This window comes from Manis javanica, chromosome 13, assembly GCF_040802235.1.
Source record: "Manis javanica isolate MJ-LG chromosome 13, MJ_LKY, whole genome shotgun sequence".
NCBI classification, from domain to species: domain Eukaryota; kingdom Metazoa; phylum Chordata; class Mammalia; order Pholidota; family Manidae; genus Manis; species Manis javanica.
Window position 1 is genome coordinate 73,993,640 of NC_133168.1, and position 71,122 is coordinate 74,064,761.

General features: G+C 46.1%; 2 protein-coding genes across 5 annotated transcripts in view; one reads left to right on the forward strand and one right to left on the reverse strand.

Annotated features, from left to right (window-relative positions):
• The first annotated feature begins 267 nt into the window (after positions 1-267).
• SLC22A1 (solute carrier family 22 member 1) lies at positions 268-27,175 on the forward strand. 4 transcript variants are annotated; one of them, XM_017679889.3, is made up of 12 exons: positions 277-1,481; positions 5,654-5,757; positions 7,504-7,658; positions 9,894-10,062; positions 11,225-11,339; positions 11,542-11,648; positions 14,480-14,694; positions 16,945-17,029; positions 22,985-23,097; positions 24,311-24,343; positions 24,442-24,541; positions 26,782-27,172. In XM_017679889.3, the coding sequence occupies exons 1-12, from the start codon at positions 1,071-1,073 to the stop codon at positions 26,882-26,884; spliced, it is 1,710 nt and encodes a 569-aa protein (XP_017535378.2). In that variant the 5' UTR covers positions 277-1,070; the 3' UTR covers positions 26,885-27,172. The 4 variants fall into 4 exon arrangements, with proteins under 4 accessions (XP_017535381.2, XP_017535378.2, XP_017535377.2 ...); XM_017679888.3 differs by having other exon boundaries at positions 283-1,481; positions 16,921-17,029; positions 26,782-27,171; XM_017679891.3 differs by lacking the exon at positions 24,311-24,343 and having other exon boundaries at positions 297-1,481; positions 16,921-17,029; positions 26,782-27,170.
• Positions 27,176-47,534: 20,359 nt separating this feature from the next.
• Positions 47,535-71,122, reverse strand: part of LOC108409362 (solute carrier family 22 member 2) — a 28,096-nt gene continuing 4,508 nt past the window's right edge. Inside the window, exons 3-11 of the mRNA XM_037023840.2 lie at positions 68,213-68,367; positions 66,049-66,217; positions 61,936-62,050; positions 60,442-60,548; positions 58,981-59,195; positions 58,099-58,207; positions 57,415-57,527; positions 54,399-54,498; positions 47,535-48,662 (exon numbers count right to left, since the gene is read on the reverse strand). Of these exons, the coding sequence (XP_036879735.2) occupies positions 48,596-48,662; positions 54,399-54,498; positions 57,415-57,527; positions 58,099-58,207; positions 58,981-59,195; positions 60,442-60,548; positions 61,936-62,050; positions 66,049-66,217; positions 68,213-68,367 (1,150 nt within the window). The 3' untranslated portion in view covers positions 47,535-48,595. The remainder of the gene's footprint in view (positions 48,663-54,398; positions 54,499-57,414; positions 57,528-58,098; positions 58,208-58,980; positions 59,196-60,441; positions 60,549-61,935; positions 62,051-66,048; positions 66,218-68,212; positions 68,368-71,122) is intronic.

Here is a 71,122-nt window from a genome sequence, read left to right on the forward strand (position 1 = left end):
CATGCCTAGCCCACGGAGGAGCGCAGAAGGCAGCTCCTGCCCAGAGCCGGTGGGGGACCTGCTTTCTCCCTGGAAGAAAGTGAGCAGTGGCATCAGATCTGGCCTGGAATGGCTCTGTGGAGGTGGGAGAGGTGGGAGTGGGTGTGTTGAAAGCAGGACCTTTGCACACTGGCTGTGTCCCAAGCTGAGGACTCTTCGGGAGCTGGCAGGTCTGGGGCCAGGGTGTTAGCCCAGTGTTCACCCTGCTCTGTAGGGGACCCCGCACTCCCCTATGTGCATCTCCTATGCTGCTCACACAGAGCGCTTCCCTTCCGCTCACCAGGTACGTGGTGTGATCCTCACCCTGGTGATTTTCTGGGACATCAGATGGATCTCCTGCAATCGAACTCGGTTCTGACACCATGCAGTGGGGACAGTAATAGCACCTAGTTTGAAGGCTGTTGTGAGAAGGAATCAGATAACACACGTGAGCCCCGAGCAGGTGCTCCGAAGATAAGATGAACACTTCCATCATCCAGTCACTGGTTGACCGGCTGCTAGGTCTGGAGCTTCGGCCCTGCTTTTTTTCCAGGAGATTCTGGCCTTCCGATGCCTTAGACACACACAACACACAGCTCAGCAGGGGCGTGTGGGCCAGCCAGGTGGCGCCGTGCAACACGGCTGACTAGAGGACAGTAAGCTGCAGGAGTTCCTGGCCCCGGTAGCTGTGCCAGCAGCTAGTTTGCTGTCTTTGAGTTATCTGGATTGTAAAAAGGGGGCTCCAAACAGTCACCCTCTTTGGAAGAGCCCTAAAGAGACCACTGGGCAGTCTATGCAGCACTCTGGCGCTCTGCTCCTTGGACTCAGGACACTTGGAGCCTCGGCCTCACTAGCTTCCCAGCCAAGCAAACACTTTGGCCAGTCCTGAAAACAGGCTCCGCGGGGTAAAGATTATTTCTAGTTGGTTGGTTTCCCAGGGCATTGTGCTTGGACAGCAACTTCATTCCAAACCTGCCCATTCCACAGAAACGCATGTGAAACATTGCCCCTGGCTGCTGCAGACAGAGCCGGCGGCACATGCTGGTCCAGCCATGCCCACTGTGGATGACGTGCTGGAGCAGGTCGGAGAGTTTGGCTGGTTCCAGAAGCAAGCCTTTCTGACCCTGTGCCTCCTCTCAACCGCCTTTGCTCCTATCTACGTGGGCATCGTCTTCCTGGCCTTCACACCAGACCACCGCTGCCTGAACCCCGGCGTGGCTGAGCTGGGCCGGCGCTGTGGCTGGAGCCTGGCGGAGGAGCTGAACTACACAGTGCCGGGCGCGGGGCCGGTGGGCGAGGCCTTCCCCCGCCAGTGTCGCCGCTACGAGGTGGACTGGAACCAGAGTGCCCTCGGCTGTCAGGACCCACTGGCCGGCCTGGCCGCCAACAGGAGCCACCTGCCGCTGGGCCCCTGCACGCACGGCTGGGTGTACGATGTGCCCGGCTCCTCCATCGTGACTGAGGTGAGTGGGAGCGGGCCTGGGGTTCTGGGCAATGTGGGGGTTAGAGGGATGGGGAGGAGGTTGGTCCTCTGAGGTTCAGTTTCATGTTAGGGAAGAGAGAGCAGAGTCATGTTCACTGAACTGCGTGAGTCGGGCTCCGTCCTGGGCATACTGTGTGCTTCCCTTGCTAAATCTTCTGGGTGTTAGAGGAAGAAGCTGAGGGTCAGGGAGGCCACTGCGAGCCAGGCTGAGCTGGATTGGACATGGGTCTGTGGGGTCACCCGGACTACTCTTCTTTCGCTTCCCCAAGAGCCTGAGAATTCACTTGGCGTCCAGCTTCCCTGCCATTAAAATTGTGGGTCCTGCTCCCCTGCACTCAGAAGTCATGGACTCACTCCAAAGGGAGAGCTGCACACCGAGGTGGTGTGCCAACTGTCCTGGCTTTGGAATCAGATTAAATCCCAGCCATGCCCCAGATTGGCTGGGTGTCACTAAGAATCAGCCCGCGCCCAGGACCATATGTGGGCAGAGGTGGAGGGGGCAGTGGGCTCTGAGGAGGGGACCTTAGCCGCTGAGCCGATCACAGGAGTCCTCTGGGAGGTGGCGTTTGAATGGAGCCTCAGGGTATTTTGAGCAGCAAGGACAGGGAACAGGATGGTGGAGGAGAAGAATGAGCCAGGTTCCAGGGGAGAGGGAGCACGTGCTACATTCAGGGAGCAACGCGTTGTTAAGTCCGTTCAAATTCAGGGTCCTGTAGAGGAATCCTGGGGTGAAAGCTGGTACCCCACCTTCAGGCCCAAGCGCAGAGTCCTCGTGTAACGTCACCAGATAAAACAAAGGATGGCTGGTTAAATCTGAACTTCAAATAGAAGATGAACAATCTTTGTAGGATAATTATGTCCCAGACATCGCATGACATTTTATGCTGATAACAGAGACTGGGAATACAAATATTGCATGGGACATCCTTATCCTAAAAGACAAGTGTTGTTTATCTGAAATTCAAATTCAACTAAGTCTCCCTGTATTCTGGTTTTTTACATGTGTGTTGGCAGCCCTGCCTTCGTGCCAAACAAAGACTTTGGTCTTACTTAGGTGGAGGAGCAAGACCATCCTAGCTGCCCTTGGAACTGGCCCACCCGTGCAGGGTGGTGGGCGGGCTGGTGGCTTCCCCAGAGGTAGGGAGAATTTGGGGAGGTTGAGAAATGTCAGCTGACATGGCTGTCACGGAACAAAGGGAAGAGACAAGCCCCGTGGGTGGGGGAGGAGGGGCCCAATTTGCTTGTGTCCCCTGGGGGGAGGGGAGAGCAGAGCTGTTGAACACTGAGCCTGGAACACAGGAGGAGCTGGGGCTTGGCAAGTGGAGGCGCCTGGCCAGGAGGTGGCCTGGGGAGGGGACAGCAGATGGGGAGGAAGTGGCAGACGCGAGAGCACCCAAAGAGCTTTAGATCCAGTGGCTGTTGTACTAGGTGGGCTTCCGCAGTGACCCAAGATCTAAGCATTGGTGAGGATGGAGCAAATCCTGGAACTGCTGTTTCCAGAGATCCCGGAGGAGGAGGAGGAGGAGGAGGTCATAGGGCAGAGCTCATGAGTCTGAAGGGTGGTGGGATTCATCTGGAGATACTTAAAGCTGATTAGATGCGAGACCTTTCAGTTGGGAGGGCAGGAGAGGTTGGCTCCTTGAAGGAATGGCCTCCACTCCAGTTCTCCCTCTGATTGCTTCAGAACCACCTTTGCCTCCCCTCTGAGTCCTGAGCTTATTTCCAGGGGTTTAGCTTGGTTATTCATTTCTGCAGAAACAATCTTTAACTTGGCCTCACCTTGAACATTGGAACTTGCTTAACGGAGGACAGGCAGCCAATCTGTTTGAATACCCAGCTTCACCCCCTCTGAGCTAGGGACTGGAGCCAGGGGTCCGTTTGGGGAAGGATGTGCGTGACTTCTGAGTCCCCTGTCAGGAGGCCCTGTCCCTAACTGCAGCCCCAGCCCCAGCCCTGCCCCAGCGGGGGTCCCCTGACCTCCCCTGACCACAGCATGAGCAGGAGAAAGCTTCAGGCCGAGGTGAAGGGTGCTTACATCTTCGTTTCCAGACACGCCAGTCCAAGGGATCCTGGGTTCCAAGCCACAACTTGCTGAGGCAGGACCTGTGGGAATTTGTACTGTGACAAGGATCCTGGGGGCTCTGTGGTGGGGTGAGCTTGGCGGAGAGTGCCTATTGCTTTATAGACTGTGCTCGAGCCACAGACCCTGGCTGGTGAAACCCCAGCAGGAGCGTGGCCAGGCCCAGGAGACCCTACCTGGTACTGCCTGCTGTGGGCAGCCCCAGGCTTTTCTGAGGCTCTGCCTAGGGGAGGGAGCAGTGGTTGGGCTTGAGTCTTGTAGCACGGAACATGGCAACTTCATGAGCCTTGCAGGTGACTCCAGACCTAGATCCTCACGCAGGTTGGGGTAGCAGGCAAAGCAGATGCCCCCTGCAGCTCTGTGAGCCTTCTGGACTCTGCATGGTCCTAGGGCATTTCAGAAGGGTAGCAGGGACACTTTATGGAGAGGCTGGTTGCAAAGATGAGAACAAAAGACAAGAAACAGTGCCCTGTGGCTTTAGAAATCTAGTGTACACAGGGTGGCTTGGGCAATGTGGGTGGAGTCAAAGAGACAGTTGGGTGGGCACTGGAGATACAGACCCTGGGCAGTGAGCTAACGCCCAGGCGTGGCCTGTGCCCATGTTCTAATGCAAGGCCAGGGCAGGCAGGGACAACAGAACCTCTGGGGAAGCTCCAAGGGGCAGGAGAGCTTTGAGCTGACTTTTAAAGGAAATAAACATTTAGATTGGTGGAGCGCACAGTAGCGATTCTGCGTGGTATCCGGTCATGCCTTGCAGTGCTGAGCTGCTCAAGAGCTCAGACAGCAGGGTCTGGGCAGAAGGCAGACACTACCATAGGCATAGTTTGAAAGTCAGGTGGTAACACAAAGCATCATCTGTACGTTATTTTTAAAAGTGGTCATGTCAAGGAAGGAAGCAGCCAGTCAGATGGAACCTTCCCTGGCTGAGTGCAGAGGCCCTGGGGCTGGGACAAGGGTGTGGTTCACTGGTAGCCTCAGAGGCTGAGGGTGGTAGGTAATAAAACCTCCTTGTTAAAGTTGAATGATTTATTCTTTACTCAAACCATTTTCACATGATCTCTCCCATTCAGTGCTCACAGCAGCTCTGTGCGTATGATAGGACAGGCACAATACACGTGTTCGGACTGGGAAACTGAGGCCCAAAGGTGCTAGGTGACTCCCCTGCCTGGTGTGTGCAGCCATGCCTCCAAAGTAAATGGAGAGACGCTGGAGGGAAGGATCGATGTGTGCCTGGACACACCCAGGCAGGGCTGAGCCAGGCCTGGGCAGGGGTGAGGGCCCCTGCCTTGGTCCCCAGACCTGCTGTCTCTGAGGGCTTCCACATGCCCGGGCCTGCACTGGCCTCCCCACACTTGTGTCCAGTGCCCGGCCCCCCGCCCTGCACCCCTCCCTCCCCCCCGCCGAGTCCCAGGCAGTGCAAAGCTCTGGCCTCGCCTCTGCCTCTCCCCTCTGTCCCTTCGTCTCCTGGCTTGGGCTGCAAGGCCCCTCTCAGGTTCCCGGGGTGTGCGCCGCTCCCGAGAAGCCCACTGTCTCCCCCACCCCACTGTGTCTTTGCTCAGCTCTTCTCTTGCTGCCACTCACAGGTCCATAGTCACAGCAGAATTTGCATATTGGTGCTGGAATTTACATAATTAAATATACAATTGATACTACTTAATTAAGGGCTTTTGACCAATTCTAGAAATGTTGTATTTCGACCAGTTCTAGAAAGTGTCATATTTATGTTGCTACAGTTTCAGTTTTAGAAAATCACCTTGTATTTTTTTTCAGAAAACTTGTATGACCCTGTTGTCCTTTGATAACTATCAATGGTCACACACTTGACAACAGCCCCTTTAATTACAATATAGTGAGGAGAGAAGACAGAGAGATGAGGCCTAGAGTGGTGGTGACCGACATTCTCCAGAACCCTTGCATTTGTCTCATGAAAATGTGCTCACAGAAAATGACATGAAACGTAAGGGAAACCGTGTTTTGCTTACATTCACTGTCCCGGGAGAAGCTGGAAGGTGTAGTCTGACTTAAAAATGGTCTTGTGTTTCCTGTCCCTCCGCCTGTGGTGTGGCTGGAAGTTTGGCCTGGTGTGTGATGCCTCGTGGAAGGTGGACCTCTTCCAGTCCTGCGTGAATGTGGGCTTCTTCCTGGGCTCTCTGAGTGTCGGCTACATCGCAGACAGGTAGGTGGAGGCCCAGCCAACCAAACGTGGTGTCAACGCCGTGAGGAGAAGGGGTTCAGGGGACAGCCGTGGCTGGTTGGAATCCATTGTGAAAATTGATGGGGACAACACATAGTAGCTGGTGCTCTGGACAAAGATGGGATGGGTGTGGATTTGGATGATTTCAGTGGGGGAAGCTGCATGCAGGGATGTGGTTGGGGCTCAGAGAAGGTGGGGACAAGGCCGAGGTTTATGTTTCGGGCAGTGGGTGGGGCCATTTGTGAGATGGGGTCGGGTGGTTGGGAGCCAGATGGGCGCTGCATCCAGAGCAGCCTGTGACACCTTGAAGAGCAGTCAAGTGGGCAGGTGGCCGTGGGAGTTGCATTCAGGAGAAGGTTTGGCCTAGAGTGGAGTGTTAGGGATCTGTCCCAGTAACTGGTATTTAAAGCTATAAACTATTATTTGAGATGAGCCAGGGGAGGATATATAGAGAGAACTTCAGCACCTGGAGGTCAGCAGGGAAGGGTTGCTGACAAAAGAGATGATAAGAAATGGCAGCAAAGTGGAAGAACAGCTACTCTACTGGGGTGGTGTGACTTACAGGAAGTGGTATGGCCTACGGAAATGTGGTGTGACCTCAGAACATGGAGGGACCTAGGGGAACATGATGTGACCTGTGGGAATATAGTGTGACCCCTGGGAAGGAGAGGGGAGTTGCCCGGGGACAAGCGGCCATGAGAACCATGGTGAGGGCGACACAGGAAGGGGAGTGAGTGTGGCTGACTCTAAAGTGAGTTGACTATGAGGGGAGGGGGAGGGGGGCAGCTTTGAGGGTGGGGGTCCAGGCTGCAGGCGACCCTTTTGTGGGGGAGCTGGGGCCCAAGGGCACAGGCCGGTGCTGGCTGTGAGTGCAGTGGGTGGGCTTGGCCGCCCTGGGAGGATATGCTGGCAGAGGGCAGAGGTGGTGGGCGCGTGCCTTAGGTCTGCAACCTGACCTCAGAGCAGAGGGCGTGGGCTTCTGGCAAGGAGTGTCCCTGCTGAACCGATGGGGACTGGGGGGCGGGTGCTGGCTGGGGGGCGGCAGGAGGCTCGAGGCATAGCTGCTGGGATCTAGGAAGGAGGCAGGTAGAGAAAAGCCAAGGTCTCTGTGGCCTCGGGTGACACCAGCCCCACTTCCTTGCCCACCAGAGCATGTGGGGCAGGATTCCAAGGGTCCAGTCAATAAAGCACAGCGCTGAGATGAAGCTTCAGCAAATAATTTGCCTGATTCATTTATGAGAAAAGCAAAGAAAAAGTAGTCTTCGACACCTGCCCTGTGAGAACTGAGTATTTCCCCAGAAAAGCTTTTCTGATCATTGATAAGACAGTGTGTGGTGGGGGGGCCGGGTGGGTTCCCAGCGCACCCAGTTAAATCTTGTTCGTAGTACTTCAGGCTGGTAAACACAGGCGGTGAGAGGAGAAAGCCCGACAGTGGGGACAGTGGCGTGGGGGCTACCGCGTTGAGAAAGGTGCAGCGGGGAAGCCCCATTGCTGAGATGGGTGGGATGCTGGGTTCTCTTTGGAGTGATTTACTGGCCTTGGGCCGCTGCAGATCCCCGAGGACTGTGGAGGTTGGGCCTGGGGCTGGGGCGGTGGCATCTGACCCCCTCAGGCCACTCAGGAAAGCAGGGACGTGGGCCTCGGGGTCGGGACCCTGCCGCCTGTTGTGCCCAACTGGCCCCGAGTACTCACCACCGCCCCTTCCTCCCTGTCTCCTTGCCTCTGAAGGTTTGGTCGCAAATTATGTCTCTTGACCACCTCCCTGGTCAGCAGCGTCGCAGGCGTGCTCATGGCTGTGGTGCCAGACTACACGTCCCTGCTGCTCCTGCGCGTGCTGCAGGGCCTGGTCAGCAAGGGCAGCTGGACGGCTGGCTTCACCCTGAGTGAGTGTCCGCTGGGCGGGGGCCGTGGAGTTAGGAGCCATGGAGGCCAGGTAGGGGGGGTAGGTGGGATGAAGCCAAATGTGGAAGTGAATTTTGGGGGGAAGAGGGTGTTTGCCCTGTGAGGAGAAATGGTGGTAAGTCTGCATGTGGTTGCAGGGCGTGGGGCCTCAGTGGCCTCCTTTTCTTTCATTTTTGACTGAGAGACGATTAAATAACCTCTTCAATAGATCAGTGTTTCCATATCAGCTAATCTGTTTAGGAACAAAAATAGATCCCCAAATTGGCATCACACCATGGCCAAGGTTACAGCAGGGGTGGGTGCACAGAGGGGGTCAGGTGGGAGATTATTTTATCATTTTAAATATGAAGAACCAGCATCTTCTTAAAAGAAATACAATCAACTCAGCTAGTTTGAACCATACTCAAGAGTTAGGAGAGGAAGTAAGCAGAGTGATAAACATCATGATTTTTAAAAATTGAAGTGTAAACCAATGTGAGTAATTCTACATACTTTTTTTCTTTCACATTTTCTATGTGGGTAGAAATAGAAAGTGGAAATACCTTCTTAGAAGAAAAGTAGTATGACAGGCCAATTGTGCTTCCCCAGCCCGTGGTGGGGCAGCTCACAGCAGCGAGGGTAATCCAGTTTTGTTCATTTGCGGAGAACTGCCATGTCCTGCTCCATCTGAAACTGTGTCCTAGGGCCTGGCGTTCTGAGAAGTAGTTCACTAGGGCCCAGAGAAACCACCCTCCTCCCTGGAGAAACATACTGGTTAAGTTCAGTGAGTTCAGGTCTGTTTATGGAGAGGCCGGCCATCCGTATACCGAAGACGCAGGGTTTGGCCCATAGTTAAGATTCACTTGGGGTCGAAGCCTTGCACCAGTGCCAGCCAGCCATGTGATCCTGGCAAGGTCCACAATCTCTTGGGCCTTGATAGCTTCAGAGTGGGCGCGACAGTGCTGTGAGCAGCAGGTGGCCGGAGGTGAGGCTTGGAGCAATATCTGCCTCATGACCGACCTGCAGCGCAGGGTGGCTGATGCCCGACAGCAGGCCCTGGGCCAGGGCTGGGGGTACCAGGTAGATAAGGTACCCTTCCTCCCTTCAAGAGGCTCAGAGGCTGGAGAGAGGAGACAGGCGCCAACATGGGGAGTGATCTGTGAGGGCGGCTCACGGTCCTCTGACGACTTTGCCCACGTGCTTGCAGGTCACACGCTCCCTGGTCCCCTGCTGGCGGCTTCTCCGCTTCTCCCTGATGCCCCAACATGGCAGGACCCACGACCGTGTCCTCCCCCACCCCCAAGCCTGTTCCACCTGCAGCCTGCCCCACCCCCACCCCGGTCCACAAGGGACTCCCGGTCCGGTCCGGCAGCTCAGGCCAGACGTCCGAGTGTGGCCTCCGCTCTACCCCCGCTGGCTCCAGGTGGCCAGGGGTCTCTTCCCTGGGCTTCCCTCTCCAGGGGCAGAACTCCACCCCGCTCGCCCCTCTGCCGCCACCGCCCGTTCCGGCCCCCTGCACTGCTTACTTCATCATGGTCTCTGGACCCAGTGAATCCACAGAGTGAGCCTTAAAACGACACGGGGTCACTTCCCTCTGCCGCCATGATTCTGTTTCACACAGCGGAAGCCAGTGTCCTGCTCTGCCCTGTGAGGCCGGGGAGGGCGTGCCCATGGCCCCAGTCGCCCATCTCCTTAATGGCCCATTTCTTCCATGCAGTTCACCCCACTGCTCTCTGGACACTAGCAAGCCAGGCACTCCACACCCTTCTGGCCACCCTCTACATCCGAGCATGCATGGCGGTCTGGCCCGGCATCCGACTTGCCCCTTTGTCCTGGTGTTACTGCCGTTTCTCACAAGGCTGTGTGGTTACAACCCAGGACTGTCCAGCGATGCATCCCGGACACCCAGCATGGTGTCAGAGATGTCGGTTGGAGGAACGGATGCCCCTGGGGGCACAAGAGATGCTCTAGCTCCGTCTGGAGCTTGTAGGAGGGAGGCTGTAAGGCGGAGAGCCATGTGGACTAAGTCCACAAGTGCGAGAAGGGTGACGGCAGATGGGGGTCTTCAGAGGGCCAACCAGAGAAAAGCAGGGGCCACATGGGGTGTTCCTGGGGAGCCTCAAGCCGAGTGGGATCAGCAGGACATGAAAAGGGGGGACTCAAGCCTGCTTGTCGTGGGGGGAAGGGGACCTGCGGGACGTGGGAAGCAGCCTGAGCAGTGATGTGTACCCTTTCAGTCACAGAATTCGTGGGCCCGGCCTACAGAAGGACGGTGGCGATCCTCTACCAGGCGGCCTTTGCGGTGGGGCTCCTGCTGCTGCTGGGGCTGGCCTACGCCATCCCTCACTGGCGGTGGCTCCAGCTGGCCCTGTCTCTGCCCACCTGCCTCTTCCTGCTCTACTACTGGTACCGTGCCCTGCCACCCGGCCCCTTCTCCCCTCTTCTTGCTCAAGTGACTGAGGCCTGCCTGCCGACCTTGGCCGCCACATATCCCAGGCCCAGGGCTTCCTGCCGTTAGTGCCATTTGGGGCGCTCTACTGTTAACAGGGTGGCCTTCATGACCCAGGGAGCTGCCCTCCTACAGAGCCTGTTTGAATTCACATGCCCCTACTCAGAGGTGTGCAGCGTTGTAAGACAAACCCAGCCCGCCAGCTCGGAGGCACTGCCCTTAGCTGAATGAATGAATGGTCTTGGAGAGTGTGTACAGCAAGCCATTCTGAAAGAAGCTGGGTGCAAACAAAGTGTTCGCCCTGTTAGCTTTCGGCACCTGTCAGCATGTAAAGGGCTAAGGGACTGGACGGGTGAGTTTTGTTGCGAGAGAGGGAAGACACGAGGGGCTCTGGAGAGAAGGGACTCCTTCCCGCACACGGTCACCGTCCGCCGAGGGAAGCTCTCCCCTGTGGGCTGCGCCGGAGGAGACCCAGTCCCTGTAAGCGAAGCCTGGCACCTGCACTTGCGCATGTGTGGTCAGGAGGAGCCTGCTGCCTCCCTGCTCAGGTGGGCCAGGGGCTCCCCGTGGGAAAGGCCTCTCTGGCCAGGTGCAGTGGCCAGGCGAAATGGGACTGTACCTCAGCATTTTCAGAACACCTTATTGCAGACTGCCCAGTCTTCGGCTTGTAACGTCCTTTCTCCATTTGGGCGGACAGCGTGGTACCCCTCCGATGTTGGAGGGAAGTGAGTGGAGTTTATTCGGAAGATATTTTGAGGCTTGTACCATAGCCCTTGTAGTACAAGGAGAAATCCTGCAGGAGTGTGGGGGTGGGGGGCATGTTACCTGTGAGAAATTCCCTGGTGAGGATGGGACCCTGCTCCGTGGTTGACGGCTGCACAGGAAGCAGTGGTTTCCTGTTGGTCTGTAAATCTTAGCAGGTGGCACTGGAGTTCAAGTGGCCCTCCGAGCTCCTTCACAGCTGTCTGGGCCAGCACCCAGTGACCCTAGATCCTTGTCTGTTGGCTGACTGGGGAATCACAGGCCCAGTGAGAGGAGGGTGGGCTGCTCGGAGCAACAGCATCACTGATGAGATGAGCGTCGGGGAAAATGCCAGGTAACGGTGATCTGTGCCTGCAGGTGTGTGCCCGAGTCCCCCCGATGGCTGTTGCTGCAAAAGAGAAACGCCCAAGCAGTACGGGTAATGGGTCACATTGCCCGAAAGAATGGGACCCTGTCTCCTCCTGATCTAAAGGTGACAAGCTGGCAAGGGGTTATTCAAGTCCCTCAATTTTGGGCTGGATGTATGGTTTAGAAAATGCCTCTGGGGCCACCTTGAGAAGCAGGGGGGATGGGAGGAATTTGGGATGGTGGTTGTGGAGCACAGAAATGGCAATGCCATCCTGCGGGGCTGTTCACAGCAGCCTGGATGCACTGATATTCCTACTCCCTCCCAGATGCTCTCTCTCGAAGAGGACGTCACCGAAAAGCTGAGCCCTTCCTTTGCAGACCTGTTCCGCACACCGCACCTGAGGAAGCACACCTTCATCCTGATGTACCTGTGGTAGGGCTTTTCCCATACCCCACTCCCGAGACAGAATCAGCTGCACGTGCATGTACTGGCGCAGAGGTTAGACAATGGTACAATGCAGGTGGAAAAAGAACCTGAAAAAGAATTAGCAGTTTTTGAGTGGCCAAAGAGCTCTTCGAAAGACACCGTTATTTCTCCCTTGAGGACTGAGTACTGGGCGAAAGGCCTTACTTTAGGACAAAGAGTTTGTTACATATGACAAGTCAATAGTAAGACCATATTCTCTCCTCCGTGCTCAGGTGGTTTTTCGCCTAGCCTGCAGCACTATGGCTGAGTAGCCAGACTCAGGGTTCCCCCTTCAGCCGGAGCCGCTCTGCTGCTGGGCACTTGTTTTCACATCAATGTCCAGTTTCATTGGAATGAAGGGTTTGGTGCCTGACACGTAATAGCCCTTCATTAAGTATTTCGAAGGTTGAATGAATAACCACTGTTCCATAGAATCCACACCAAGTTCTTTAGACTCACCGGCCAGGCTTACCATGCACCCCCACCCTCTCCCTGTCTCACCCGTCACCCTGTCTCTGTGCGTACCCCCGGGGGTCCTGCGCCCGGCCACGTCATGGGCCCAGGGGCCTTTGCGAACACCCAGGTGCCTGGTGCATTTCCACCATCCTCGGCGTTCAGTTCAGCAGCGGCCCGTCCATGCAGGGACCGGGACTGCTGGAGACCAGAAGAACCGTGCCCCTCCGCACTGCTCGCTGTCCTCGCCTCATCCCCTCGCCGTGCCCCCCGGGGCTATGCTTCGGCTCTCCACTCCTGGACGCCTCTCCACCCAACCCCTCTGCAAACTCTGCTCTGTCTTGAAGGGATATGCAGAATCTGCCATTTCTCCTCACCGCTTTTAATGTCACCGTCACCGTGTTACTGCACTGCCCTGTCCACCCAACACCTGCCCCTCAGGTGCTGCTCCCTAAGCCGCAAAAGGATTCTGTTAAAGCTCAACAGTCCAGATGACTCTCCTGTACACGCTTCCACTGGCTCCCTGATGCACTCAGAGTAAAGCCAAATCCCTCTCCAGGAGCCACAAGACCTCACAGGGCCTGTCCGGAGACGCCTCTCCTACTGTCCTTACATTGCCATGACTCAGGAGGTGTGCCCACCACCTCCTGGCCGTGCCTCTCTCAGAAACCTTTGTCATCTCTGTGACTCAGTTTCCTCAACAGCCAGTTGAGGGGGGTAGTGACAGTGAACATCGCATAGGTGTGTTGGGAGAACTGAGATAATACGAGTACAGGGCTTAGAATGGTGTCCAGCTAGATGGAGCACACCCCGTTACATGTGCATGCAATTCATGGGTGCTGCCGAAAGATGGCAGCCCTGTACACATTAACTGTCTTGACAAGGAACTCCAGGTTATATACTCCTTTCTCTTAAATCAATCTCTTTATCAACAGGATGTGAGTGTTCCCATTTAACTGGCTACATGGCCCAGAGGGGCACCTGGGCTTAAAGACTCACTGAAATCCAGTCGAGCATCTTCCTTCACATTCTCTTGATGCTTTTGTCCAATCCAGAATAAGTTGGGACCAGAAACAAAAGCATCCCAGTGCTTCTCTGGGTGTGTTAATGAGAAATGTCAGCTGTGATTTTAGTTATTTAGAGCCAACAGGCAATTTTCATGCTGGGATAAGACAGTAATTTCTTATCATCTATAATCTCTTCTCACAGTGTAAATACCAATATCATATAAAATGTTTCTAACCTCCAAAGTTATATATTTTGCCAAAAATGAAACCTGGAACTCTAAATTCTCCCTTGAATAAGAACAACCTGCCCGGCCCACCTCGGTGTGGATGCCATGTTCTGTAAGTGTGGACGGCAGGTCGTGGGGCAGGAGATGGGGTGGAAGAGGGCCAGTGGACCGTGTTGCTTGTGGTGGTGTGACGTGGCGGAGGAAGCTCCGCAGTGGAGGTCGAGAGGCTCGGCTGGCGTTTCTGCTCTTGTGCTCTGGATGCTTGACCTGGAAAGGTGACATCAAGGAGCACAATAAAAGCTTATCTGTCCTGAGAGTCCCTGCATGCCTGGGACTGCACCACGCCCTCTCCTGGGTATAGTTACACATGTATGTGGGGCATACCGCAGAAGGCAGAGGGGCACAGGGGCTGTGGAGAGAAGTGTCTCTTCCCTGCGCCCCATCACCATCTCACTGAGGGCAGGTCCAGGTGGCGCTGGAGGAGACCCAGTCTCTGTAAGCAAAGCCTGGCCCCTAAGCATCGCTCATTCATGGTCAGGAGGAGCCTGGTCTGGGGAAACCGGGGGCTCTTCCTGGAGAAAGGCCTCCCCTGACCGGGTCTTGACAGCAGGATGGGGTGGGACTGTGCCTCCACACCTGAAGACTTTCTTCCATTTACTCATGAGGGAATTGAGGCACAGAGGGGTCAGTTAGGTCACTGAAGGTCACACAGCTCCTTCAGCAGTCTGATTGCTGAACCTGCTTACTCACCACAGCCTTCCCCAGCTGTCTGCTTGTTGGCCTGAAGGAGCATTAGGTGAGGTGACTCCTGTGCAGTGTTCAGCTTGGGGCCAGGCCCCCAGGTGGGTCACTACCGTGCTTCTCGGCAACATGGTATCCCTCTCCCAGTGACACTCACACATGCTGTGGAAGGAGCGTCTCCTAGAGGACCCCTCGATGACCTTTATCCTTCCTGATCCTTATCCCCTCTCCTCCTGTGGCTCTAGGATATTCTAAACCAAGTGACACATGCTCCTCCCCAGGTTGGAGGGGCCTCTGTCCTCCCTTCCCGAGCCCTAATTCCCCTCTTCCACAGAGCTAGCCTCTGACTCGGCGTCCCCCCTCGGCCCAGGTTCACCAGCGCCGTGCTCTACCAGGGCCTCATCATGCATGTGGGCGCCACCGGTGGAAACCTCTATCTAGATTTCTTTTACTCTGCTCTGGTTGAATTCCCAGCAACCTTCATCATCCTCGCCACCATCGACCGTGTGGGCCGCATCTACCCATTGGTCGCCGCAAATCTGGTGGCAGGGGCAGCCTGCTTCACCATGATTTTTATCTCGCATGGTGAGTTGTCATTTTCACAATCTTCTAGGGAATCCCATTGTGGGAATAATGCTTTAACTCTTTGATAAGCTCCTGGAACAAGAACAAAGACAAGATGGTCTACAACTAGGCATAACATGCATACAATGAACAAATTGTAAGTGTACAAGCCAAGGAGTTTTTATGTATGTGTATACCTGGGCACTGTGATCTAGACAGATACAACACTTCCAACCCCTCAAAAGGCTCCCCCAGGCTCTTTGACACCCCTACAGTCAACACCCCGTGCCAAGATCACTGCTAGCCTGATCTTGGAAACCTCATTAATTTTGACTGTCCTTGAACTTCATGCAAATGGAACATACAGAAAGTACTCTGTATTGTGTCACTTCACTCACTCATCCTTACCTATGTGAGATTCACCTGTGTTGTCACCACAGAGTATAGTGCATACTTCTCCGTTACCGGCAGCATTTCACTGCACAAATTCCCCACTAGGTATCCATTCCACTGTTGACTGACGAGGGTGTGTTTTCCAGGTCTGCCTGCTGGGATTAATGTTCTGGCACGTGTCTTTCTGTGGGCACATGTGCGCACTTCCCCTGGCTGTGAGCCTGCACATCCATGCGCTGGGTTAAGGGAAGGCATATGTTTGGGTTTAGAAGTTACAGCCAAACAGCTTTCCAAAGTGGTTGAACCAGTTTACACCCTTACCAGCGATGCATGAGCGTTCCAGTTGTTCACATCCTCACTAACTTTTGGTATTGCCAATCTTTTTAATACCAGTCATTTTGGTCGATGTGTAGTTTAGTCCAAATTCTTAAAACCCAAGATAAGCCAAAGCAGAATAACTAGTCAGTTTTGAATGCATAAATTACCTTTTACATTTACTTTGGGAAATGCTGTTAAATAAACACTAAGGTGGATTTGCTATTTTCTCAGTTTTTATTGCTTGTGCTCTGTACTTGTTGGTTTAATGAGTCATTTTGGCAAGGTTCTGTGCAGGGTATTTTGGGAAATGGCCCACAAAGTCTATATTTCCAAGAACCAGGCTCTATGCATCAGTCTGAAAATGAAAAGAGGTAGAAAAGACAGTTCAGTTTTCTTCTTCCTCCTTGCATGGGGAGAAAACAAGACAGGAAAAGGAGCAGAGTGTGTATGAAATAGATATTTTCCCATTTTTCTTCCCCATCTCCCTGTTTCTGGAATTCTGATAAGATATAATAGACATATATATATTTTTTTAAAGAAACAGCACTGAGTATTGAGAAGGAGCTCAATACTCTGGTCAGAGACTGTCCAGGTGTCCCCTGGGTAGAGCTCAGGCACCCTGCCCTTCAGTCTGTGGTCCCCAGGACCCTCCTCCCAGCTCCCAGCCTCTCTATTCCCTTCTACTTGGCCTTTATTACATTAGATGATAAACATGCATCCCCTCCTCCAAGAAAACATTCCAAGTGCCTCTGTGTGTTCAGCCTGCGCTTGGCCCCAGCTGCTCAGCAGAGAGCAAAGGGGAGAAAGCTCCGGCTTCATGGAGTGCTCATGGAGGGTACGAGAGCTGTGTGCATTTTAATATTTGGGGTAATCAAGGTGGGGCAGATGGTGTTGTTCAATTCTTTGATCAGATCCCGGTAGGGAGAGGGCTTCCTGGACCTTCACCTAATCAAAAACCCCACAGTGGTCTGCTAGGGTGATGCAGGGTCTGCTTCCTAATATGCACAGCTCAAGACTTATGAAAGACGTTTTGGTTAAAGAATGTGTTTGGGAACAAACAGAAATCTGGTCTACCAGTTCTGGAAGTAGGGCCTACGGGTACTGTGTTTACTGAGAACCTACTATGTTTCAGGCAGTGTGCTAGCAATAACATCACTGCATCCTAATGAGAAAGCCAACATCTGTGAAGTGGCCACAGTGGACATTTGACATGTATTATCTTGAAATCTCACAGCACCCTTTAAGTTGCATGTAAATATGCCCATTTGCAGCTGAGGAAACCAAGGCCCAAAGACGTAAACGTAAACAGCTCGCCTGAGTCAGGAAGCTGACAGGAGGCAGAGCCGAGATTCAAAAAGCACCCGCTTCCCTTTGCACAGTGGATCCTTGTTGTGATCAAGTCCCCAAACCTCTCGGGACTCAGACTGAAGGATCAGATAAGGCAGTCTTCCCAGCCGTTCCAACTCTGAAGTCCCAGCTTCCTCGGGACATAGCTCCTCGCACTTGTGTTCCACACCCCCTGTGCTTCCTCTCCAGACTTACACTGGTTAAACCTCACAGTTGCCTGTCTTGGCCGAATGGGAATCACCATCGTGTTCCAAATGGTGTGCCTGGTGAATGCTGAGCTGTATCCTACCTTCATCCGGTGAGTACACACAAGAGGGGCGCAGGCTCGGGGGGACCAGCAGTGCTGAGATATCGTCAGGGTCGCCCAGGCGTCGGTGAGTTTGGATATGGAGCTGCGGGGTCGCACACCAAAGAGAGGGGCAATGCCTACTTGGGATGGAATGTGAAATGGGAAGGTTTGGAGTATGCGGAGAGCCCGTGTGCTCCCTGCGGGGGCACGTGCAAGAAAAGAGGAGCCTGGCAGAGTACAGAGGGCACTAGACAGGGAGTGGGGCCGCATTCCCACCCCTCCTTAGCAGGGGATAGCTGCAGAGACTTCAGCATCTCCACTGGCACCTTCAGACAGAACCTGCTTGAACAGTAGTTCCTGTTTGTACACTGATACGCAAAAAATCTCCAGACATGCAATGCAGTTTAGCCCATAAACCTGTGGTTGTCCCCCTTTGACATCCAAGGAAGTCGAGGTTTACAAAGGGAAAGAGACCTTGCAAGAGTCATGTGGCAAGATGCAGCATCTTTCTGACCTCAGAGCTGGTGCTCTTGCCGTGACGACACCATCTCTCTCCATAAAGTTTGCAACAGGCCTAGAAGACTTGCTGTGCAAAGGCAGGTGTACTGAGGTAGAACTTTCTTAGAGCAATATTCACCCTAAAATGCACAGTTTGATGAGTTTGATTTTATATATTCATTTAACCTTGACTGCAATCAACATAGATTTCCATCACCTCCAGATGTGTCCTCATGTCCCTCTATAGTCAATGTCCTTCTCCCCCACCACCCCAGACCTGGCACCCACTGGTCATATTTCTCTTCCTATGGTTTAACATTTTCCAACATGTTCCGTAAATGGAATTACATGGCTTTCGGTCTGGCTGCTTTTCCTCAGCATAATGGGATCCATCCTCACCGTTGTGTGTATCAAAGCTTCCTTCCTTCTCATTGCTGAGTAGTATTCCTGGATGTCAATGATGTACCACAATTTATTTCTCCATATACCAGTTTATGGACATTTGGGCTGTTCTCAGTTTGGAGTGATAATACAGCTGCAAATAAACATTCATGTGCAGGTCTTTGAGTGGATATATGTTTTCATTGCTCTTGGGTAAAAACTTGAAGTGGGGTATATGGTGAAGTGTGTATTTAACTTTAGGAGAAACTGTTGAAATGGTTTCCAAAGTGGCCATGCCATGTGTGAGAGATCTGCTTTTTCTACATCCTCACCAGCACTTGATATTGTCAGTTTTTAATGTTTCTACATGATTCTGGGGGGTAGTGGTGTTTTTGTGACTTTAATTTGCATTCTCCTAATTACTCATAATGGTCGGCATCTTTGCATGTGCTTATTGCTGTCTGTATTTTAAGGTACAGTTTTAAATGAAGATTATTTTTATTGTAAAAGTAATTAACCACTTGATTTAAATTTTTAATTCTGACCTTTGTCAGAATTTGGTATGTTTCCTTAAACTCTTTATTTTCCTCTGGATAAATTCTTGTTCCCCATGTCATAATACCAATGGTTTCTAAGAAATATTCCAGCTCTAAAATTTCTTCTTACCTGCACAGCTCTGTGAGCCCCATGGTAAGCCAGAAGACACATGGATGACTGGTTCACATTTCTCTCCTCCACCTAACCTTCACTGGAAGTCCCTGTCTTACACTCTTATTCATAGGTTGCTTGAACTGAGTACAAAGAGGTGAAGGCAGGTTATAAAGAAAGTCTTCTACACTCGGCAGTCCTGATCCCAGAGTCTAAAATAGCCAGGCCAGACATGGCCACTGGACCCAGGGTCCCGGCTACGAATGTAAAGGGTCAAAGGTGCTGAGCGCCTTGTCCTGTGGAGGCAGGCCCACCTGCTCCCAGGGGGCCCCTAACCATTCGTGTGGAGAGCCTGCCTGACCAGGATGCTCAGCAGCTGGGAAAAGAAGCCAGATGGTCAGAAATAACTAAACTTGATCCACACAGACAAGAGAGAGACAACCATGAAAGTTCTGGTGTTTTTGATCATTGGAGTCAAATCTAAACTGTTTTTAAAAAAGGATTATTTCTGTTATTTATTACCTTATAAGTACTCCAAATTCAAACTATCAGTATTTTTAACTATTTTGACCCTGTTTCTTACACACTGGAGTCTTCAGAAGGGAGCAGCAGGCTCCTGTCTGCAGCACAATGTCGAGAACATTCTTTGGGCGTCAGTATGCGCTGCCTTGTGTTGACAGTTGTCTCTCCATTTTTATCTCCTCCCTGTCTTTTGAGCTCCTTGAAAGGAGGAATGACATATCATACTTCTCTGTGTCTCCTGAAACCATTTGATAGCCATACTAACCAGTCACTAAGTGCTCACAGAATGAATGAATGAAGTACCACAAAAATGTGAATTTTAAATAAGGGAGCTAATTCCCTACTTCTAGCTTCTGTGGGCGTATTAATTTTTTTCTTTCTCAAGATGTATTTATGTACTAAAATAATAAAAAATACTGGTGTCTTTTCTTTCTCCTGTTGGAAATCACACTAAAGCTATTAGATAGAAGAGTTAGAAGAAGAAGAAGAAAAAAAAAGAACCCTGCAAATGGCATCTTTGAAAGGAGGGTGACCCTGAAAGACAATATGTAAGAGGAAAGGCTCCCAAAGCAGTGAGTCTAGAAGATTCCAGGGATGCACAGCTGTGACAGCAGCTTAGACGATGAGGTCAGCAGTTTTCCAGAGTAGGAAGCATACCTTGAAGGGTATGACCCACGATCCCTGGTTTGGAGAATAGGCTGGATGTAGGAGCAAGAGGTGTGAGCTTCCTTCCCTGGGTGTTGTGCAGCTGAAGGTGAAGCAGGGAGAGTAAGGCCGTGAGAGAATATTCAGGAAGCTTTCAGATAGTAGGACTCCGGAAGGCACGATGGAGGAGACAGACCCTGTGTGGTGGCATTCTGTACTGTCAGCCCCTGTAGGTTGGGAATGATAGAGGTTAAGGCATCTAACCTCATACAATCCTAGTAAAAAAAGAGAATTTCTACTAGCCTGGCCCCTGCCTGCAAATTCTTCTGAAATAACTGATACAGGAAGAAATCATAGTATTAAAAGATGAATAACCAAAAATGAATTTTCCTAGTGTACTTTTTCTAGCTAAGAAGAAAAATATCACTGATACCTGATAAATTAAGTAACTTGTGAATATTTTTAAAGATATAATGGCAAATACTAAGATGATATAACCAACTAAGATGAGGTCAGAGGGGGGGACTGGGAAAGAAAGAAGTGTAATTTATAATTACTCACTGTAGGGAGTAAGACATTATGCAAATGGATGTAATAGAAGAAGCCTAAAAGTAAGACCCCAAAGGATAAAACTTCCTGATTTATTGTTCCTAATTTAACCATGTTTTCAAAACAAAACTCAAGATAATTTATAGGCATCAAAAATATCAAGCACTGAACAAGGTAAAATTTACAATGTCTGGCATCCAATAAAAAAATGACATGCAAAGAAACAGCAGAAGAGAACCTATATTGAGGAGAAAAATAAATCAATCTAAATGGGCCCAGAAATGACACAGATGATGTAAACAGTAGACAAAGACATTAAAGCAATTATTATATTTGTACCCTATGTGTTCAAGAACCTAGAGAAAGATTGAGTATATCAAGTAGAGACATGGAAGATATTTTTAAAAATCCCAAATGAAACTTTGAGAGCTGAAAATTACAGTGTCTGAGATGAAAAATACACCAGATGAGTTAATAACAGATTAAATATTATGGGGGAAGAGATGAACAGATTTGAAGATAGCAGTACAAACTATTCAATATGAAACTCAGAATCAGTGAGCTGTGGGACAATTACAGCACATGTAATTGAAGTCTGCAGAGGAGAATGGAAAGAATGAATAGGGAGACAGAAAAAAAATATTTGAAGAAATAATGGCCAAAACTTTCTTCAAAATTAATAAAAGCTACTAATTCACAGATCTAAGAACCTCAATAAACTCCAACCACAAAAAAAAACATCAAGAAAGATCATAAAAATCTTAAAAAGCAGCCAAAAAAAGACATCACAGACAGGACTAAAGACTTCTCAATGAAAGCAATGCAAATAACAAGATGGTAGAACAACATCTTTAAGATATAGAAAGAAAAAAACAAGTCAACCTAGAATTCTTGACCCAGCAAAATTACCTTTCAACAGTGGATGAAAGTAAAGATATCTTCAGACATATAAAGGCTGAAAGAACTTATCACCCACAGACCTGCACTACAAGAAATGTTAAAGTTTTTCCGAGAAGGAAAATGATATCAGAGATCTGGGTCTACAGAAAAGCATAAAGAGCACTGGAATGGTAATGACATGGGTAAATAGAAATAATTATTTATTCTGGTTATTTACTTTAAAAGATAGTTAAACTGTTAAAAGCAGAGATTGGCAATCTTTTCTTAATATGCCAGAGAATAACTTTTAGGCTTTGTGGGCCACATAAGATCTCTCTTTTTTTTTCCAGCTTTTTAAATATGTAAAAAACACACTTAACTCAAAGGCCATAAAAATGCTATATTTGGACTATGGGTTGTAGTTTGCTGACCCCTGATTGAGAGCAAAAAATAGCAATGTGTTGTGGGATTTAGAGCCTAGAAAAGTAAAACTGTGCAGACTGGGAGGAGAGAAATGCAAGTGAACTATAGCATTTCCACTGCAAGGTTCATATGCACTGGTAGAATACCACTTAAAGGCAGACCATGCTGAGTTACAGATAACTACTGCAAACCCTGAAGCAAAAACAGAAAAAGTAGAATTTTAGATAGTAAGCCAACAAAGAAGATAAAATAGATTATTTAAAATACTCAAGTCATAAGAAGGAAGAAAAAGAGGAAAAAGGTAACAAAGGACAGATGGAACAAAAAGAAAACAAATAGCAAGATGATAGATTTAAACTCTACCATATCAATACTCATAAAGAATATAAATGGTTTAAACACTCCAGTTAAAAGGTAGAGATGGTCAGATTGGACAGAAAATGAGACCCAGTGGTATGATGTCTAGAAGAAACTCACTTTAAATATAATGGTAGGGAAATTTTACAAGTAAAAAGATGGAAAAAGATTTATACATAGAGAGAGTGTAAGAGTAAAAGACTGGAGGAAACTATTCCCTGTGAACGCCAATCACAAGAAAGCTGGAATGGCTATATTCACGTAAGGCAGAGTAGATTTCAGAGCAAAGACAATTACCAGGGATCAAGAGGGTCATTTTAAGTAAATAGATTATCTGTTTCCCCTTGAGCTTTCTTTGTCCTCCTTTCCTTAATACCTTTACTCTACCTTCTTGATCTGTCTGTGTGAAAGACAGACTTCTACTTGCACTAACCAATTCTCCAACTCTCTAGATACCAACTGGGTGTCCTATAATCACCTGGAATTCTGACATTATCCACCTGGAATCAGCACACACCCCACAGGTTAAGGGCTCGGTCCCACAAGACTGCCTCCAGTTTAGATGCCAGCCACAAGCCCCAGGTTCTCGCCTGTACTTCTGATTAACTGGCAATAAATCAGGGGTTTCCATGACCCCCTCCTCAATTTCAATGATTTGCTGTTCACAGAATGCAGGCACTTACATTTATTATTTGTTATGAAGGATACATAAACGATATAAATGAATGGCCAGGTGAAGAGGTACATAGAGTAAAGGTCTGAGGGTCCCAAGCACAGGAACGTCTTTCTCTGTGGGGTTGGGATGTGCCAACCTTCCTGGCACATGGATGTGTTCGCCAACTCAGAAGCTTTCTGGGCCCCATAGTGTAGGGTTTTATGGAGGCCCCATTATGTAGCACGATTGATTAAATCATTGGCCATTGGTGATTAACTCCATCTCCAGCCCCTCTCCCTTCCCTGGAGCTTGAGGAGGTGGGCACCATGTTTGCCCAAGGATAAGGTTAACATTTGGAAAGTTGAATCACAGAAGTGCCATCTTTTTTGTTCTCTGTATTTTATCAGGAACCTCGGAGTGATGGTGTGCTCCTCCCTGTGTGATTTGGGTGGGATCCTCACGCCCTTCTTGGTCTTCAGGCTGGTGGAGGTTTGGCAAGGCTTGCCACTCATTCTGTTCGGTAAGACTTCTTCAGACGTTTATTATTCCTCCTTTCCAGCCCAGCTGGAATACTCAGTAACTATTTGATGGGTGAACGATATTCCCCAGCAAGTTTGCAGAAGACGGCAATGGTGCCTGCCCTCCCAGCAAGGCCTGGCTCCCTCTGTCTTGCCTCATGGGAAAGATGAGATGCCGTTCTAGAAGGCAGACCAGAGGCTTATGTCCCGTGGCTCCAGAAGCCAGTAATTCATCCTGCAGGATCAGAAGCTGAGAGACCTTTTGATACAGCCTCCTGCTTTCTTGGGAACTGACTACCAATTGTGCATCTAACATGTACTTGCTGGAGGTTTGAAGATGCCAAATTATCACCCCTCTTCTGCTTCTGCATCTTGACAACTGAGAACAGACACGGAGACAAATGGGGATCAAAGTTTAGTATCAGCTTTATTACTGATAAACTTGGAGTAGAGAAGGGGGAGGGGATCCCTCCCTCTCTCCCAAAACCTGGACCTTGGGATGCCCAGGACCCTGCCGATGCATTTGGTGGAAGGTAACATGGCTGTGCACCTGTAGGCAGTGCCATGCTGCGCCCAGGCCCATCCGTGAGGGAGAAGGAGGGAGAGAGAAGAGGGCAGGAAGAAGGAGGGAGAATAAGAGGAGGAGGGAGGGAGGGAGGGATGGAGGGAGAGAAAGAGAGAGAAGCAAGAGAGACCCACGGTGCTCACATATGTATCATATATGCTGCATGTCATATATACATACAATATTAATATATAGTGGCTATATATATATTATAGCTTATAGTAATTATAATATATACATACAATTTATATAATATAATATAATTCATATAGTTTATAGTTAACTATAATGCATTAGTCATTTTACATATTTAAAATCATATATAATTTATAATGATATATAATATATAGTAGTATATATGATTACATATAATTTTGATATATAGTAACTAATATATATTATATTAATATAGTATATATACATATTACATATATAAAATAATATAAACATATTATATGTATAGTAGCATACATAGTGACTGGTCAAAACTGAGTTTCATATTGCTCCTGAGGTTCCTGAATCAACCTTTCATCTTAAGCATGAGTTTCTGTAGAACTCTATACTTAACGCAGAAGTAAATGAAGGCACCATTCCGTTTTCTTACCCTGGCATTTCTGCAGTTATCCTATTGCTTTAATTTTCTTTTCTAGATGTTCTTGACTTAAACAGTAGTGTGCCTCACGGTGCGTTATCTAGGCATCTCCTTGGGTAGGCGCCCCCCTTCCTGGAAGGGGTGCAGCCTGTGCCCTAATGGCTCCACGGGGATCTGTTTTGTTGGAAGCGGTGGTGGGCCTCGTTGCCGGGGGAGTGACGCTGCTGCTTCCCGAGACCAAGGGGGTCGCCTTGCCCGAGACCATCGAGGACGCGGAGAACATCTGGAGGTGAGTCCCGGTCCCGTGGTGCCCGGGACTCCGGGGCCCCGCTAGCTGTGCCCTCGGAATCCATTAGCCCTCTCCATTGTCTCTATCTTAAAGGTTTTGGGGAGCTTTACAGATACTGTTTTATTTTTTTATTATACTCAGTGCTGCTATGGCAAGAAACACAGCACAATAGCCATTGGCTTTAGGTGAGAAAAGAAAGGGGCACATACGCATTTTTGGCTGATGGTCATCCACCCTAAACCGCAGCCCAGAGAGCATGGGCTTGCGAGGCGGGCTGTGTGGGCACCAGCACCCTGGCTCACCCTGGTTTAAAAAGTGGGCTCTCTCACCCCAGGACTTAGTGACCCTGAGCAGGGAACTACTCTTAAATCACTCTCTGTCCTTTCAGCGGTTGCTGGTTCAGATTCCTTAGTGACACACTTCACAAAGAAGAATGACTTCCAAGTTTCATGCCTGTGACAGGGACAAGTGCTTCGATGGAGTGTCAGATTCCCCTTAAAATAGTAAGACAGGAAAGGAAGATAAAGCGTGCTGAGGTGGCTGCTCAGGCTCCCGCCCTGGCTGGGTGCTCTGGGCTCCATAGGAAGGACACGCCTGTCCCTTTGCCACAGAGAGAGCTGTCTGTGGGGCCATGAGGACCTGCTCTTGGACATGTGTCGCCTGCTGGGCCTGGCGACTTTGGGAATGTCATTGAGTCCCACAGAAACTTAATTTCCTTGCCTGAAAAGTAGGCACGATAATACTTAATTTAGGGGGTTGCTGTGAAAATTCTGTGAGATAAAGCAGCACTATATATACTATTATATATATAATACGTATATATTATTTTATCTCACTGAAATTTCACAGTGACAGAGAGTATTGTCTGGCACATAGTAGATGTTCAATAAATCTTAGATTTTCCCCTTTCTTATTGCATGTTGTGTGATTTCCTCAATGATTCTCAAAACTTAGTACGCAAAGAACCACAAAGGGAGCTTCCTCAAATGCAGAATCCTGGCCTGCTGGGATTTCGACTCGGTCAGTGACGGGTGGAACCCAGGGAGCTGTGTTTTTAATAAGCTCTGCCCGCGATGCCCATTTATGTACTCTGTAAATCTACTCTGAGAAATTCTGGATTTCTCAGTACTGATTAAGACAAACACCTTATTTTAACTGGAAACACATGTCCTGGTTTCTGACAATATGCTTGCTTTATTTTGGTCCCAGTGGTAGAAATATATATAGCTAGTGTTGATTACCTGACTTTAAACTGCTCCATTCTAATTTGTTGATAGGCACCTGGTCATCTTCTAAGGAGTTTTGTTTATCCCTTTAGGCCCTCAGCATAACCATTCCTGCCGGGTGTTCCTGTGCTGAGTCCCTCATCTCCCTGAACAGCCTCTGTTCTTGATAATATTTTGCACATTCTATGATAATCACTCAGTTCATTCTCTGTCTTCTCTGCTATGCTGACTCCACAAACGGTGGCTACAATCCATTGCCAGAGAGATGATTTCAGTTACTCCTTCCCTGGCACTTCCCCAGGGAAACCGTCTGTGGCGGGAGCAGTAGTGCCACTTACTCTCCGTACGGAGGGCTCACCGTGGGTCCGCTTCCCCGAAAGCTTCACATGTGATCTCAGCCAATCCTATGAAGACATTGTGAGCAGCTACTGTTGCTATCAGGCCCAGTCTTCAGATTAAAGGCATGATAGCTGCCCCAGAAGCCCCCAGACCCGAGATGGATGTTGGCTGGAAATAAGGTGACGGAGTTAGACAACAATACAATAGATGTTCTCCTTCAGGAGTCAGCAAGCTCTTTCTGTAAAGGGCCATGTAGGAAAGACTTCACGTTTGGGGGCCACATGGCCTCTGTGGCCACTACTCAACAAAAGCAGCCAGAGACAATACAGAAAGGAATGGGTATGGCGGGGTTCCAGCAGAACTTATTCATGGACATTGAACTTTGAGTTCCATCTGATTTTCAAGTGTCAGGAAATAACATTTTTATTTTAATTTTAAAAACCATTAAAAAATACAAAAAGCCATTCTGAGCTCACAGACCACAGAAAAGCAGGCCGTAAGGCAGGGCTGGCCTGCCGGCTGCAGGTTGTGTTGCCAACCCTTTTCTTCTTTGCTGCTCGCTGTCCTGTTCTCCTTGTTTTGAGACTTCTTCCCCTTACAGCCCTGCAGCTGGGTCTTCATCAAGGCATTGATTGCTTGTTTCTTTTAACTAATTTTGATTTTTGGTTGCTACAGAAAAGCGAAGCCCAAAGAAAACCAGATTTACCTCCAGATCCAAACTTCAAGCCCGCAGGCACCTGAGAGAGATGCTTCCCTGGACTCCGAGCGGCAGAGATGAAGATGGAGTCAGCATACGGAGGGATGCTCAATTTTCTGTCCTCTTCCTCACACTTGCCCGCTTCTGCATCACTGTCAGTCCTGAAGAACACCCGCTCTGCTTTCTCCCCTCCCCTCCCCTCCCCTCCCCTCTCCTCCCCTCCCCTTCCCTCCTCTTCCTTCAAGTCTCCCAAAGCCCTGGTGACGTTTTATCTACTTGCCCCTTTCTAGTGAGAGCTGTGTTTGGTTACCAGGTACTTTATTATCAAAAGTATTTTGAAGATCCAATAAAACTTAAATATTGCTATAAAAGAGGCCTCTTTAACTGGTTTCCTAGACTCTCTGAAAGAAGACGTCTTTGCATTTATAGGTGTCTAGGTTGGCAAAAGCCTCTCAGTGTGTAAATCTCTCGAGAGTTCTTGATTTTTAAATATGGTGATTCTTCCTGCAAACTATACCCCAATCACGTTTCTATGCACATGGTGGAATAAAATGTGATCCTCATTTGAAAGCTAGAAGTGCTATGACCTTTCTAGCAAAGAAGTTTCTGCCACCTATGTTCCAGGAATATTTTATTCTCTTTCACTCTTGGTTTGGGTTCTTGCTGATGATTCTAGAAGGTGAACTCATATGCCAGAAATGAGCTATCACAGTAAATGTATCAAAAAAGAGACCTATTTGCTGGGAGTTTTCTGTAACTGGCTCAAGTTCTGGTTTAAAAAGTAGGCTCTCTGCAAAGCCCTAACCCAGCTGCCCCGTGTGCTGTGGGTGGTGCTGCCACAGAATTCACAGCAATGCAGCCTTTGTAAGGCAACTTAGGCCGTGTTGTGAGACGTGGGGGAACACATGGCCCACCTTTCAAGTGGATGGAGGGATTTGATGGCCTCAAAAATCACCTCCCCAATCCTGCCCCACGTGTTTCCTTCAATGCCTAGAATGCAACCTGCAGAGATTTCCTCCTGCAGGCCTGGGAAGGCAACCACTGAGAGCAAAGTGCACACCATAGGGTGGCCCATCAGCTAGGAGTACAATGGGGACTGGGGGACCAGGGGAAAGTGCCTGAAGAGCGGTAGGTATGACAGCAGATGGTCAGCATGTGGCCTGAGAGAGGCAGCATTATGTCACCAGAAGAGCCCAGACTCTGGCATGATCCTGATGGGGTTCAGTGTTTCCCCCGACATCTAGTGATTCTATGGCCTGGAACAAGGTCTTTAACTGTCTGAGGGTGTGGACTGTGCAGCCAGACTCATGGAGGGAACAATACTCGGGGACTGCCCGCAAGGATACAGGCTGACCGAGAAGAAGTGCCTCCCTCAGAGCCGCAGCCGGGGGAGAGAACCTGAGACTGAAGTCCACACTCGGGGGACCAGGGCAGGGCAACCTTAAAGTCCTGGGATTACCTGAATCCCCTGAGAAAACCCAGATGTGATCATGTTATCCTGAGATGGAAAACTTGGATTAAGTTTTACACTAGCTGCTGGAATAGGGGCTTGAGGAAAAATGAAGTCATAGAAACATAAGGGCCTCTCTCGCGCACTTAAATGTTGTGGCGGAGCTCATGGAGTCACACCACACACAGTGGTCTGCAGCCTGCTTTTCCCAGTTAACATCTTTCCACTTCAGGACAGAAGGAACTGATTCTTTTTAACGACTTCATAGCCATGTATTGAGCAATGTAAGTTATTCAGCCGTTTCTGCTCTCTGAGGATTTGGTCTCCTTTCCTCGAATATAAACGACAGGCTTGTCTGCTGGCTCTCCCACCCCCTCCTGTTTGTCACACCCCCTCTGTGGGCTCTGACTATCTCGGGGGCCCCGGGAGCCATCAGGACACAGGCCAGCCCCATTGCCTGGCCCAGGGTTTGCCTTCCGGACGGGCAAGTGAGCGTGGATTCCCGCACAGTTGTTTGTTGACAGGAGGCTGGGACAGCCTGGGGGTACCGGGTGGCCCGCTGTGTGTCCCGGGACTCACCTGCGCTCGGTCGTTCTCCAAGCAAACTCTTCAGGAACCCCACCTCAGCACCTTCTCTTTCTTGCGTTTGTCAGGGTATTGAAGCTGTACAGAATCTATATCTCTGCTCCTCCAAGAATTTTATGTGCAAAACATTTTTCTTAATGAACCAAACACTATTTATCTCATCTTACAAATTCATTTTGTTCTTTATATATGTATATATTACGATTTTTCATTGTATACAAAATCACCCCAAAGATGCATGACTGCATTTGAAATCTTTCAGTAGGTGCATTTCCCAAACACATCAGTTAAAAAGTTTGCTGTCTTAATTAAACTCCCCTCCCCATTAGATACTATATTTACCCCTCAAATGCAAGTGAAAGCATCCTTGCCTTCTGCCCTATGAGGACCGTGGAGTGTAAGGGAAACTTGCTTGTCTCCAGGGCTCTGTACCCTTGGGGAGTGACGTGATTGATCCCAGGGACCAGATGACTGTTCGTTTCAAAAAGATGCCTCCCTAGGACCTTTTGGGCATTAAGGCAGGGAGGAAGACAAGGAGACAAAGAGATGGCTAACTTGCTTCCCGGGTTTCTGCAAAGCGCAAAGCTGCTTTCTAGATTAAAATGGGAGAAAAGGGAGCCTTCAGGAAAAGGAAAGGGGACTAGAAAGGAGATGCGGGATAAGGAGCACATTTGATCAGGTGAGTCCTTAGAGGTCAGCAGCTCTCCCGTCCCACCCACCACCTCCTTCACTTGCCAAGAGGGAAGTGAGGATGTGGAAGATGGACAGATGTCCTTCAGCCGGCACGGTTCATTTACAATAACAGATGTCACTTATGACTGCTGATGCCCCTTCACCGTGTATCTTCCCCACAGCCAGCAAACAAAAGGGATCACAATAGCCACAGAACCTGGTTGGTGACATCAGGTTGATTCTTTGCTGGTCTGTAAATCTGGGAAGGGGAAATCCCATGGCAAAACACCTAGCTGAAACTGAAGTCAGTCAAAGGGAGAAATAAAGTTTAAAACCTGTTCATTGCTTACAAAAGGCAGTCCGGCATGTCTCTCCCCTGCTGAAGCAGAGGCAAGTGAAATCCCCCCACAACCTGTCAGGTTCAGGTAGGCCCTTGGTCACCCAGGTAGTTACCCACTGATACGGACATGAACTACTTCTCTCCACCCCTTAAAAACATCTGTTAATCTGGAGATGCACTAAAGCCAGGTGAGAGATTCTGGAAATACTGCAATTTTATGCGCGTGGTCCCAGGAGGGTAATAATGGGTCTCTGAAGAGCTAAAGAGCAGCATGGAAGAGAAGTTGGTAATGGTGGCCCCAACAACCCCCCCATTCACATCGGACTAGTTATGTTTCTGTCTAGTCCTGGGGGGAGGGTCAGGACTATTCAGAGGATCATTCACTTACCCTGGTTTCACGAAACCCTTTCTATCTCCATCTCTGCCTTGGGGACATTCTAACTGTGACTAGGATGTTCACCTCCATACCTGGCCTAGACATCCATCAACCCCTCTCTCATCTCTGCCGCTTCTTCTCCACGGGCTGATGGCATTTCCTTCCGATCCCAAAACTGGTACCTGTGAACCACCCTATGCGATTCACTGTCCAGACCACTAACTGTTCAAAGAGGGTTTGGTTTTTAGCTGTTCTGGTATTGTGATCCTGGTCATTAATATTATTAATAAAATCTACAATTGTTCTTCATTTAGAAAGAGCTCTTTAACCATTTGGTAGTTGACTGTGGAAGACAAGGGTCTTGTGGCCTAACTTTAGCCTCAGTTCTAATGTGCATTTTCAGCTAAGTGTCTGGAAAATATTTGTAATTACACTCAGTGGCTTTAGCTGCCTCTGCTATCCTCTGCCTGCGGCCAGAGCCTGGGGGACCATCTCCTGTGCACTCTAGATGTTCAAGTATTTAGTCCCTCATATGTAATTTGCTTTAAAAAAAATCAAAGTTGCAAGAAGGGTTGCTGTGGCTAGACTTAGGGACAAGAAAAATCCCAAATTCAAGAAGAGTGGGGAAACCCTTTGTGGCCAAAGGGTGAGGACTCCCAGATGTGGAAGGTTGTGTTAAGAAGACAGATGCCTAAATGTGGAGGATTTGCAGTTGCTGAGCAGGGACAATTTCGACATCATAAAAACAGCAGTTATAGTTAAAGGGAACAAGTCGAGCCTATAAAAAGAGCTGAAAGTCCACAATAATACTCAAAGGAACAAACTCTAGGAATTGCGCCAGGAAAAAGTACACATGAGTTTCTAATAAAGTTTATAAGACTTTGTAAATTGTTCAACACAACTAATCTGAGTTCTCTACTCAAGGTTAGATTAACACCAAGGTTAACAACCATGAACCAAATAGAGGAAATAAAGCATGCTTAAAGTATATAATGGCTATCATTTGATCATTTAAAATTAAAATACTGGCCATCCAGAATTAAATAGATCTAGAAAACAAGGTCATATCCTTCAGGCGGGCCCAATCCAAGTTGAAGACGATAGTTTAGGGATGGAGAATGTAGACCCACTTGGCCGGTGGGAGAAGCTGGTCCGTGTGTGGGTGGGGCTGGCACCCGGCCACGGAGCCAGGGGTGCTGCCCTATGACTCATGAAACCAGCCTGTAGCTGCTGCCTTGGGCCCAATTGCCCAGCAAGCCATGAAGTTATGCCTTGGGCAGAAATAGTCACTGAATTATTTATCACCTGGAAAGATTTTTAAAGATGCTATTTTAAAATGACACAACTTCTTGATTCATATTGAAAAACTGGAAATCAGAGACAGTCCTGTTTATCCATCACACACATAACAGTCATTATAGTTAAACCTCCAAATGACACTGTGAATTCCAGGCCAGAACCATGGAAAACTGAAATTCCTGCGGGCACAGGCCCTCCCCACTTCCTCCTACTGCTCTGGACAGGCCAGGGAGTGTGAAGACAGGGCTGGTCAGACAGTAAATGGGCCCTGGCCCTGGGGACCTGGGGAGGCCCACCACGAAGGGACTGGGGCATACCGGGAGGAGGAGGTCAGAGTGGCTGCCTTGATTATTGAATTGGAAGATAATAATCAGACGTGCACTTGAAATACACGTATATACAGATTTTCTACAGAATTGAAGACAATTGTGAAGATCATCTACTAATTACAACTAGTCAAAAGCTTAATGAAAAGACAAACAGCCAATAACCATCAGTGGCTGGTAGGAGAGGAGGCAAAATAAGAAAGCATATTAATGACTCAAAGCAAGGACATGGGGAAATATTTGGACCCCCCCATCATGTGGAATTGGGAAGCTCCAGAAGAGTTTTCCTTTTCCAGTTTGGTGCCCGAGGACCAGCTGCTCCTGACACGTTGCTGTTGTTCAAAGCTGGAGACACACAGCCCACCGTGTTAACCACTGATTTTTCAGGGCCCAAGCCAAAGGCTCCTCTCCTGAGAAGAGAAAGCTAGATTTCCGGGACAAATGAGACTATTCTACCTCAAAGGCTCGTGTGAGACATACAAGTAGCCCTTGAAATCTTATTCGGTGCTGGCTTTGTTCTAAAGGACAGTTGTGCAATATTGGACCACCCTTTTCTGGAGAAAAAGGCAGGGTAATTTGATGCAGGAATCCTGGTTAATTTGGTTAAAGTAGCATATTTTTTTGCCGTTGCCTCTGTGAGAGACAATTAATGTTAAATTAAAGGAAAATGGTACAGCTGATAATGACAAAAACCAATACCAAGGAAATACGGTGAATGAACTAATGGCCCATTGGAGACTAATGAATGGTGGTCTCTTGATGGAGACAGTGAAAACGTCTGGTTATTGCTGAGCCATTACAGGATTAAGCATCATTGTCAGACTGTACAGCCAGGCCTCTCTCTCTCTCACCCCCATACTCTTATTTTGTCTTGGATAAAACTCAAAATCAAAGGATACTACAACTCAAGACATCTTCTACCTGCTTCCCTCCATCAATAAACCCATTCATCCAACTGTCCACCGTTAATTCATTAAGCAGTTATTAACTGACCGTCTGCGGCATGCCAGACACAGTTTTAGGTCTGGGATTCAGTTAGAGAAGAACCAGGCAAGATTTCTTGCTTTATAGAACTTAAATTCTAGTTGGGGGAGGTAGATAAATGATTGAAGTAATTTCAGAAGAAAATAAAATCATGCAGGCTGATAGGATACAGAAAGATTCTGAATGGTTTCCCCCAGTCTCGGGGCTAATGTAAGTAATTTGTAATAATTTTCCCTTCTGCTATAAAGAATATAAAACATTTGTATGGAACATATGATTCTGAATGAGTGCATAATCCCCTTTCCCCTTGAGGAAGGACAAATAATATATGTAAATTCTTTTATGTAATGTTCTTTTCATGGGGTCCCTCCTGGCTTCTGGTTACAGCATCTCTCCTTCAATCTATTTAGAGAGAGGTTTATGTCTTAGCTGAAGGATCTGTTCTTGGTAAGATTTATTGACATTAAATCCCAGGGAGGCTGTGACTGAATTTCTATCAAACTACAACTTCTGCCTCCTTAACTTTTGATTGCTGGAGGGGAATGACCCTCAGATTTCCACATCTCAGCCCCACGTAGTGGCCACACCATTCTACTTGTCAGCTTCTACCGGGAATAACAACTTGGAGCCCCACGCCTGCTCAGAGTCATAGAGTTTTCCAGTCTGTACGCAGGAGGCTGAAAGCAAAGCAGGTCACATTGGGATATGGTTTGGGTGTTACATCAAATCAGGAAAAATGAGTGGCTGGAATCCTGTAAGCCGCATCAGACTCTGATGCCAGGACATTTCCATCTCATTAGGAGCAGAAGAATCAAAGAACAGTCTGCCATAAACATAGAGCACAAGCAGGTGGTTGCCACGGGGGAGAGGGTGAAGGGATGGGTGAAATAGGTGAAGGGGATTAAGAAGTGCAAGCATCCAATTATAAAATAAATCACAGGAATGAAAAGTACAGCATAGAGAATATAGTCAATCATATTGTAGTATCTTTGTATGGTGACAGCTGGTAACTACAGTTTTTATGGTGAGCATTTTGTAATGTATATAATTGTTGAATCACTATGTTGTACACCTGAAACCAATATAATATTGCATATCAGCTATACTTGAATTTAAAAAAGAGCAATCTGGCCTGAGATGGGGGGCAAACCCAGTTTGCAGCAGGTCTCAAAACATGTGACAAAGAAAAACTGTTAAGAAATCTGAACTATGCTGATGTCCACTTGTATGTACCCAAAAGCTTTGAAGAGTGACCACCACATTCTGTGTGTGTGTGTGTGTTCGTGTGTGTTTGTGTGTGATTGTGGTGGTGGCTTTTCTGTGTAATAGCCCATGGGCTTTCTACAGAATCCTTATGTATTATCAAGAAACACACCCCAGGAAACCATCTCATCTACTAATGCTAGAAAAAAATGTTGGTTTCATCTGCAAAAAAGAAATGAGCAAAAAAACACAAGCAAATATTAAAAAGATTTAGGAGTTCAAGATGAAGTGACAAACTTGAGATGCCATAGCAAATGTTTCCTTTTAAAAGACTTAACCCCACCAAAAAGGAGAGAACATAAGAAAATCTATAATTCATGTTCTCTTCAAGTTTCTCTAAGACAATAAAGTCATGAAAAGGGAAATATTTTTTAATAGATATCTTACTTTCAGAAGCAAAAAGATCTGGAAAAGCAACAGAGGCAGCAAAAGGCAGACCAAATATAGAAAACCAAATTAGTGAATTAGAGATGAGCTGAAGAAATTCTGCCAGAAGGCAGAGAAAATCCACAATGATGAATACAGTAAGCAAGCAGATGGAAGACACGGGGGGCAGATGCGGAAGACGCAACACGCGTGTACAAAGGGTGACACCCAATGTTAAACACCCTCTCTTTACCCTGGGCTTCGGGCTTGCCTGAGCTCCACAGAAAGTGGAGGCGTCTGGGGCTGGGACCCGGGGCAGCAGGAATGTGGAAAGAGGGAAGTGAGACAGGGAAGGGGCACAGCCAATGAGGATGTAATATCTTGGTGACATCAAGAGATATCTGATCAAGACCCAAGACCTTCTGATTTAATCATGCCAAGGTTCTCATCAAAAGAGGAGATAGCCCTGAACATCCCCTAGCAGTCGGATCAGTATCCTCCAATTCACATCAAATACATTCTGGTTGAATTATATAAGTGTGGAAAATGAAATCATTTGAAATACTGGGAGATGATATAGGTCAACAGTTACATAATTTTGGTTTGGGCAAGACCTTCTAAACATGAATTAAGAAACTGAAAAGGAAACATATATAAATTCATCCACCTAGATTAAAAAAAAAAACTCTACGTATGAAAAATTCCAAATAAAAAAGTCAAAGGCTAATGACTAACTCCAAGAACAATTTGGGGATTATGTGCCAGCCAAAGGGATAACATTCTTATTATATGAAAGCCTGTTACCTATTAATAAGGAAAAGTGGAATTACTCAAAAAAGAAAATGGACAAAGGACAAAAGCAGTTATTTCATAATAAAAAGCAAATTGCCAGTAAATGTGAAAACATGTTCACCCTCACTACTCAAGCGAATGCAGATAAAACAGCCACGAGAGCTTATGTTTTGCTGGTCAACTTTGTAAAGTGTAAGTTGTATGTGTGCATTGGGGTGTGTGTGTCTCTAAGAGAAAAAGAGGGGGAAAAAGGTATGTGTGGCAATGAGGGTATGGGAAAGGGGCTCTCTCTGGGAGCGTGTTGATGGAATTAGTTTGTAACTCATTCTGAAGGATAAATTGATATATATAGAAAAGCCTGGAAGTGTGCATTGCATAGTTCGTGGAAAAAGGTATCTCTAGTCTCTATAGCATCCAGGCTCCTACAACTCTTTCCTGCCTCAGTAACTGGCTGCCGGACAGAAGAGCAGTAAAGGCAAGTCCAGTCTCCCTCAGGCCTCTGAACTCCCTGCCACTGTCTTACATCTCAGCACAGCACAGAGATTTACCTGGTCTGCTCGTAGAACTCTGTGTAATTGGTTTAATGGGACTTGGTTTCCTTAGGGACACTTGGCCTTTATCAAGTGGGATCTTTAGAAAGAGCTGCTCCTCTAGTTGAAGTTGGCCCAGTTCCTGGAGCCAAATTTAAAAGGGAAGGAGCACCTCTTCCTTAGAGTTTCCCCTTGTCATCTCATCATGTCAGTTTCATCCGTGCTGCACTTTGCACTGAACAGCCTTCTCTTGTCTCTAGCACAGAAAATGTACTTGAGCGCAGGTAATGATGTGTTGATGTCTGTTTAGAGGCAGCCAGGTTTGGCTTTGGAGGAGCACCTGGAAGTGCCAGCAGCAGGTTCCCTCTGCAGACCTAGGCATCAGCATTTTCCTGGCCTCACTGTAGCTGAAAAGAAATAGTGACATACGTTGTCAGCTGCGAGAAAATGTTTCTGTGCCTTTTGTACCACTCCCTGTTGATCAGTCCCTAACCAGAGAGCCTGTGGGGGCGGGTGGAGGGTTGGGTCTCTCTCCTGGTTAAGTCCTAAGTGCGAGGATCCCAGCCAGGGGACATGGGATGTAGGACACGGGAGCACTTGTCCGGGTGGGAGCAGCCTCCCAGACAAGAGTCAGCCAACATCATAGTTACATATGATGGTTGATGCTCATATTGTAAAACACATATTTACACAAATTAATACTGTAAAGTAAACTTAGAATGAGAGTGTGCTTGTAGCTTCTTCGGGTATGAATAGGAAACTGAGGAAGAATATGATTTATTAAACATATTTAAAAATAAATGTCTCTGCCTTTTTGGTGACACAATGATTCTGTCCAAGGCCCATGGGCTAGTAAATGGCAAGGCCATCACCTCAGTCACTCACACAAATCCAGAAGCTGGAACCCCTATGCACTGCTGATGGCAATGTAAAATAGTGCAGCTGCTATGAAAAGCTGTATGAGGTCCTCAAAAATTAAAAATAGAAGTGCTGTATGATCCAGCAATTGCAGTTCTGGGTATACACCCCAAAGAATTGAAAGGTGTCTTGAAGAGATATCTGTGCACACATGCTCAGAGCACCATTACCAAAACAGCCAAAAGTGGAACAACCCAAGTGTTGCTGGGTGATTGGGTAAACAAAAGGTGGTACATCCTGATAGTGGAACATCACTCAGCCTCTAAAAGGAAAGTCTAACTTTTGCATCAACATGGATGAACCCTCAGGATATTATGTTCAGTGAAATAAGCCATCACAAAAAGACAAATACTATGTGAGATCCACTTACACGAGGGGCCTAGAGTATCACATTCGTAGAGACAGAGACAGCAGGGTGATTGTCAGAGGCTGGGGGGTTAGGGTTTAATGGGGACAGAGTTTCAGTGGAGGAAGATGGAAAAAGTCCTGGAGCAGGGTGACGGCGGTGATCGCGCAGCAGTGTGACTGTACGTGATGCCGCAGAACTTAAAAATGATTATGATGGTAATCGTTATGTGTATTTTACCAAAATTTAAAAAAATGTGTCTAAATACACCACAGTGTTCAGATGAGTCTTCTCCACACCATAGTCTTCAGTAACAGAGAGAATTAAGTTGTCACCCACACATTTGCCTCCCATTGGTTATTTCTTGTTCGTCCTGAGGATCTTGGCAGACTTGGGAAGCCAGGTGTCCCTGTGACCCTGCTTCTCCTGCTGGGCTGCGGGTCATGAGGCACGGTCTCTGTGTCAGTCATGGTGTTAGAGATCTGAGTGTGTTTGACTCAACTTTCAGCCTGGAAGTCTTGTTTAATGTTTCTCTTTTGCCACAGTATAAATTCCGTGACCCAGTCATAGCATCTCTTTGCTCCATGTTGAATCTCTATGCTCAGGACTGAACTTGCAGATAGTATATACTTAGTAAGTATGGGTCAAATACACACTACTGTGAGGGTCAGTAAAGTGTCTATTTTTGCATTTACCCTGTAGATTTTAATATTTTCTTTTCTTGGGCATTGTGATTTGGCTGAGGCTTTTCAGTAAGACCTGCAGACAACATGGAGAGTGGCAGTTCTAAGACCAGAAGCTCTTAATATTATTCATGGCAAATCCCACCGGCCATCGTTGGTGTGGCCAGATCCTCAACACGCATCTCTAGGAGGTTCTGATGTTTTTAAGCACTGGTCCTGCTGTATTTCTTCTAGGCTTCCCAGGGACTGAGTAAGTAGGAAATGAGCGCTGGTATCTTTCCAGATGTTTTGTAACAGTATCCTCCCCGAGAAAAGACTCAAACCTTGGAATCTATGCTACTTGAAGGTAGATTGGCTTGATTTTTACTGAACCCCAGAGGGTGCCACGAAGTCTGGGATTCCCCAAAGGTCAAGCAGAATATGTTTTTCCATAGGCATTTCTTTTACGCTCCCCCTCCCCCTGCTCCATCAGATCCCATTCTGATGACAGTGTACAGACCAACTGTGCAATCCATCAAATAATTAAAGGCCATGTATCTTATTGTGGCTTTAACCCCACAATCAACTGTCAGAACATTAATTAGTTGAGTTAATTAGAGCTGGCCATTTTGTTATCTTTGTTGGCTAATGCTTGTCTTTTTGTCATTTCTGAAGTTTGCAAAAAACATTCTTGCCCTCTTGTTTAATCTCTTTGATGAAGTTGGGTTGAGATATATTCAAGTGATAGTTCTTTCCATTCTAACTACCAGAACTTTTAATCTTTAAAATTATGTAGAAGAAAAAAAGATATATTATTCTAAGTCACATTTTCAAGTAATTATTGCCAGATTTTTATCATCATCTGTTTTGAATGAATAAAAACAAGTAGTTCACTTAATCTGACTGCTTTCCAATTTTTAATGATAATTGGGTCAACTGAATTAACATTGTTTCCTGTCATGTCAAAAGAGTTTGAATCTCCAATAACCAAAGAAACCTCAAGTACACCCTGTGTTTCTTTTTCCAGATAACCATTTATTAAGTTACTATAGTTTATTTGCTGTCATAAAATAGGAAGTTGCAAGATCTTTCCTTGGCTAATTACTAAATGGCATGATTAGTAATTAAATTGTTTTTCCTTCCAGTTCAGAAAGTATATTTTCCCTTAACAAAATGAATGGTAGCTACTTGCTACAATTACTGGATCAAATATGGTCCAAAAGACTCAGAATTATATATAAATACAATTACAAAAAAGCTACAAAGTGTATAACCTGAAAATAGTGCTGCAGGGATTTAAAACCCTAAGTGATAAGATATAATGGAGAGATACATTTTGCAAATAATAGAGATATTGAATTAAAAACCAACTATTTTTCTTTTGGTTTAAATGTGTTATATTTTTCTGAGCATAAATAAATTGTACACAGCCTGACTTCCACTTCTGGCTGCTTGGAATAGAGAGCTAGAAAAAGAATCACAGAATAAACCCAAGGTAATCAAAACGGAGATAAAGACCAGAAAATAATGAAATATAAAACAGAGGTAAAAAGATGGTAGAGATGCATACCCATGTGTATGTGTATGTGAGATAAACACTGAAAGAAAGGAAGTGAGATAGACAAAATCTGGAATAGCTGTTGCCTTTGGTGTGGGGAGAGGACCAGGAACGGGTTAAAGCAGTGAGCCTTAGAGTGGATCCACCCATCACAACTGTTGCATTTGCCTAACAAATATTTTCTTATATTGCCTAACAAATATTTTCTTAAAAAATATCCGCAACACAGAAAACTGGGGAAATGCCAAAATTATCAAGAGGAAAATTTTTAAATTACCTCTACTTCAGTCTCTACCTGTCTTTTCATCATTTTGGATGAAATTTGTTTCTAAAAGGTCCTAAGTTTTTTTTTTTCTTGCTTTCTGCAAGAGTACTTTTAATATACTTGAACCTGTTTTTATGATTTCTGGTTACTGTGTGTACAGAAATGGTTGTTCCCAGCTGTGAGATTGTATCCAGCGCTCGGTACCTGCAGGGCTGCCCCCGGATGTTTGGTCCTACACGAAACATCCCAGGCTGCTGAGCGTTTGGGATTCGTTTTCTCGATTGTTTTCTGTCAGATTGTTGCGGGATAACTCTCAGGGCTAGACTCTTCCTGAATTCTTTTTAACCTCTGGCCTCACATTTAACCAGTTGTCTTTTTTTCCCTCCTTAAATCTCTGATCTGTCCCCTTCTCTTCAGGCATTTAGGCTGGCTCTCAGGGTTCCCTGCCGCCTGCTGCCAGTCCCTTCCTTCCTTCCCAACTCCCTCCTGCAAGGTCAAGGCTGCCCCTGGGCTGCTCTCCCTGCCCCTCCACCTCCCAAGTGCCCTCTGTGCCTGTATTTCTCCCGGAACCTGGGGCTGTCTCTGCAGAGAACACACTCCCTCCTTTATCCGGCAAGGCTGCTGACCCTGGCATGGTAGCCGGGTGTCAGCTGCCCAGGGAAGCTCGTCCCCACACAGCAGGCAGGTCCCAGCTCAGACTCTGCGAGCCCAGGCCCTTCCTTCTGGTTCCTTCCCAGGCACGCACCTGCCATCATTACCCGGGTCCTCCCTTTATCCCTCTCTGACAACGAAGCCCCGGGGCATCTCCTTCCTCTGTTCTGTGCCCTCTGCCACGCAGGCGCTGTCAGCTAGGGGCCTGTGGTGCCTGCCTGGAGAGGGTTCTGCCGGCTTTGGACACTGTGACGAGCAGTCTGGGCAGCGCTGCCATGTTGGGCGACAGCAGGTGCACCGTGCAGCACTGGGGTTCGTGGTGTTGGAGCTGTGGCCCGGCTAGGTGGTGAGCGCCAGGGCTCGGAGTCTGGGCTTTCCGCCTGCTGGTGCCCCTGCCCCTGATAGTTCCCTCCAACATGAAAATAGTCACCCAGTGTCTGTTTTTTTGGTGACATTCTCCAAGTTTTCCCAGGGATGAGAAATGGCTTAGAAAATGTGCAAACAAGATACAAATATGGGCTTTTTCAGAATCCTTATCAAGATCTAAAGATAATAAAAGTTCTAGCCATCAGCAATAAAATCTCAGTGAGAAATGCTGGCCACAGGAAGCCCTTGGGACTTCTAAATAGCGAAGTTTGGAGCTGAGAAGAGAACTCAGGGCCAGAGCCACTGACTGAGGAATCCTGGCCAGAGCGTGGGGTCCGGAGCTGTGGCTCTTTAGGAGCCTCTGGGCTGTGAAAAGATGGGAGAGCTGCGGCTATGGGGTGGGGATCGCCAGCTCCCCTCCCGTAGCCGGACTGGTCTCCAGGTTGTGTATTCTGTGCTGCCGCCCGCTGCTCCGTAACACAGTCCTAAGGTTCTGAGGCTCCAAGCATGTGCCTTCAGACGAGGGGCCAGAGGGAGGTTGCTCAGCACCAAAGGGCCCCAGATTAGCTGGGGGGGCCACGGGTGGGGAGCGAGGAGAGGCAGGCCAGGGACAAGGCTACACAGAAAGTGGATACCTCCGTTTTGCTAGGACCAGTCCTGGTAAAAGTGGTGTCCTCGTTGAGGACAGCGTTTATGGCGGCAGGCTTACTATGTTCTAGGTAGACGGGGAAGCCTAGAGTGAGGCACATGACTGCCACAAACTCCAAACTTCCAGCAGCAGCAGCGGAGGAGATGGGTAAGTGGACCTCCTACTCCACAAGCCTTGAGGAATTGCCACTGGAGACATCTCAATGTAAACTCGAGCCCAAGACCCATTTGTCTGATGACACGAAGTACAGTCAGACTGTTTTGGGAAACAAGCCTTTGCCAAGTCACTTTGGATCCCAGGCCTCAGTGGGGGTCCCTCAGGCTCACAGTGCTTGTTAATCATGGATCTTGTGCTAAAATATGCCAAACAAGGAAAAAGGCAGAAAGCTTTATTCTTGGGGCCGGGGTAGGGTAGTGTTGTATAGACACTGGCCTATTCATCGGAACTGCCTGAAAGAAATAAAAGTCTATGTTTTGTTTACAACAGTAGCGCTGGGCATGGGAGAAGCTCACAAAACCCGCCTCTGACCCCTCTGGGTTAGATAGTGTGTGTGCCAATCTGTCTGGGCCCTGGGGTGACCGGATTGACCAGTATTCCTCGGTGTGTCTGTGAGGGTGCTCCCAGATGAGCTGAGCATCTCAGTCGGTGGCCTCGGCTTACTGCCCTCTCCCCAGCAGGGTGGGCGTCGCCCGTTGAGGGCCTGAATGGAACGAAGAGCGGAGGAAGGAGCCCTTCCTGCCCGCAGGAACCGGGGCATCCGCTTCCTCTTGCTCTTGCACTGGGAGCTGTGCCAGCAGCTCCCCGGTCCTTAGGCCTTCACACGTGGACGGAATGACACCCCTGGCTTTCCTCGGTCTCTAGGTCTCTAGTTTGTAGACAGCAGATCGTGGGACTTCTCAGCCTCCATGATCATATAAGCCACAGTGTCCTTTTATGTATGAATATATACCTATTGTCTCTGTTTCTGCCAAGAAAGAGCTTGGAAAACTATCAGGAGACATTTATTTATTCATTCATTCATTCATTCATTTATTTATTTATTTATTTTATTGAAGGGTAGTTGACACACAGTATTACATTAGTTTCAGGTGTACAACACAGTGAGGAGACATATATTTAAAGAAAAGATCTTCATTCCTCTTTGAAGAAATATAAATACACTCTTTTTGTTTTAGGTTAAATTAAAATAATATTCTTTTTGACAAATGGGGCTTTAGATAACAGGGGTTTTCCTGAGCATGTATTGAACAGTACTGGTAGAGTGGTCTGCCGCCTCTCTTAGAAGTCGCCTCTTAAAGCCTGCATGCCCAGCCCCTTTTTTCCTCAAGAAAGGCCTGTTGGGATCACCACACCCTGGGCACCTGGGCAGCTTGGTCCCAGGAGATGGCAGCCCGGCCCACCTTGGGACCTTTCAGGGAGAGAGTCAGGGGAGGCCATGTCCAACAGTGCTGAGCACAGAACCCCTTAACTCACAAAGATGCTTTGTAAATGTTAGCTCTTCTTTCCAAATTGTTACCTTTTTTATCAGACTATATGTCTGTTTCCTGCCTACAAAGAATGGTGTTTAATTCCAGGCACACGGAAAAACAATGCTGATTTGAGAATGCCAATTATCTTGCTTACTCTGTGCTCTTATTATTTTTTTATTCTAATGTTCCTTCTGGTTTACGGAGGCAAAATTCTACCCAAGGATCAGCAAACTTTCTCCATAAAGGGGCAGATAGTAAATATTTTAAGTTTTGTGGGCCAGAGAATCTCTGTAGCAACTATTTACTCTGCTTTAGTGACTCCAAAACAGCCGTAGACAGTATAGAAATGAATGGCCATGGCTATGTGCCAATAAAACTTTTTAAAAAAACAGGTGACAGATGTACTTGGCTTATGGACTGTAGTGTGCTGAATCCCTGTGTCTACAACAAGAAGCTCTTAACTTAATGAGGGATCAATAAAGTTCATGTAAGTTTGTGGCACATATTTTTCTGGACAGAGGAATCATAGTTTTCTTTAGATTTTAAAGACATCTTGATCAATGACTTTAAAAAACATTGCTACAAAGAAATGGCCCTTTTGGGCCCCTGTAGCATTTAGTTTTTTTAAAATACTCTATTTTTAATCATTTATTTTTTAAAACTTTATTTTGGAATAACTATAGATTCACAGGAAGCTGCAAAGATAGTAGAGAGGTCCTGGGTCCTCTTCACCTAGTTTCCCCCTAAAGGTTACATCTCACATAATTATAGGATGATATCAAAACCAGGAAATTGATATTGATACAATATGTGAGTATAGTTCTGTCATTTTCTCATGTGTAGATTTATGTAACCACTACCATAATCAACCACTAACCTGTTTTCCATCCCTATAGCTTTTTCTTTCATGAATGAGCTCTTGAGATTGGCTTTTATGGCTCAGCATAATGCCCTTGAGATTTGTTCAAGTTGTGTGTGTATCACTCATTTGTTGCTATCCTTGCTAAGTAGTATTTCCTGACATGGATATACCACCATTTGTTTATTCACTTATTGAGGGACATGTTGGTTATTTCCAGATTTTGGCTATTACAGATAAAGCTGCTGTGAATAATTGTGTATAGATTTTGTATGGACATGGTTTTCCTTTCTCTGCAATAAATGCCTGGAGTGCAATCATCTGGGGTCATTTACTAACTGCATACTTAGGTTTTTAAAAAACCACCAAACTGCTTTCCAGAGTTAGTAATTTGTTTTTAAAAATAGCATGAACATATGCTATGAACATGCACATGAAAACATGAAAATGCAAGAATTATAGAACAATCTAAAAAACTATCCTTGTGCACTCTCCAGTTCCAGACTTCCCCTGACTAAGTCATTAGTTAGGGGTAAATCCTAATCTGCCCTGTGTTGTGGGGACCTTTCTATGGAGCAGTTATAAATCCTTTTCATTCCTTTGTAATTGATGAGTGGATGTACCATAGTTCATTTAAGCATTTCTCATATTTAAGGAATTTGGTTATTTCCAATTTTTGTTGTCATCTACAAATGATGCAATGTATGTCTCTGAGATTCTTTTGTGTGCATATTTGCATTTCTCAAAGATAGATATCTAGGGTGAAACTGTCTGGACACAGACATACACGTTTCTATTATTGATGGACACTGTCAAATTGCTGTCCTAAAGAACATGTCAATCAATACTCCTGCCGACAATACGTGAAAGTTCCTTCACACTCTCGTCCACACTTGATATTGATTTTATTAATTTTATTAATCTGATGAGAGAAAAATATTTCATTGTTATTTGTATTTTCCTGATAAACAATGAGACTTCACATCTTTTTAATAATTTAAATAACTACCTTTATGTTACTGCTATAAATAAATATTTGTCTTCTTGGACAGTTATTTTTTTCTATTTTACTGCCTCTTTCTCACTGATTTTTAGTAGCTCTTTATTTCTTTTGGATATTAGCCCTTTGGATATTTTATATATGTTGCAAATATTTTCTCAAATCTGTAGCTCATCTATTAAACTTGTTTGGGTGTGTGCGTGAGGGTGTGTGTTACACAGCTGGCCTCATTAGTTTAGTCTTGTTTTGTGTAATCACATGGATCAGTCATTCTTTCACTCTATGTCTCTTGGATTTTGTTCTTACCTAAGAAGACCTCCTTATTTCAAATTATGGGAATACTCCTTGATAGCTGATTTTCTCAGGTTTCTGGTCTACAAACTATTATAGATAGAGCCATATGCCTCAGCTAGCATGTTATTTCTGGAAGCTTTAGTTAGAACATGCATAGCAACAAATTTGACCTGATCTGACATTGTGTTTCATCCTCTTGAGCCTAGCATCACAGCAATTTATTCCTAAATTACTCCACAGGTTTCTGTTGATATGGTATAAAATCCTGAAATTCTTTGCATGTGTAGCTATCTTTTCCCTAGACAAACTTCTTTACTTACACCTTGAGACATACTGGAATCTACCCTAGACATATGAGGGGCACTAATATGAGGGTGGGGGGGGCTCCTGAGGAGTCCTGGTATCCCTACTTAAGGTACATATGTAAGATGAGGACATTGAAAGTATTCAAGCAAAGAAATATTTTTCTTCTTAAATAAAGGAAGATAGGGCTTTTTCTTTTGGCTAAGGAGGTTCAGGGGATTTGGGGATTCAAGATTTTTCAGATTCATAGTCTCCACTTCATTTCTCAGGGTCCACTACTTCTACCCATTGGGTACCTTTCATTTAAGAGATACAGCTAGGCTATGAATTCAACCTATGATGTAGTTCTTTAATTTTTTTATTAAGGTATCATTGATATGCAATCTTACGAAGTTTTCACATGAGCTATATTGTGGTTACTACATTCACCCATATTTATCAAGTCCCATTGCACACCATACTGCAGCCACTGTCCATCAGTGTAGTAAGATGCTACAGAGTCACTACTTGTCTTCTCTGTGCTATACTGCCTTCCCCATGACCCCCTACATATGTGTGTTTATCATAATGGCCTTTAATCACCTTCTCCTTCCCCCACACCCTCCCTTTGGTAACTGCTAGTCCCGCCTTGGAGTCTGTGATTCTGCTGCTGTTTTGTTCCTTCAGTTTTTTCTTTGTTCTTATACTCCACAAATGAGGGAGATCATTTGGTCCTTGTCTTTCTCTGCCTGGCTTATTTCACTGAGCATAATATCCTCTAGCTCCATCCATGTTGCTGCAAGTGGTAGGATTTGTCTTCTTATGGCTGAATAGTATTCCATTGCATATATGTACCACATCTCCTTTATCCATTCATATGATGTAGTTCTTAACCCACAGCATCATGTTTGGAGTCTGCTCTTCAATGATATCAGCTGTATCTCCACAAAACAAAACAATGTCTTTTAAAGCCACTATAGGGAGCACTCCATTTCTCTGGAAACTCCTCAACTTGGTATTTTAAAGCCCTGGCCCTGTGCCCTGTGCCCCCTGGCTTCCTACAAGGCTCTACCAGTGGGTAGCACCGACCCAATAAGAAGGCAGGAGCAGGAGAGAAGCCATTTTACCCTACATCATAAAGGAGTCTTGGGCAGCTGCAGTAATAGCTGCTGTTTATTTTCTTTTTGTTATTCCTCCCATGGACTCAGGAGCAGCCAGCTCTATCCCAGAGCCTTTGTGGCCATAATTTCCACTGTAGTGATCAAATTCAACAGCCCCTTGGCCTCCCAAATTCTTGCTTTGAACAGGCACTTCCTTTCAGGTTGTCTCAGCTATAATTTAAGTAAGCGTTTTGCCAGTGAATGTCATAGATAGACACTATCATTAGCCCACTTTCCCTGATGCTGTGTGCTCAGCCCAATCCCATTATTTAACAAATTGCAGATTCCCATATTTGGGCATCTCTTTCCTAGGTGTGGTCTGCTTCTAGTCTTAAGTGGAATATTGATCCACATTTAATCAGCAAAACAGAAACTATAGGTATTTCAAAGAGAGGCAATTTAATACAGACACTTGTTAACAAATTGCTGGTAGAGCAAATGGAAGAAAGGTGTGCTAGAGAGAAGAGGGTGACTACACAAAACCAGAAGGCGGGATTGCTCCCGGCTGGGGCCTGAGAGCCCGTTATTGCCATGAAGCTGACATGGCACTTCTTCTGTTAGAGCCACGCCAGTGTTACTGAGCAGGGACCAGGAGCTTCCATCCTTCTGGTTTGGGGTGCCAGCAGCTGTTACTGCAGCTGCCCAAGACTCCTTTATGATGTAGGATAAAATGGCTTCTCTCTTGCTCCTACCTTCTTACTGGGTCGGTGCTACCCACTGGTAGAGCCTTGTAGGAAGCCAGAGGGCACAGGGCCAGGGATGTGTAGTTTGCAGATTTCAACTCCTGATGCTACAGAAGAGAATATAGGACAAGTGTGTGCTCTTCTCAGAATGTCACAGGAGGATGTGTTTCTTCAAAATGAGGAATAAACCCAAGAATGAGGATGACCTGGGATCTAGGAGACAGGGGATCCAACACAAGAAAGAGGCACTGGGAATGCTCAGCAAGGTGGGGAAAGGAGAGCCCAGGACAACAGCTGTGCAGCAGGTCTAGTGTCCGGCCAGGCTGCAGTGGAGCAGGAGGGCTGCAGGCCCAGGGGGGCTTCTCCCAGGAAGGAGCAGCAGGAACCAATCTGTGCTGTGCTTGAGTGCATCGAGAGGAGATTTATTGTTCTATCAGAGAGTTGGGAGAAAATTAATGATGAGTATACAGAAAACAAAGCAATAAAAACCAAGGTTTAGGAGAAACAAAATGTAAGAGAAAGAGAGCATAATCACAGCATTCTATGTGGCTCAGCTGTTAATGATGGTTACATAGCCATAATGATGTGAATGTTGACTGTTTTATTTAATAAAAATTTGATAACAGAGTTTGCAGGGGGAGAGAAGTTGTGTGCTGGGTTGAGGGGAGAGGTGAAAAGAACTACATCTTCGTCTTTTATATTAAAAAAGTCAGTAGATAGCATTTAAAACTAAAAATCAAGAGATGTCAATGTAAGGCAAGCTGTTTAAATATATGAAGATGAATCTCAGTGGAAAAAATAGCTAAAATAGTTGGAAATTTTCTCTGAGGAGTTGGTAGATGTGAAATGGGACAAGGAACTTTTTGTTTTTTCATTATAGGCCTTATGATATTTAGGTTTTAAAAATCTATTTTCTATATTACTTTGGAAAATATTATTATAATCTTTTAGAACCACAAATTCAGAGGAATTTTTACTGGACTGAAACACTATCATCCATGGTTTAAAAATGCCAACTTCAACACCGCTCTTTGTCAATCTCTTCTCAAGAGTTTTTGCAGAAGGCACACTTTTCCATTTACCCTGTCTAAATATAAAAGGCTTAGTGATTACTCAAACTGTAGTCCTGATTCTTTTACTGCAGGGTCCTTTAAAGTCTGATCTCAAAACAATCGATGTATTTTAAAAGTTCTTCATATATGACACTGAAAGGCCTTGATGTACATTCTGGTCAACCTGATATTGCCTTAGATGTGTTATTTCTTTAAGAAAACAGGCTCTCTGCTCCCAACTTTCTTGTTTTTCAGATCTTTTCCGTTCTGTTTCCCAGACCTACAATTCTCCTATGTGTTTGGTTTGATATCATTTCAGATGAAGGAATAAAATAAACACAAAGATGAAAAAAATTCCCAGAAAACTGTCTTAGGGGTGTTGGGAATCCAGTGAGCTGGAGGGGCTTGGCAGGATTTGATCCCATGGGTGGATTTTCCTGCAGTAATACAACAAACTCCATTTGACTATGAATCTAGATTAGTAGGGTTCAAAGGAAAGTAAGGTTGAATTGTATGGGCTTTATGATGAATGGAGAAGCAGCTGATTCTGGCTTTGTGTCATCAAGCAAGGCCATAGCGGGAGTGATCTCTCTTCTTAGCTTAGGGGAATGTCTACTTTCTTGACTTGGAAGTAAATCATCTTTTCTCTATTTTTTCTTGGTCTGCAATAATAAAACAAAAATGGAGAAGGGAGAAAGAAATTATGAGGAGGCTGAATATCAAAATAAAATACATAATAAATATGGAACAATAATGGGTATAAGCCTTGTCTAGGATCAGTCTTGAAGTATATTCTTAGTGGTGAGTCTTGAAAAGAAAATAGACAGACAGTGAGTAACTAATGTAGATGGAGGGGTTCCTGAAACTCTCGTCTAAGAGTGGGACTGGCCTAAGTTCCTTATTTAACGTGTTCCATCCTTCTGTGATATAGAGAATGTGGGAATGTCTAAATTTAATCTTGTATCAGTTGAAAACAATGATTGCAAAATCTAGATACTGTTATCAATTCTGCAAGTAGAACTTCAAAAATTATTTACTCAAGTTTACTTTCCAACAGTTAAACAAGTGAAAAATCAATTAAAAATGTGTTCAAATTGTAAGTTTTCTCAATTATTCGTCTTGTCTTTATGAATACCACGATGTTGCTGATACTCATCGTAGAAATGCTGCCTTCTTCATTTTGTTGTTCCCAGACATGACCTGTGGACATGTTCCTGTTGATCATAATATTGAAATGCAGTGTGGGGCTGTTCCTGGGTCCCCCAGCTCCTCCCAGAATTCCTCCCACCTGGAGGTGCTTATCCTGCCTCAATTTCTCGGCCAGTCTGAGACAGGGGGTGTAGCAGAAGCTCACCGAAATCATGTAGTGGTGCTGGAGTCCTCTCAGACTCCTGACATGGAGGCCCAGGCAAATTTGCTGCAATCCCTGTGTCTCTATGCCAACAGCAACAGGAACAATAGCAGCACCAACAACACCAGTAACAATAGCATCAGCAACAGCAACAGTAGCAGGAACAACAGTAACAATAGCAACAGCAATAGTAGGAACCACAACAGCAGGAACAACAGTAGCGACAACATTGGCAACAGCAACAACAGCAATAGTAGGAACAATAGCAGCAGGAACAACAGCATCAGCAATAGCAGCAACAGCAGCAACAAAGTAGGAACAATAGCAACAGCAAAAATTTCAGCAATAGCAACAACAGTAGCAACAACAGCAGCAGCAGCAGCAGCAACAGCAGTAGCAACAGGAACAGCAGCAGCAGAAACAACAATAGTGGGAACAGCAACAACAAAAACATCAGCAGCAACAATGATGGCAGGAACAAAAGCAGGAAAGTAGCAGTGACAACAATAACAACCACAGCAGGAACAACAACAGCAGCAATAGCAATAGTATGAACAACAATAATAGCAAGAACAACAACAACACCAGAAACACCAACATCAGCTACAGAATCAACAGCAGCAACAACGACAAGAACAATATCAGTAACAACACCAATAGAAAGAATGACAACAACAGCAGTAACAGCAGCAGCAGCAATAGCAGGAATAATAGTAATAGCAGTAACATCAGCAATAGCAACAACAGCAAGCACAACAACAGCAGCAACAATTAGAACAACAGCAGCTGGAACAATAGCAGCAGCAACAAAAAACAACAGAAACAGCAGGAACACAACAGCAGCAACAGCAGCAACAGCAGCAGCAGCAGCAATAATAACAGAAACAGCAGCAACAGAAATAACATCAACAGCAAGAACAACAACAGCAGTAGCAGCAACAACAGCAGGAATAACAACAGGAGTAGCAGCAACAAGAGCAGGAACAACAGCAGCAACAGCAGCAACAGCGGGAACAACAGGAATAGCAGGAACAACAATAGCAGTAGCAACAGTAGGAACAACAGTAGCAACATCAGCAACAACAACAGCAATGACAGCAGCAACAATAGCAAAAGCAAAAACATCAGGAACAACAACAGCAGCAGTAAGAGCAGCAGCCTCACTGACCGGTAACTGAGTGTGGCCCTGCGCTGGCCCAGCTTGAATTATCTCACTTGGGAACCAGTCCTCTTATCTCACTTGGGAACCAGTCCTCTGTGCATGGGTTCTGGATTCTGGCTGCACAGACTAGAAGCTCAGCTTTGTCACTTACTGGCTGTGTGACTTTCAGCCAGTATTTAATCGCTCTATTTTATTTCAGTTCTCCATGGGGTTAATAATGTCCACTCCATAAGATTGCTGCAAGGGTTTAAAATGAGGTGATTTGGAAGAAGGCTTGGAGAACATTAGCTGGAGGCTCTCAGTACATGTTAGGAATTGTCACCCAATTTTACAGAAAAGGCGTGAAATGAGGTGTGCCTTAGGAAATCCCAAAGGCTGTATTTGTAACAACGTCAGGCTCAGGGCCTTGGGACCCACACAGCGTGAGGGACGCTATGACTGGGGCAGCTCTCCTGAAGGAGGCAATCTGCCTGAACCCCGGGTGCCAGCAGTGGCTGCCCCTGCTCCTAGACACTTCTGGCTCCTGCAGGCCACCCCTTCTCATCTCTGTCTGCAGATGGACTCCCAGCCCTGGTCCTCACCTCCCCATAATCTCTTCCCACCACTCCCCAAGCCTTACCAGGATCTTCTACCTTTGAAAGGTGAACTGGGTTATGTAGCGCAGAAAGCCAAAAAGTGAACATCTTCCTAGTTAAATATCTCTTTAGCTTTGATGAACCAGCCTGGGGAAAAGGAAAACCTCTACCAGCATAAGTGTGTGTGTAGATCACTGAACTGAACGTTCCTACTGCAAACTACTCGGAGCATATTTAAAAAACTGGTGTCCAGTAAATCATCTAGGTGTACATTTTCCTATTATATAGAACAGTCATGAAAAGTCTATAAATATTGATGGCTATTGGATATTTACAAAGTGTTAAGCACTTTACAATCATTATCTTGTTTAGTAATTACAAAAATCCAATAAGTTGGAACTGTTGTCCGCATTTACAGATGAAGGAACAGAGGCTTAGAGGAGTTAAGGCCACATCATAGGAAATGTGAAGACCTAGTGTGATACAATGAGTTGTAAGAAATACATATTTGGTCATCCATATGCAGTTCTAGAAAACAATGCCGTCTTAAAGGGTGAAATGGGTGTTTTGTCATGTTAATGAGAGACTTTTGGACCCCCACCCAAGGGTGGGGGCTGGTGGTTGAATCAGCCAGTGGCCCACAATGTAGTCAATCATGACTATGCAATGAAGGCCTGCAGAACCCGGGAGAAGGGCTTATCTCTCTGAGCTCTGCTCTGCTCTGCAGACCCTGCCTCTCCATCGGGAGAGCTTCCAGGCTGGGGAAGCCAGAACACCTCCACGGGCTGCCAAGCCAGGCCCCAGGTTCCATGACGACAGAAGCTCCTTTCTGTGGGACTTTGCCCTGTGTATCCTTTCATTTGGCTGTTCACTTGTATCTTTTATGGCATCCTTTATAAAACTGGCAAACTTCAGTGTTTTCCTGAGTTCTGTGAGCTGCTCTAGCAAATCAATCAAACCTGAGGGGGAGGTCGTGGGAACCTTCAGTTTACAAACCAGTAGGTCAGAAGCACAGGTTAACTGCGTGGGGCTTGCAACCAGTGTCTGGAGTGCGGGGTGGAGGGCAGTCCTGTAGGATGGAGCCCTTAACCTGGGGGATCTAGTGCTGTCTCTGGGCAGAGAGTGTCAGAATTGAGTTGAGTTCTCGGATACCCTGCTGGTGTTCAAGATTTGCTTGGTGTCAGTATCTGTGGGAAGACAGCCTCCCACATACTTACACACACTGGAATTGGTTCTGGGTACCCAAATGGAGTTATATTACTGTAACTGCTGTGTATAGTATTGTTATGGTTACACATATGTCTAAAAAAAAGACACCATTGCATTTGGTGTCAGGGAAGAGGGAATAACACCTGGTCTGTTAGACTCTGCAGCCCACGCTCTTCCACCACGTATGACTGCTTTCCTGACACCGGAGCTGGCTGGGCAAAGCCCAGAGAGCCTCCATTAGGGACGCTGCAGAAGGAAGGCAGCCTTTATTCCACAAGACTTGGTAAGCCCCTATCCCATGTGGGCCAGGCACTGTGTTGAGCTCTAGGAATGTAGCAGTAAGGACGACACAGTCTCTGTCCTCAAGGGAAGATGCTCGTGTGCAGGAGAAGGTGCACTGAGATAGGGAACAGCAGCATGGCTGACCCAAAACACACATGGACACGCACCAGGCAGAAATACAGAAGTGCTAGGGGCTGACCGTGGGAATGGTGGCAGGTGGCCTCTCCGGCAGAATGCCCTTCAAAATGCTGAGCCATCACCCAGTTCCTGGGGACTGCCAGAGAGAGGAAATATCTGCTCTGCATTACCAAATCCTCTGATTTTCTTTCTTGTTTTTTAAAAAAACAGATCCTGGAAACCTAATTTATGTGGAATTTCCCACTTTAAAAAGTATCATTTGGGCCAAGCAAAGCACTTGAGACCTGGAGTCCCTCAGGCTGCGGGTGTGTGACCTCTGGCTGAATTCAAAGGCCTCTTCCAACTCCAAGGCTCAAGTTCTAGGAAAGGCCTCAGACCACCACAATTCTCGGTAGCAATATTTACCCAAGTACCAAATATGTTAAATGTGAATATTTTGTAGAATGAATAAAATTCAGTTCAGTTCCATGTCCCCAGTGGGGCAAAACTTGTTGTATGGATAAAATGGATAAAAATATCTAAGTGTGTGCTTAGATGAATAAACATGGGTAAACTTGTGGAAAGTGGCATATATATTTCTCTCGAAATTTTTTTAAAGTTAACTTTTTAAATAGGTTCATATGAGTCCAAATTCAGAAAGTTCAAACAGGTATGTATTGAAAAGCCTCCCTCCCACCTGTATTCCATAGGTGGGATTCCACAGACAGCCAATGGTATAGTTCTTGTATGTTCTTCTAAACATACAGCTAAGTATGTATATAATTAAATATGTATACATAATACATAATAAATAAATTCACTTATTTTACACAAATGGTAGGATATATGCTTTGTCTATTTTGCTTTTTTATCAATACTATATCTTGGAGAACCTTTCTTGTCAGTGTATACGAAGATGCCTCATTTTAAATGGCTATATAGTATTTTTGAATGACATGCCAAGTTACAGAACTGGTCTTCCAGTCAATGAGCAATTAGGTTGTTTCCAATCTTTTGTTACATAAAAAGTTGCCCAAGAGAATCATCCTATACATAGGTCACTGTGCACATGTGAATTCCTAGGAGTGTGGAATTGCTTGGTGCTAGGAGGACACTATTTCCTTACATTCTCTCCCAACACAGTCTGTTGCCAAGCTCTTTGGTCTTCAACAGTCCAAGCTGTTATTAGTACTGTGTTCATTTGTACTTCTGTTATTATCAAGGAGATTGATCATATTCTCATGTACTTAAGAGCTGTTCTAAATTTCTTTTCACTGAATTATCTGTTCAAGTCCAATTCTTCACTTGGGAGTTTGCTCTTATGGATTTGTTAGGGTTCTCTCTATATTGGGGAGATGAGTCCTTTGTAGAGGAACAAATATTTTCCCTGTTTATTTTTTTTAAGCTCATGGTAGTTTTTCAGTGCAGAACTTTTCATTGTTATGAAGGTAAACTTGCTCATCTTTTCTTAATGGAGCCTGGATTTTTTTGGCCGTGTTTACAAAGACCTTCCCCACTAGGAGAGGATAAAGGCATTCTCCTAGAGGATCTTCATTATTTGACTGTTTCTTTTCTTACAATGTTAAGCCTTTGGTTTTGTTTAAATTGATCTCCGGCTATGTTACAGATTCAAGCTCTTCTTTCTTTCCAAGTGGCTACAGAGTTGGCCCAGCACATGTCCTGAAGAATGCGCACTGCCTACCTCTGCATGTTTTCAGCCTCCTCAACAGTCTCGGGCAAAGCCTTCCCCGTGGTCTCGGGCAGCAGCAGCACCAGTCCTCCGGCGATCAAGCCGACCACAGCTGGAAGCCAGACACACGCACGGCACATTAGGAACGGGGGCCTGCAGGCCCTATAATTAGAGCTCCCCTCATTTCTTTAAAAAAGTTTTTGTATGTGATTTTCTATACTTATGGATTTCTTTACCACCTCGTCCCTATTCTCCAACCATAAATTTTTTGCTGGTTCTAGACTCCATTGAATTACAATTCCTTACAGGGAAATGAAATACTTGACATTTTGAGTCAGGGTTATTCTAGGCTAGAGAACATTGCCACAATACTAAGATACTTTGGAATTAGAAAATAACTCTGAAAAAAAAATCCATTCTAAGGAAAGGAAGAACATAACCCTGCCAATAGAAAGCACTTAGTAAGGAAGATGAGTCAGCAGATTGGATCATTACTAGCTAATAAAAGTGATGGATGGTGTATTACTGCATAACATTAAAAGTAGGGTGTTCCATAAATTCAGATGTTCCATAAATTCCTCTTGCTCCTTTTTCTTTGTCTCCCTCTGTAATTTTTTGCATATGCTAGGGGGGTCGTAGTAAACATTATAGTGTTTCTACTTGTTTTAATGCTCACTAAAGTTTTGGAACTTTAAGGTCACTTTTTCTATGTTTTCTATACTAGAATGCAGGAAGTATGATGCTGGTTCTTCACTTTTGGAGTTTCAGAAAAATGCATGCTGGACTCCGTTTTTGTGTCCTTAATAAATGGCAGAAATAGATGCCACGGAGCACAGGCTCCAGCTCCGGGCACTTGGGTTCCAGCTCTGACACCCGTTTGCTAGTCAGAACCCTTGGGAAGTTCTGTAATCTCCCTGGTGCTCCAGACCTTCTATAGACAGTGGGCTGATGTCTCCACCTCACAGGCTTGCTCTGAGACAAACTGAATTCATAATTGTTAAGGGCTTGGAACAGTGGTTGCCACAAAGTATAAACTAAATACCTAAACTCTCAGACCCTCTCTAAACCTCTAAAGATTCCCTTGGCTGAATCAATAAACAAGTGATTGTAGAAACAATAAACATATTTAGCTGGCTTTGACTCTCAGAAGTGAGTGAATTATGAAGAGACTGCAATAGATTAATCAAGTTATCATCCATTTGGGATTTTGTATTTTCAAAGATAAGGCTAATTAACCAGGATATTCCTTACCAATTTTTCTAGTGCCCTTTCAACCAGGATTTTCCAATATTTTGGTTTGGAAACAGGCTTCTAGATTACTGTTTCTGGCTATTTCAAGACCACAGTTAGCACACCATTATTGTGTGGAAAAGGAAGGGGAAGAAGTTAAAAGGTGAAACTATTAGTTTTGCCTCCTACACCTTCTCAGATGGAAGGCAGATGAGGGAAGAAGATGAGACTGCAAGCAAAAATAAAATCAGGAATTGTCTTTGAGTTTCCTGTAAATGTTGAAATGTACTTAAAATCCTTTATCCTTCCAAGAGAAAGGCGAGGACTGAGGGAAGTCAACAGGGATGCCCCTGGGTCTGGACTTTGCACTGCCTTCTAGTACTTAAAGGAACAGAAAGTGTCTGTCGCCTACTCAGAAATACCACACAGACCCACTGACTACTCACTGCCCACCTTAGGGATCGGCTGAGATTAAGGAATCTCCAACTTCCTCCTTGGAAGGAAGGCGCTCAGAGGGTGTGGTGGCATTTCCCCAAGATGGAAAGGGGGCTCTGGGGACAGGTCCCTCAGCTAGTGTTGGGGGAGGAAGGAATCTGGGACATGGATGTCCCATGAGCAGAGCCAGCCACTCTGTGCTTAAATCATGGTCATCTCAGGATAAAAAGCTTGTGTTCTACCAACCTTGGCCTTTTTGTGGTTAAGTTGGAATGTGGAGGAATTCACTGGGTCCCTTTTGAGGGTGGGTTCTATCAGTGGTTTGGAACCTCTGCTGGCAGATCTACAGCAGTGGAAGATTTTCCCCTCACAAGCCCATGAGAAGAAGGAATGAGCAGAGATACTTGTGGGTGACACTGTGCAGCCTTACATGGAAAGCCCTTTGGGAAAGCTTTCCTTAAGTGGAAAGCTCTCTGGGTGTGCATCTTAGGGGGATGATTTTCCTTGCTCCCCCCAGATTATGTGAGTGTTGTGCTTCTGTGGGAAAATTTTTGTCAAATGAAAAGACTCAGAATGAGAAAGAAAACTAAAGTGGGTGTGTTGAGGCATTCCAGCTAACTGGAGAAGGCAGATGTGTGCTTGAGTCTGGAAGCATGCCGGGAGAGGAAGCCTCCCCATGCCCTAAGGCTGTGGAAAAGGCCATGGACAGAAGGGAATGGAAACACCTGTTCCCGGGGCCCCTTTCACAGTCTGCACACTTTGACAGGCCTTTGGGTGCTAATTGCTGATGATTAGACTCGTCCCAGGCAGCTTCTACTCTACTCAGGGCAGGGAGGGCTCAGCGCTGTCCCTGCCTTCGGATGGGAAGCACAGCGCGGTGTCTGTCTAATCCAACCGCCCGAGGGACCTGAGGAAGGGCGCCAGCACAGGTTCCCATCACGGCAATGCATTTTCTTAGTCTCGCTTTTCAGTCCCCGGGTTTTACAATCTCCCTTTGCAAAAGTTGAAGTGCCTTTCTTTGAAGTGATGAAGAGAAAGATTTCTGTGTATATATGTGTGGGCACTAGGAGGCAGCTGCGTTAGCCTCTGGCCAGGAGACCTGGGGGGAGTGGATTCAGGGAGGAGAGGCAGGGATCCTCTCCTTCTTGCCCTTTCTTGGCTTTGAACCTCTTAGGCTGTGAGCCCTGGCGGGTTCCCATGCTTGAGTTTTAGTAGAGCCACTGTTACTGACACTAACAGCATCACTAATTACTAGTTGTATTTAGTCGTTACTAACAGGCACAGCACCTATTTTGAGGTGGAAAAAATGGAGGTCCCTAGAAAAATAGGTTTTCATTCAAAGCCATGTATGAGGATCTCTTACCAAACACCACCAGCGGGAGCTCGTGCCAGAGGTCGGTGAGCCGGTAGACCAGGAACGGCGTGAACACGCCACCAATGTCACACATGGAGGAGCAGACGAGGACTCCGAGGTTCCTGAAGGGCAGGAACCCGGCCTGACTTGTGAGCCTGTCACACTCTGGCAGTGACCTCCCACCCCACCCCCAAGAAAACACTTCCCCAGGTCATTAAAATGATGGGTTAAAGAGACCGAAAGCAAAGGTGCCCACGTGGCTTTTTCAATGCACAGAAATGATACCTGGTACATAATTCCGTTTGTATTCTGTGGCGCTTGCTTTGTATCAGCCTTCTGGAAGAGCTTTAACTGGGGGCCATCTTTGCTTCCTGCTTTCACCGCTGGCTCCCTGGCCCTGCCCCACGGTTCCTTCTCCACTGTTCCCACTCCCTGTGGCTATTTGCTCTCTCCTGTGGCTATTTGCTAATCCCTTGCCAGAAATTCAGTATTTTCTGACCTCACCACACAGGTTCTGTATTTTATCCCAGCCTATACGTGTGAGATGTGGTCTGACTGCTCCCTTTCCACATTCTCATCCTCTCTGCCCCTGTGTTTTGAAACGTAAGGTGTCCTCTGCCCTCATCAGGGGTAGTTTTGGCCAGTAAGTAAGTGTCCCAACTACCTTCTTCATGCAGAGGGAAACGTGCTCACCTGATGAAAGTGGGGTACAGCTCAGCATTGACCAGGCAGACCATTTCATAGGCCATCGTAATCCCCATTCTACCCAGGCATGAGACAGTAACTCTTAGCCACTGTAGATCTGACCAAAAAAAACAAGCCACTTACATATACCGCATGTGATCTCTGGTCTTCAAACAGTGCTCCAGAGAGGGTATTGCAAAGGAAAATTCCACATTCCAGAACTGGGCAAGAAAGCAAAACTGGTTCTCCTGTGGACTCAAAACAATTCAGCAGAATTCCCCATAGCATATGGCATATTTTATGGGTGTATTTTAAATGATGGTAGTAACTGAAGGTTTCAAACAAAGCTCCGTGTTGCCAATAGGATTGTTATGCAGGTTTTTGCTCCCCTTCACTGAGAAAGCACTTTAAAAGGAAAACATTTTAAAAGCATTTGAAAGGAAAGGAACAAACTGAATAATCGTTCCCTGATTGCATTGACTTAGGTTTCCTCATTTATTCTGTGGGGAGATCTAGGGAGCTGCCTAAATACTATCTGGGAAGTGCTGGCATAAGACTTAAACCCTGGTCCTTTCTACCCAAAGCCCATGCTGTCTGCTCTAGGCCGGCTCTGTCTGTGGCCTGCAGTCTCTCTTGTTATATTGGGTCCTCCTTGCCTCTCCTGTTATATTACATCACAGAACCAGTGGGTATGATTACATGGCATCAGGCAACCACTGGGTGTGATGATTCTTAAAGGCAGAGCGGCCATATGGGTTTGCTCGGCATATTGTGGTCATTCTTTCCAAATCAATGTGGATGATAAATTACATGGTCTTCTATTGAAGGGCTATGACATCTCCTGTCCTCAGGACTTTGGGAGACAAAACCCCAGAGTGGTCTGACACTTACCATCAGGGATAAAAACTGAAGCCAGACAGGCTGCTCCTGCCACCATATTTGCTGCAGCCCACGGATAACGGCGACCAATGCGGTCAATGGTGAGGATAATGATGAAGGCGGCTGGGAATTCAACCAGGGCAGAGTAGAAGAAATCCAGGTAGATGTTGTTCCCTGCAAGGCCCATATGCATGATGAGGCCCTGGTAGAGAACAGAGCTCGTGAACCTAAAGCAAAGAGGGGAGCGTAGGTCAAGCTAGGCACCAAAAGCAAGTCACCAAAAGGGAGAGGCTTCTGGAAAAATGCAAGCTGCATGTAAGAGTTTCTTTGTCGTCTTCTTACTGCTAGTCCCTCCATTCAGTGACCCACTGTGGGTGCTGGCCATGACCCAGAACCAGGAAAGGAAAAGGACTTATAATAGCCATCCCTGGCCAAGTTGAAAGGCAAGACATTTCTGAGTAGAGTGATGTATTTAGTTCAACTACGTCAGGCTATTAGTGGCTATTAATTCTGTCTCTCTCTGTGGTCTTTTGACCAAACTGGGATCAAAAGGATTAACTGCTTTTTCAGATTTTAGGGAACCGGAAGACCCAAATAGGTATCAAATTCTCAAATGGGTACAGCACCTCTTTGGACGATGTATCTTCTGACATTATACGAACAACATTTGACACTGTTTTTTTTTGGGTTTTTTTTGTTGACTCTAAGTGTTTATTTATCTGTAATGGAAAATATGAGCATAATCGGCAAGAGTCACAATTATTCAGAAAAGGAAAGGAAGATAATGGGTCCCTGTTTCCCTGTTGCGTTTTACGTGCAATATCATGAAGGTTGCTGTATAGATTCCTGATGAGCTTTGCTTTTCTCAGAGCTTATAAATCTTGATTTGGCCGGTGTGAATCCCAACTGAAAGCCAAGTGTGCTGCAGAAAGCCTGGTGCAGAGTGACCGCTCAGGGCCAGGCAGCAGCCTGCAGGCAGTCCAGACAGTGGCCTTCACGTTACCGGGCTGTGCAGCCAGGGGGTTATTCTTGTTTGGAAGTTAACTTTTTTTAAGAAGAAATCTACACTCATTATTGATTAATCAGTACCAATGGGTCTCAGTTTTGGTTGTAGATTAGGATCACCTAGAGAATGTAAAAAATATTGCTTCCTGGGTCCTGCCCTTGACCAATTCAGTATAACGGGAGGGGGTGTCTGGATTCGGTGTTTTAGAATCTCCCAGGGCATTTTTAGGTGATGCCAAGGTTGAGAACATACTGATCTGTGCTTTGGGACTGTAAGCGGATTTCAACATCTGCCTGAGAATAAGAGTACCAGGAAAACCTCCTCTAAATGAGCCGCCTTACTATCTATGCCAGTGTTAATACTGGAACTAGGTGATGGGAAGGCCCTCTTGTCCCCCCCCCCCCTTAATGTGAATGACTGGGATTAAAAGGTTTTGGAGGAATTTTAAAGTGAAAAATATTTCTTACCAGTTGTACATCAAGATCAAAGTGTGTTTCCTTATCTGAGGGGTTCTGACCAAGTCGAGGAATGAAGGACTCAGCTTCTTGTCGACTTCCTCATCGGGCCGGAGGCTCTGGGAACAGAAGCACTAGGAACGGCTCTGCATATTTAATGATGGTGCCCGCGGGTCATACAGGGAGTAACAGTTACACTTTCTGAGGCACACCTACCAGGTGCCCAGGTAAGCCCTCCCACACTTCAGCTCCTCTCATCTCTCCAGCTCCCCTGGAAGTGAGGTCTGTCGTCTCCACCCCATTTCACAGAAGAGGAAGCTGGGATGCAGGAAGTGAGGTAACTCAGACAAACATACAGAGTGATACCAGGTGGAGCAGAGTGGGGTGACATTGAGGCCCACCCCAGGGGCCCCAGGGGCGGAGGGCATCAGCATGCCCTCTGCTCCTGGCCCAGGAGGCTCTGCTCTGGGACCTTAGCACTTGGGTCAGCTCCGTATGGCCTGTGCTTGGTACAATAAAGGTCTTGGGTCCACCCAGACAGGCTGAGTTCGACTCTGCATTTTCTCAAGGACCCCAGGGGAGTCCTGTGGGAGAAGCTCTGCTCTGGAAGAAAATGGTGGTGGATGTGGGAATCCCTCTCCAGGGTTCTAGGAGCATTGCCCTCACGAAAACCACTCGGCCTCCTTCCTAAGCAACATAGGTCGGTGTGCCAAAGACAGAGGGACAAGGGAACAAACCTCCAGCACAACCAGCAGTGACCGGACCACTGCCACTGCGTTACCTCTACAGACAGGGACTCGTGTGTACTGTGTTCCCTGACCGGCCTCGGAAAGGGTCTGAAACCTAAGAACTGGGGCTATGCCACTCATTCCCAAATCCTGATTCTAAAGTCATGTCAACCCTAAGATCTTACAGGTAAACGATCTGAGATCCCCTTTCAGAAATGATTTACTCTGATTTTAACATAATTTTCTAACAAGTTTGATTTTTTTCTTTCCCAGCCGTGTCAGATGAAAAGGTTTATGGTAACAGTGAAAAAGGGTCTCCTAAAGGCAAAACAAACTTCAGAGAAAATGGACACCTGAGTGATGTGTTTGACGTAAGAAGGCAAGAGATTGTTCACAATGTTTGGGGATGGTTTCTATTCAAAATGGTTAAAATTCTAAGAAATTGTTTGTACTTGATGAATCTGCCCTCTGGGGAAAAAAACCTCCTTCACTGAGGATGCCAGTGGACACTGAGGTAAATCAGACATGAGTGACCAGCCCAGTCTTGAGTGGTACAAGACAGAAGCTCCTCATATGCCTGTAAATGATTTTTGTTTCCTTTTAGTTTTATGGTTTCCATCGATTTAAAGTATTCTACTGGGGAACCATGAATCTTAGCAAACAGAAATACCCTGTTGTATGGCAGCCCTTCTGCAGCTCCTGGTTGAGATAGTGGACACTTTCCCCAAACCCTCCTTTGTCCCTGGTCCCTGATGTGACACTTCAGCTGCTGGCTCACCTGGACAGAGACGGGCAGAGATTTTCCGTTTTTCTTGGCAATGTGCTTAATGACCTTCATGGCTTTGGCATTTTTGTTCTGGGAGTTCAGCCACCTTGGAGACTCAGGCACACACCTAGGGACAGGGCAGGTGTTACCAGTGGTGGTAAGTGAAGGGGAAAATCTTCCTGAGCCCCTTGTCCCATGGTCATAATCAGATTTCTCTGTGGGATCTTACATAGTGAGGTTTGGTTGCATCTACAAAAGAAATAGTTATGCAGGTGCTACACAGCCAAGGAAACCATCAACAGAATGAAAAGGCAATCTACTGAGCGGGAGAAAATAGCTGCAAATCATCTATCTGGTAAAGGCTTAGTATCTGAAATACATAAAGAACTCATATAACCGAACAGCAAAAAAACAAAAAACAAACAAACAAAGAAACCAAACAATCTGATTTAAAAATGGGCAGAGGGCCCGAATAGTAATTTTTCCAAAGAGGACATTCAGATGACCAATAGGCACAAGAAAAGATGTTCAACATCAAACTACAGTGAGTTATCAGCTTAGTCAGAATGGTTATTTTCAAAATGACAAAAAAACAACAACAAATGTTGGTGAGGATGTGGAGAAAGGAGAACCCTCAAGCACTGTTGGTGGGAATGTAAATTGGTGCAGCCATTATAGAAAATGGGATGAAAGTTCAATATTAAAAACAAAAATGCCATAAAACCTAGCAACTCCACTTCTGCATATTTATTGAAAGAAAACAAAAATAGTAATTTGAAAAAATATATGCACTCTTCTGTTCTTGCAGTATTATTTACAATAGCCAAGATGTGGAAACAACCAAAATGGCCAGCAATGGATAAATGGATAAAGAAGGTGTGGTACATATATACAATGGAATATTACTCAGCCAAAAAAAGAAGGAAATCTTGCCATTTGTAACAATGTGCATGGACCTAGAGGGTATTATGCTAAATGAAATAAACCAGAATGAAAAAGGTAAATATTGTATGATCTCACTTCTAATAAAAGAAGCAAGCTCCTAGATACAGAGAACAGATTGATGGTTGTTTGTGGAGGTGGGGGAATGGGGTGGAGGAAATGGTTGAAGGAGGTCAAAAGGTACAAACTTCTTGTCATAAGGTAATTAAGTTCTGGGATGTAAAGACAGCATGGTGACTGTAGTTAATGATACTGTATTGTATATTTGAACGTTGCTAAGGGAATAGGTCTTAAAAAGCCTCATCATAAAAAAATTGTAAAATTGTGCAGGGAGATGAGTGGTTCTTCCTTCCTCCAAATGCTGGCCTCTATTCAGCCTCGTCAGGAAGACCTCAAGTCCCCTCTTCTGGGAGTGCCCAGGGGGTCTTCGGGAAGCAAACTGCCAAGCAGGAAGCAGCTGAAGCCCCAGCTGTGAGCTGCAGGCCAGAGAGGCAGGTCTCAGTGGCTCCAGCTTTGCAGCAAGTGAGAACTGACAGGCACGGTGGAGGTGAGGAGGTGGCTGCATGCACACTGTCAAGGGGAAAGCAACTACTGTATGTATTTTCTGTATTCTGAGAGCTGACTCAGAATACAGAGCTGACTCTGAGAGCCGGAAAGGCAGACTGCACGAATGGAGCTTGGTCTGGCAGGACTCAGGGAGCCCCTGTACGTCTTTGAGCAGGATTACAGCCAGGGGGCCAGGAGGAGGAGAGACTGTCAGGAAGGAGGCAGAGAAACAGGCAGGCCCCAATCGGGGTCATTGCTCTGGGAGAGAAGGGCTGCTCTGACAGGCGGGGCTCCAAAGGAACTCAGGTGGATGTTTCTGTGGAGGTGCCATGGAGACAAGAATCAAGGACAACTCTGTTAGGGCTCAGTGTCAGGAACAGAAGCGTGGTGTGCTCAGTGGCCATCAATCCACAGCTCATGGCTCGGAGGTCCTCCACTGTGACACTGCTGGGCTACCTCTCTAGCTCACACTTAGCAGCGTGTTTAGTGCTGGCCACCTGTGCCTCAGGGGGCAGAGTCAGCAAAGACGAAGGGCCAGGGTGAAGGGCATGGGAGCCTGGTGAGAGGAGGCAGGAGCTGGGAGTGGTTGGCTTAGAGAAGGAAAGTCCTGACAGACTCTGAGAGACATAAACCGATGCTGGAAGAACTGCCTGGTGGAACAGAAGTTAATTTTTTGAAGCTCTAGATGTAGCAGGAGTACCAATGGGTAAAATTGATGGGAACGTAAATTCTGGCTCCATGGAAAGCCTCTTGGGCATGAGCTCTGGGCTCCACAAAGAGGCTTACCTGATGGTAAGTAGGTGCCCTCTGTGCCAGAGCTCCAGCAGAGGTGGGAGAATCACATACTAGGGGGTTGCTGCGGGACCAGACAGGCAACTGGCCAGAGGACCCCACTGTTACCTGGCCTCAAAGAGGTGACACCCCCTGGGACGGATAGTCGAGTTGTGCAATGCCAAGTGAACAGTTGATGCCAACAAGCAGTGAGTGGAGGGGGGGGGTACAAAGATGTGTGCACAGGGCCACCGAGCAGGGGACAGAGGCCTGCCTGGGCAGGCTGAGCAGGCGGGTATAGGGCAGTGAGGCCTGCACAGAGTCCCTCCACCATGACTCCCACACCCTCTCTGCCCTTGTGCCTCCTCCCTTCCACTCCTTTGCCGCCTCACTCTTTGCTGGTCCTGTCTCCTCATCCTCAAATGAGAATGCCTTTCAAAAGTTGGTGTTTGCTCGTGGTCTGTCCGTCTCCCTTGTCTTCTGGCCCTGATCATTTCTCGGAGGGATCTCATCCATCCCCATAACTACAACAATGATGTAGATCTTATCTGAACTCCTGACTTTTAAGTTTAACTCCCCCCCAGATACCTACATGTGGATGCCCATGCAGCACCAAGCGTTCCTCAGGTCCAGAGCTCACCTCAGCATCTTTCCCTCCACAGCCCCTCCTCCTTCTGAGTGACACTCCCATCAAACATGCAGACGCACAAGGTACACGCCAGATGCCACACTTGGGGCACCTGTAGGATTCCAAGTAAGTTAAATTCGATTCTACTGCATGAAAGGTGGCAAGAAGTGCTTCGGAGGTGATGGGAACCGAGATAATAGGTGAGCCTTCCTGTCTGCTAACACATTAGGTTTCTATTCAAATAGGAAAGTAACATGGTAGAGCTGGTTTTAAAAATGAGACATGAGGCGTGGATTAGAGGTGGTGGAACAAATGCCCAAAATACCAGTTGGGAGGCTAGGGAAGCAATCTAGGCAGGAAATAATGAATTCCTAGTGGGAGTAGGAAAAAACAAGGGTTTTGATTCAGAGATGCAAAGGAGGGAGAATGGATGTAGGGAGGGGCTAAAGGTCACTCTCAGAGTTTTACTGGCTTTTGGAGGAGAGCAGGTTTCCTGGGAGGAGTTGAGATGTTCAATTCTTAGACAAGACAACTAGGGGAAGAACAGGTGGGTGTGTCCAGGAACCAAATACATGGCTTGTTGCATGGGAGGGAGACTTGTTTGATAATCACATCCCTCTTGCTTTATCTCAGGTAAACCTCCCATTAAGAGTATCTGATAGTTTCAGCTGATTCTAGTGTTTTCTGTGTCCCTTGAGCAGGGGTGACATCTTTCACTTCTCCTGGTATCTGTGACTGATTGGTACAGTCTGTGTGGGGTGCCAGGGTGGACTTATCTGGGATAAAGACTGCTGTGGTTGACTGGGGATGTCTGCTCTGGGCATGGACATGGGGACATGGTGATAAAAAGTGCCATGGTGCCATGCATGCCCCACTTCCTCAATCTTGAGTTTCATTCTGATCAGGTTCAGAATAAGAACAGTAATATTGTCAGTTTCTTCAAAGGGTACTACAGCCACCAGAAGCTGATTAAAACACCACATTAATAATGTGAAAATGTAAGATCCAAGTCATCAAATGCTTAAGCCCAAAGTGAAAGGACATTTGATTTCAGGAGCAGGAGACAGGCTGAAGCCTGTGGTATTTTTTATCCCTTGAAATATGGACCTGGGTTTCCCATGAAACCAAAGAGGGAGGGAAGCCTTAGGTTTCAAAAGTCATGGTGCATTAGGGAGGGCAGACTCTTTAGTTAAATAGAGCACTTCAATGTATTTCCTTTTTGTTCCAAGTGGACTCACCAGTAATAGAGCAAGAAGCAGAAGTTGGGCACAGTAACCGTGAGCTGCAGCCACCTCCAGTGAGGAATCACGTATGCCACCCCAGCAAGTACCAGGAGCCCAATCGTAAAGGCGACTTGGTAAAAAATCCCCACTGTTCTTCTATAGCTCAGCCCGACAAATTCTGTAACTGCAGAGAGAATCTGAATGGTCAAGTCAGTACAATAGTGGGTTGGCTATCCAACTAGAGGGAAACTGCAGAGCCAACCTTCAAACAGTAGTCCGAATTCTAGAATTTTCTATACAGCTCTTTGAAATGTTTAAAATGTGTTTTGGGGCCTATTTTGTTATAATTATTGCTATTGTGTTAATGTAAAATCTTATAATCTCACATTAGATGGGGTGAAAGGCCTGCCAACATGAGCAAAATGGTTAATTTATAGAATAATTTCTAGAACAAATGCAATCGTTTTTAAGATATATGCAGAATTTTGAACTAGAGTGATAAGGCAGTGACAATTTAAGACCTGAATACCTGAACCAAAAATTGAATTTAGATCATAGATGATTTTTATATAAATGAATATCTCAATATAACTTGTTCTCTTACTTGAGTTAAACATTTTCTTTTCAATTCTGCTTTGTTGTAAATGGCTTGGAAACGTAGCAATAGGACCTGTTTACAAGGACTGATTTTTAAATTTTCAGGAATTTTGCAAACTGGTTGTTAAACCCATTGGTATTTTAAAATCAGTCATGGTGGGAGTACTGGCAACTTAGAAGACACTATGAATCAGAGACTTTGTTTTCTAAGAGCCAGTTTATTGGCATACTGCAGCACATGGTGTAATGACCAGCTTTATCTCACCCATAACTACAGCATGACAGGTGTATGAAGTCTGTGGTACATGGGTTTAGGGGACCAGCATTTTTATATCACAAACATGCTAGGATTGAAATTCCAGATATTCTGTGAGCCAGAGAGTTTTGCTCAGATGTTGGGTAATCATGTAAAAAGACTTCAACTATTTATAAACCAAACAAATTGCCCTCTAAAAATATTCCTATAAATTACTGTTGTCAATTTTCCAAAAGTATTCAAAAATGGAGTTAGAATGTAATTGCTCAACAAAACTTTATACAGAGTGGTTGGGGTCCCAGATGAAGGCTTAGGGTGGGGAGGTACAAAGAGGTCTAGTACAAGTGCCCCTCAAAGACATTCAGAGGGACTGGAGAGGAAATTGATGGGAAGAGGCTGAAATTTAAATGTATACAATTAATTTCTACATATTATGTGTTCTAGAAACCAAATGATTGGTTGAGCAACTGCATATGTTCATTTTTTGTTGCCCAAATGCATATTAAAGACCTTCCATGAGAGGTACCTATAGTATTAAGCACTATCTCCTCTTCACCTCACAGAATTCCCCAAATTAACTTTACCAGGTAAAATTTTAAGCACATGTATTCTAGTTTTCTTGTGTATAATGGAAACTTTATTATTAGCAGTAGCGTCCAAGTGTCCATTTCCCTTTGAGTGGATGATACTTGAATATAGCTGATGGGAAAGTAATGATGGAGTTAATTCCCAAGATGTAACTATGATGGTAATTTTTCTTAGTATTACTTTAAAGGTGCTATGCTGCTAGAATTCAAATGTTCTCCTATATGCCTTGAAGCTTAGGCCTCACTCTGGCTACCACTGAGTAGGATGTAAATGATAATCCTGGCTGGCTGCGGAGCATGGACTGACCACAGGACTTGTATTTTCAGTTTCCTTGCGTATAAATTATGAATAATATGGTTTACTAGAATCAATTTACACAAAGTAATAGAGTCCCTTATACTCCTAACATGGCTCTCATCATTAAATTTTCTTTATATACAGGCTGGCAGGTTGGATTTTGTCTCTGTGTAACACCCCTATGTACAGAAAACAAAAATCCTTACAGTTATGTAGGAATTTGGAATGCATGATGTTTACCGTCAGTTATTTTATTTGTTTTCTTTATACGAAGAATGTAGAATGAGGTGATTGAAAAGATTTTACTTTTGATACAGGAAAAACCAGTCTCTGCACACTGTGTTAAAGCTGAGCCTGCTTTTCTGCAGTGACCCCCCACCTGACTCTATTTTAGCAGCAGTGCCTGCGTGTCCTCCCAACTGCAGTCGCAAGCATTCTTACTCAGGATGTAGCCTATCAGCCAGCCTGCCTTGCTGACCAGTCCTTGGATCAAACGAAAAGTTAACATCCATGTGTAGGTTGGGGAAAAGGCCATGAGGACCCCAGAGGCAGCATTTATGAGGATTGTGATCAAGAGGCAGAGCTTACGGCCAAACCTGCAGGGGGAGAAGCAGAGAGAGGGGAAGAGTGAGATGAGATCCATGAAGATCGCAGAAGTCAGCAGGAGTTTGGGAGCTCAGAGCCCTGGAGGCTGACTCTGAGCTATAGCAGGCCAGCGGGCGCCAGGTCACACTCGCCAACAGAACCCTGGAGGTCAGTTGGTTCCATGCAGCGTTTTCCACCAGCCCGCTGCACAGGGACCGAAGCACTGTGAGCCCATTCACCCCAGGGCTGGAGTTACCTGCTCAGCTCCGAACCATGGAGGGTGATGGGGGGAGTGAGTCTCCCAGGCCACCCAGTGCTCAGTGCCCCGGGGGCCTGTCTGCCCCTCACCCTGTGAGCTTGGGCCTTTGCTCTAACAGTCTCAACCAACTGTCCATCCAAGAGAGTTTTGGGTTTAGGAAGAACAGAATTCGAGTTCAACATAGTCCCCCATCCATTTTCAACACTGCCTTGGACTTGGCAGCATTTGCATGGCTTATGGGAAGGGTCTTTTGTGTGGTAATGTGGTCACTTCACATGGTCATGGCTACAGGAGTGTCCCTGCAGGATATTCCATATTTCATGTGAGGGACTCAGGGCTCATCAGCCTAGGGCCTTGTACAGTGGCTCCACGCACAGAGCGGAGGAAAATGTGGAAACCTGGGGTTAATCTTGGCCTTACCGCTTACCGTACGATGTTGCTGAGTTATTCAACCTTCCCCGGTTTCCTCATCTGGAGAAGACCTGCGTGACCCAGCTGGCAAGAAGACTGAGGTATCACACATGAAGAGCTGGACACTTCACCTTCCTTCTCCCCCTACCACCCACCTCCCTCTATTCCCTCTGGGTGCCAAGCTGGCTCTCAGAAAGCTGGTTGGGGTGCTGGACGTGTATTTTCACCTTTTCATCATATCTGGTTTTGTGCCAAAAGACACTCTAATCAGCTGGGAGTGGATATTTCCAAAATTCTGCATAGAAAACATTTTATTTGGTCTTTGTTTATCTGTTTCAAACTGAACAGTTCTTAGGGCTTATTGTCATTAGCAGTGCACATTCAGTGGTGGCTGAATGTTATCTGATTGCTTCTCTACCTTTAGACAACTATATTCTTGTGACCATTTCAATACTAACTGACCATTTAAGAATAATCCAGGATGTCATTAATAATTATTAGGGAATAATAATATTTTAAATCTGAAATTTAAAGATCAAGCAGTCACACTGGTAATTAATGTAAACTGCTTCATTTCTTAGAACTTGGTTTTTTTGATCATGTCATTTCTTAATTCTCAGTCAATGGATGCTATTGTAAATATATATGCCCTTGGCTGTTAATTCAAAACCTTCCAAAGTCACATCTCAACACAGTGGTTTAGCCTTTCTTCCCACATCTACCCAAACTCTTTTCTTTACCCTCAAAGAGTTTATGAACATTTGCTCAGGTGATAATTCTTTAACTTCCAAAGTTGACTCATGTATACCAGAAACAATCACAGTCATGCTCCTGTAGATGGACCAAATCCTGTGGCTGGTAAGAGGGAATATTCATCATTTAAAACTCAGAGCATAAAAACCTTCAGAATATCAAATCAACAATGCAGAAAAACTTTGCAGGGAGACATGTTCCAAAGAAGAACATGATCTTATTGAGAAAATTACGCATGGCTGGAAGAGGTTTTGGAGATCTGAGATAGTGGTTTGAGACCCCCCCCCCACTCCCCACCAGCCCTCATCTTCCACTCCCCAACTCCTCGCAACAGAACCACTGAAGTGGTTACATGAAAAACAAAGGGAGAACCAGGAGGCGTGGACTCCAGGACTGCTGGCCTCTGTCTGTTAGTTGCTTGCTACTGAGAAGGCGGCCGCCCCGGGGCTGTCAGCTGGGAGTGGTTAGAAGTGCAGAGTCAGGCTCACTCCAGACCCCCTGGGTCAGAAGTCAGAATTCTAACAAGATCCCTGGGTGCTGGATGCACATTAACGTTTGGGAAGCACTGCTTTCATTCCACTCAGCCTGTTTCCTCATCTGCAAATTGGGGATAATAAAATCTTTAAAAGGCTGTTATGATCCCAAATGAAATATAACACACCAGGATGCCCAGTACAGTGCCTGGCACATAGTAGGTAATGGAGAACTCGTTTTGGGAGATTCCACATAGTCGAGTAAGTTTGACTCTGACTCACAGATTTGGGTTTGTTTTGACCCAGTTCCATCATGAAAAAGGCAGGAGGATGCTGACTCCCAGGAACTTATTATTAGTCTTTCAGGAAATTTGCAAGCAAATTAAAAAATTGTTGAACACAGTTGCTAAAAATTAAATTATATACTTATAATCAAGCAAATTATATTAAAAACAAGTGTCATAAGTATACAAAACACTGCTTCTTAATTATTTCACTGTTTGACCATCCATTATCTATGCTCATGGGGTTATTTACCTCTATCTGTTGTGTCTGTACAGTGGAAATAGTGTATTATTTCCACATATTTCCAGCCAACTCTCTGTTCAGTGACCTTACTTTGCTAGCTTGAAATGGACCACCGTGGGGGTATTTACACCAAGGAAATCAGCAAATGCTACAAATCTTTTTCCCTCAGAAAGTCATTCATTAAATATTTACAAGCATATCACTAAATATAGCACTTATAATTACTGATTATTAGAGTAAAAAGTCTGGAATTGGTGTGAGATTACTTATGTCACATGATCCTCAAAATCATTCTTTAAGAGGTTTGAATGATGAAACAAATTGGACATCTTATTAAAGGTT

Bases quoted from the DNA above. Each gene is read 5' to 3' on its own strand.
- SLC22A1 (XM_017679888.3), top strand. From the start codon at position 1,071: ATGCCCACTGTGGATGACGTGCTGGAGCAGGTCGGAGAGTTTGGCTGG. The intron at 7,659-9,893 runs GTGAGTGTCCGC...GTACCCTTTCAG, and splicing joins GACGGCTGGCTTCACCCTGA to TCACAGAATTCGTGGGCCCG. The intron at 24,542-26,781 runs GTGAGTCCCGGT...TGGTTGCTACAG, and splicing joins GACGCGGAGAACATCTGGAG to AAAAGCGAAGCCCAAAGAAA.